Source organism: Anser cygnoides, chromosome 1, assembly GCF_040182565.1.
Source record: "Anser cygnoides isolate HZ-2024a breed goose chromosome 1, Taihu_goose_T2T_genome, whole genome shotgun sequence".
In the NCBI taxonomy this organism is placed as follows: Eukaryota; Metazoa; Chordata; class Aves; order Anseriformes; family Anatidae; genus Anser; species Anser cygnoides.
Genome location: NC_089873.1, coordinates 142,799,202 through 142,870,508, shown reverse-complemented (window position 1 = coordinate 142,870,508; position 71,307 = coordinate 142,799,202). Strand labels below are relative to the sequence as shown.

General features: G+C 43.9%; 2 protein-coding genes and 2 long non-coding RNA genes across 5 annotated transcripts; 2 read left to right on the top strand and 2 right to left on the bottom strand.

Moving 5' to 3' along the window:
* Window positions 1–12,444: 12,444 nt before the first annotated feature.
* On the bottom strand, window positions 12,445–19,723 carry LOC136787061 (uncharacterized). The gene is made up of 2 exons (XR_010826804.1): window positions 18,111–19,723; window positions 12,445–13,323 (listed from the first exon to the last, which is right to left on the bottom strand). It is a non-coding gene; the product is annotated as an uncharacterized lncRNA (long non-coding RNA).
* A 21,286-nt stretch (window positions 19,724–41,009) lies between these two features.
* On the bottom strand, window positions 41,010–47,959 carry PDCL3 (phosducin like 3). Its single transcript, XM_048049066.2, has 6 exons — window positions 47,805–47,959; window positions 46,691–46,820; window positions 46,013–46,103; window positions 45,190–45,333; window positions 44,133–44,341; window positions 41,010–41,786 (listed from the first exon to the last, which is right to left on the bottom strand). Exons 1-6 carry the CDS (start codon window positions 47,808–47,810, stop codon window positions 41,644–41,646), a joined length of 723 nt encoding a protein of 240 aa, XP_047905023.1. The 5' UTR covers window positions 47,811–47,959; the 3' UTR covers window positions 41,010–41,643.
* An 11,230-nt stretch (window positions 47,960–59,189) lies between these two features.
* Window positions 59,190–61,172, top strand: LOC106049081 (histone H2A-like). 2 transcript variants are annotated; one of them, XM_013201242.3, is made up of 2 exons: window positions 59,190–59,273; window positions 60,379–61,171. In XM_013201242.3, the coding sequence occupies exon 2, from the start codon at window positions 60,384–60,386 to the stop codon at window positions 60,801–60,803; it is 420 nt and encodes a 139-aa protein (XP_013056696.2). In that variant the 5' UTR covers window positions 59,190–59,273; window positions 60,379–60,383; the 3' UTR covers window positions 60,804–61,171. The 2 variants fall into 2 exon arrangements, with proteins under 2 accessions (XP_013056696.2, XP_066840263.1); XM_066984162.1 differs by having other exon boundaries at window positions 59,250–59,273; window positions 60,383–61,172.
* A 2,064-nt stretch (window positions 61,173–63,236) lies between these two features.
* LOC106049080 (uncharacterized) lies at window positions 63,237–65,185 on the top strand. Its single transcript, XR_010826802.1, has 2 exons — window positions 63,237–63,320; window positions 64,503–65,185. It is a non-coding gene; the product is annotated as an uncharacterized lncRNA (long non-coding RNA).
* The last annotated feature ends 6,122 nt before the right edge of the window (window positions 65,186–71,307 follow it).

Below are 71,307 nucleotides of genomic sequence, written 5' to 3'. Positions count from 1 at the left end.
TAGGTTTCATGTCCGAACCACTGCTCCACTGCAAACCACTTGAACTCATGCCATTATATTGTAACCCGTTGTTAAACAACATATCAGACATGTCGACTGACAATGAACTTGGCATGTAAAGAAGTCTTTTGGACTCTAATATCCACTAGTAAAGTCAAATCAAAGGAGTGAGCAAAATAGTTTAGAATAAGTACTTTTTTCCAGACAATTACAAAAATAATAATCTATGCTTAACATTTTCCAAGGGAGCAGTGGATTTTTTAAGTGTTACTATCCACTAGAACTGTATCTTAGATTTTTAAGGCTCTAAATTAACCCCTAGCATTTTTTTAAACATAATTTCCTGTGATACTTAGGGGATTAACATCCTGGCGTCTCTAAGTAGAGCCCTCTCAAGAGCTGAAAGCTTTCTTTTGGAGGGCAGAAGAATGCCATACACATCCTGGCAGGATGTCCAAGTACTTTATGACTTTCTTCTTCCTCACAGTAGTGTTGGCCTGTGGCTCTTCTGTGTCTTCTTAGGTTATATTTCACATTCACAACTTTTAACTCTGGACTGTTCTGAAGCAACTTTATCAAATGCTCCATAGTCATTGTCCATGGACTAGGTCAAGGTGTTCCTCTGAGGCTCCTGGGGGTTGTTTTTAGGTAGGCAGGAAAGGCAACATGCAGCTTTGTACTCTTCAAAACTGCGGATAATGACGTTCTGGACAACATGTTTGCAGCTACCCTGTTTCTTCCAGGGTTGCATTCAACTTCCAAATCCTGTATTTGTACTTGAAAAAAAAAAATACTGTGCTTTCTGGAACTGATTTTGCCCAGTTTCTATTAAAGACGTGCCCATTTTGAGCTAACTTTCTCCATAAATAAAGGCAGGCATTGTTTTGTACCCCTATTTCTCCTTTCTCAACTGAATATGTTGTCTTTTGGAAGAGAATGTAATTCACCTGTCAGAGACACCTCATTCGTGGAGACCAAAGATCTCCCATTCCTTGGTTGCCCAGCAGATCATAATGCATATTCACCAAATCAATAGCTCCACTACTTTTCCTGAGAAACAGCACATCTTGAGCTTGAGACGTTACCACTTCTTTGCTCTCCCTGCCATTGAAGGAGCCAGAGGGGACTTGCGGGTGTCAGAGCGGCGTACTCTCACATCTCACCTCCCACTTGCTGTGAAGTTGCATGCCAGCCTGCACCATGCTCCCATGCTGAAGTGCAGCCACAGTCCATGAGGCTTTGCTCTCACTGATACCTCAGAGCAGCCAGTGCTGTCATTGACATCTTCCATATCTTAACATACTTCATGCTCATTGGATATCTTTATGAAGATTACTTATTTAAGTGATTCAAGTACAGATAAATTTCACCTCTCCAGTTCACAATTTCAAGGAATATTTGTGTCCCTTCATCTGGTTAGAACAAGCATTACAGCAACAGCAAGCTTCTGTGAACTACCTGTATGTCCCGCTGTGTTAACTACTTTTCATTTCTGTGGGGGAGTTTGGCACTCTTAACATTTCCGTGCCACAGTTTTATTGTTAACTTCCCCTGCTTGAGTTAACTGAAAACTATAAAGCTCCTGAAATGCCTCAGAGGCTTCTGCTGTCAATAGTGAGATGAGCTTTCCACACATCTTAATTTTCCTTGGAAAACATTGCTTCTAGATACAGAATAAAACACAGCTTGAACTTTGCTTGGTTGTTTCCTCTGTTTCCAGCTCATTTTGAGCTCAGATGAAGCTCTTAACTGTTCCAATCTTCTTTAAAAAGGAAAAATAAAATAAAAAAAAGCATAAAAATGAACCTTGATACTGAGAGATGTTGGGAAATCTCTCTGAAAGTGACCTCTGTGCTGTAGCCAGGAGGTACACTGATATTTGCAGATCGGAGAGGCTTGTGGCTTTTCAGTTAGCAAAAGCTGTTGCTCGCATACTGAAAGGGGCAACCAGTGCTGGGACAAGGGGATCCCTGCTTCCCAGCTGCAGAAAGAGACCCCCTGAATTGCAGGGGCCACATGTTGCTCCTGCACTGGTGGCTGGCAGCACCAGGGATGCTAGCCATGGCTCTGGCTTGGTACACATCTTCTCCTTCTGCTGGCTTTGCAAGAGGTGGAGGCTTTGCAGCCATGGATAGCAGGAGCCCGCTGTGCTTTTCCTCTTAGATTTTGTCCAAGCTGTAGTTGGATCCTCACTCCCTGCCAGCATTCCCCATTCACCACACCCCTGACCATCATATGTTGTTCTCTGTTTTGGGTGTTCTGGATCTTAAATCATGATGTCCAACAAATCGTGTTTTGTCTGGACTGTAATATCCCTGCCTGTAATATCTAAGCCTGCAATATCCCTTTATAGCAGCAAATTTGAGGTTTGTAAGCAGAAAGATAAGGGGAATCCACTCAGCTTCAGGCTACAGCTGGCTGATGAGATCTGCTAAGAAGTGGAGAGCACAAGGCAGTCATGAGGACAGGAGCCTGCTGGGACACCCATCTGCATGTGTGCCCTTCGCAGGTTGCTTGCAGGTGACCTGGCATCATACTGGAGCAGTGGTAGCCATCATCCTCCATCTCTCATCTGTATGTGGGCAGAACGACTACCTGGCACATTCTTCCACCTCCTTGTGGCGTGGGGTGAAGGGCTGCCACATGCAGCTGTTCCCAGTGAATTGCCAGCTGGCTGGAGAGGCTGTATACCACCTCCTTGGGAAAAGAAAAAAAAAAAAAAGTGTTTGTCAGTCTTGCAAGATCACCAGGGAAAGCAGGGAGCCTCAGAAAGCATTTGTCTCTTAGTCACCGGTGCCTTCACCTTCTGGGGCTTTGTCTGGGGCTCTGAGGCTCACCTTGCCTTGAATGTGAGAGCTGTGCAAAGGTACCCTGATTTAGCCAAGCACTTAGGTACATAAAGCCATATACATGCTGAATTTTAAAAATAATGCACCGAACTGTCACAATATCCAATCCAGACTGACAGGGTTGCTTAGAATCACAGAATTGTAGAATCGTAGAGTCATCTAGGTTGGAAAAGGCCTTCGAGGTCACCAAGTCCAACCATCAGCCTGACCTACCATGTCTCATCACTAAACCACGCCCCTTAGTGCCACATCCACATCTCTTAAATACCTCCAGGGATGGGGACTCTACCACCTCCCTGGGCAGCCCATTCCAATGCCTGACCACCCTCTCCATGAAGAAACTCTTCCTGATATCCAATCTCAAAATTGCTGTCCTGATGAAACTTGAGGCCATTTCCGCTTGTCCTATCACTTGTCCCCTGAGAAAAGAGACAGACACCCTCCTCATTGCAATCTCCTTTCAGGTAGCTGTAGAGAGCGATGAGGTCTCCACTCTGCCTCCTCTTCTCCAGACTAAACAGCCCCAGTTCCCTCAGCCGCTCCTCATTTGCCTTGTTTTCTCGTCTCTCTGCTAGCTTCATTGCTCTTACATGCCCAGGCTCAAGAAACTCAATGTTCTTGTAGTGCGGGGCCCAAAACTGATCACAGCACTCAAGGTGCAGTCTCACCAGTGCCAAGTGCAGAGGGACAATCACTTCCCTCATCCTGCTGGCCACACCATTTCTGATTCAGGCCTGGATGCCATCAGCCTTCTTGGCCACCTGGGCATGCTGCTTACTCAAGTTCATCCAGCTGTCAACCACTGCCCCCAGGTACTTTTCTGCTGGGTGACTTCCCAGCCACTCTTCCCCAAGCCTGTACTGCTGCATGGGATTGTTGTTACCCAGATGCAGGACCCTCCATTTAGCCTTTTTGAATGCCATACGGTTGGATGTGGTCCATCAATCAAGCCTATCCATATTCCTCGGCAGAGCTTTCCTACCCTCAAGCAGATCAACACTCCCATCCAACTTGGTGTCATCTGCGAACTTACAGAGGGTGCACTCAATCCCCTCATCAGGGTCATTAATAAAAATGTTAAACAAAAGCAGCCCCAGTACTGAGCCCTAGGAAACACCACTTAGATGGGAAACCTCCGGAAATGGCCACAAAGGAAGGTTCTGAGCTGGAAGCACTTTACCATTCAAGAACTGGATTTTCAAAAAGACTGGGTTTTTGTATGATAATAGAAAACATCTTCCTCTCAGGCCAAAATCTGGGAGCAATCAATTTGGATCTTCCTTGCTAGCTGTTTTCGCAGAGCATGGTGGTTTTGTTGTCTGTTTGTAAGCAGGAGGAGGGAAAGGGCTGAGCAGAGACTCACACAGAGGGCAGATCCCACCAGCCTGACATCAGCCTGATGCTCAGCCGCAGCCCACTGCTGCAGGGAAAACCCTCACAGCTGGGGACCCAGCCACAAACAAACACTGTCCTGATTGGGCTTGTGCCTTGAACCCATGCAGTTTATCCTGACCCTTGAAATTCAGCTCTACTTCCTAAGGAAGCATGAAGTTGTCTGAATATGTATGAGCACAGACTCCCCAACATCTCTTCTATTACAGGTACCTAATCGAGCAGCAAAGTGACACCCATACAGATAATTTATTTCTATCATCACTTCCCCAGTTTCTTCTCCCCAGTGAAAGTGTCTTGAGCATCCAGTTATCTGACAGCTAGAGTGATAATGGGAGGATTTTTTTTAACCGCGGTGCTATTCAAGATCAGAAGACTTCACATCATAAAACATCATTAAAGTGTGAATATAAGGTTGGGAAAGATGAGGTCTTTACAAGACTAATGCAATTAATTCTGCTCGTTAACTACAGCCCCAAAATACAGAGACTGATCTCACTTCTGCTGTGGAGAGTTATGTCTGAAAAATGATTCCTTTCCAGTGGATTTCCCAGTGATAAGGGAGCATGGGAAGCTCCTCATATCACATACCAACGAACACAAAGTCATTGCATGAGGAACACTGTACGCTCAAAATCTTTTGGTGTATAGTAACTTCTTGTCAAAGTAAGAAGCTTAAATAAATTAGGTTCAATATTAAATAATTTCAGTAATTGAAATGTGCTAGACTGAAAGTGGGTTTCTTTGCTTTTTTTTTTTTTTTTTTTTTTTAGCATAATCCTTCTCACGCTGCCATCCGCCTCAGCACTTGAATTCTGGAAAGCCTCAGTTCTTTACAGTTTACCAGAGCTAATTCCAACCTCAGTCTTTCTTGCTTTCTTTTCAAAGAGGAATTTGCACAGTGGGACATTTTTAATATATGGGAACTTTGATGCAAAAAAGCAATTTATTTTGCCAGCAGCTTTCACTATTCCTTTTGCTATAGCCGAAGGTGTAGCAATAGCATCCTCATAATCAGTCTCTTCTTTCTATCTGGTCCTGCAAGAAGGGCTGTGCTTGTCTTTGCCCACAATCATTAAATCAGTGTGTTTGTGTGAAAGTGAGAGAAAGAAGAAGAGAGGAAAGACACATCTGTCCTACCAAAATATAGCCCTATTAGCTGGGCCCTGGGGAGCTTTCTTCTTTTCCTGTCCCCTCTATGCACATTCACGTGGCTTTCCTTCTCTCTCCAGTGATTCCCCACACTGTATTTCCACAGTCTGGCATTTCCTTGGGGCAGGGACTTTATTCTGTATCTTGAGAAGCATAATGTTACCATAAACTAGTTATTCTGCAATAGTACATCATAGTGATGAAGCCTGCTCTCGTATGGACATGAGGGGAAGGGTGAGAAGAGAAAATCAGGAAGCTCTTAGCTCTGCCCTGCAACGGGGAGGGGGAAAGGGTGGCTTTAGAAAATGAGCTCACAGAAAGATATTATAGCTAAGAGACTAATAGCTAAAGCTAAGGAACACCAGAAGCCTGATTCAGTGCAGTGCATTTGGTATTCTCCCTTGCTTGCACTGAAAATGTTGCCCTCAGTTTATTTTTTTTCCTCCTATGGATACTTTTCTTTAATGCTTGTTTCATAGATTTTTGTTTCCATCTTATGGCCTTAATGTCTATTAGAAACACAGCCTTGAGGCAAACTTTCTCACAGTAGTGCCTTACTTTGTTGTATGCTGCTGTACACGTAGTTGGCTCTGACAGCGTTAGTTCTGCACTGGTACACTGTCAAACTGGCTGCAAGAAGAATTGTGAAAAAAACATGTGCTAGCTGAAAAAAAAAAAATCCTGATTTGGGTTTTTATGTGAATATTTAACTCCATTTCAGTGTCCTTTTTCTCCACATCTGAGTTTTGCAATGAAAATCTTACAGCAGCAACCAAATTTGACTTATCTTTGCAGTTCTGAATCCCACTGATTATGCTTAGGTGTGCCTTCAGACTCCCTGTCTTATAAGCCCTTCTCTGAACTGCCCAAAAACTCAAACAGAGTTGCAATCTGGTTTCTTGGGTCCTTCTTTAATCAAAACTAACTGAGATAATACAGCCTGAAAATTAAACTCAGATGAATATGAACGTCTCTCCCAGGGCTGTTTATTCAACCTAGGCCAAATATTCATACCTAGTAATGACACTAAGAATCAAGAAATTTTGCAATGAGAGGTACACACTGTTCGTACTGTATGGATAACTTAAATAACTTGAACAGAGTCAAATTTATGACTAAGCACTTGCGTAAAGCTTTGTAGCCTGAACAGATCAATCACAGAGGTGTTTCAGACAGGGTCATGGTAAGTGTAACTCTGACGACAAGTAGGATATTCCTTCTCTGTGGCATGGGAAAGACCAAGTAATATGCAGTCTTCTTTTAGGCAGATTAAAACAAATGCAGAGGTTTTACCTGCTAGGGAAAATTGCTCAAGAGGTGATGCCCTGCTTGCACTCCACGTCTCTGAAGTGCTTAGGGATGGTTTAGAGGTGCTCCAAAGGTAAGAGTAGCTCACAGGACACCATGGTCTCCTTAAGAGGAGGCAGACCACTCACATACTCATGTTCTCCAGAGGCCAAAGGATTATTCTTGCCTATTCAGTCCCTCCTTCTCATTTAAGAAGCATAAAGTCATGACGTTACCATCACCATGCAAGAGTGGCTTACAAGCAACAGGCAGTTGTGTACCCAGAAGTGTCTTTAAATCTTGGCTGTGTGGTCAGTGCAGGTGTGTGCAGGGTAACGTCCTTGCTGCCTTTTTTCTTGTCTCCCTGGAAGGTGTATACTTCTGCACCCTGGTTAGTGGGAAACGCTTCGTGTTACTCATATCTTCTTTTCTCTGGTCGCTGTAATGTAGCTCATTATTTCTTCTCACTTGACTGGAATTCTCCAGCTGGCAGGAACGTAATGAGAAATTTACTCTTACAAGGGCATTAGGTAACAAAAAAAAATATATTGTTTTCAAAAATCTCATAGATGAAATCCTGAAACCATGTTTGCATTGCTTTTAATGTTTTGCCACATTGTTTATCCTTAGTGAAGCGCAAAACTGAAGCACATCAGTGTTGCCTAGGAATTAGTATGAGGCAGCTAAGACAATTTGTTAGCATTCACTTCTTCCCTTACAAGAATTTTTCTGTATTTGTGTATGAAAGACTACAATGAACTTTTCAAAACACTGCCATTATTTAACTGTACTGACACCATGTTTTTCTTTTGAAAGAAGGAAATGTGTCTCAAATTTATATAAAGGCTGCCACCCTTGTCCCTGCTTTTACTATAATCCATTGTTTGTGCTGTGACACTGACAAAGTCCTTATGTCCCTGAAGTTAATATAAAATACAAGAAAAATAATTTGTCTCTGTATCACTCTCTTTTTTGAATTGCAAGTGTTTAACATAACAAAAAAGTATTTCACAGGCCTCATATCCAGAGTATTTTTAGAATCGTAACCAATAGCATTAGCTTAAAACTGCTGTTCCAGTTTGTGGCGGGTTCATTGGTTCCTTTTCTCAGCTGAACTCGGGTAGAAACTTGCTGGAATTACAGCTGGAATTACAACTGAACACAGAAATGTCTCGTCAAGTCCTGTTATGTTCCTGTAAGAATAAAATAAAGCAAATCTTAAATAAATTAATATCGTTTGACTTTTACGTTCATTTGATTGACTCGCTGCTCACAGAAACGTGGAATTTTACTGCAATCTGGTTTCAGTTTTCAGTCCACTGGTTTACTTGGATCAAATACTGATGAAAAGCTCCAGGCTAACAGATCCCACACTGACAAGAATCAGATTCTGGCCCCATCAACATCAGTGGGAATTTTGTCATTTAGCTTCATAAAATCCAGATTTCATGTAGCTTTGCAAAACAGTACCCAGACAGTAAAGGTGCTGTCTTTCCACCTGGTATGCTGCTTCTTTTCTCTCTTACTCTCCATCCATGGTCTGATAATCATGAGTCTGCTTCAGAAAACCCTTCCTGACCTTGTTTGCTCTGTCTCAGTGACAGTTTTGCATCCAGGGTGAATCATGGAAGACCAACCCACAAGGTCTTAAACTAATACCATGAATTAATTTCCATCATCTTGTCTTAGAGGTGGCCCACAGCTGTGACTGTACATCAAGTCAAAGTTTAAATAGTGCCCAAGGTGTGAAGTGTCTGTGGCTCCTGATGCACCTCTTGAGTGTGGCAGAGCTCACACACAGTCTCTGCTTGCACACTTGGACACATCCCCTCAGCAGTGTGTCTTTCTCAGTGCTCTGTGTCCTTCTCTGGTGCTGCAGGGATGGTGTCGGCTTTTAGAGGGGCTGCAGCTGGAAGGTACACCAAGGGATATTTATCCAACCCATCTTTGGCTACTGAACTCTGAAAAAATGCCTAAGCCAGTGACAAGGCTCCTTATGCTCTCCAGATGTTTGGGTGCCCCTGGAGTGCCTCCTCCAGCTTGGTTTCACCCCAAAGGAAGCCAAGAGCTGCTCTGCCATGAAAACCAGCCATAGGTGGGGATGATCAGGATAGTCACTCATAAAGCACACTCCTGATCTGAACAGAAATACCTGGTGGCACTGCCAAAAAAATGACTCACAGCATCTGCTCTGAGCTGCTCTCTGGAAGCCCACTGTCTAAAGAAGGACGTAAGGGAAACTCTACTGAAATGTCACTGGACAGAGCTGGCAAGAACTGTCTTCATTTTTTTCCCTTCCTGCCCTGCCCTACAACCTCCCAGTAGCTTAGATAATTCTTCCATCTCAGCTTTTTGTAAATGAAGAAAAAAAATTTAGTTGCTGGTCTGTAAGTCTTCTTCTGTCATCCACAGTCTATATTTTGTGATACATATTTCTGGTATCCAGCTTTCCCAAGTCACAGTGATATACTGTAATTAGGGTGTATGTTTGGGATTCAGGTTAAATAAAACTCACTTTTAGCTCTTGATTTTTCTGGCAAAGTTACAATAGGAAATCAAAGTTTCCATTTCTCAATTTAGAAAAAGGGTTGATCAAGGAAGAGCTCAGAAAAAAAGTGTTTCAGAATTCTTTTTTTTTTTTTCCAATGGGAGTCAGAGAAGGAGTTGGGTATTTGGGACACAAATACCGATTCATTGTGTACTGTCCTCATTTTCCCTATGCAAAGTACAATTGGGAAGAAAAGCTCTCATTGACTCACATGCTAATTTTTCTCATTGCCTCTTTAACATGCACAGATTTTTCAAATATTGACTAGGCTTTGAACCTGACCTACTTAAAACACTGGATATGGTTTTCACTTAAACAAACACCCCTTCAGATCATGTCAGTATTAAAAAGGGGCCTTGCAGCTACTGTGAACATTGAGAATATTGGTATCTTAATACTGCTTTGTGTTGCTAGACATATTGTGAGGGAAGTCAGTTGTTGTTCTCTGCTTTACATGGCTTTCATGGCTTTCACTTTTCCTTAGGACCTATTTACACTAATTGGTATGGGATTTAATTCATGTTCAAGCCTGGACCTGCTGATCACCCCTGTGTTAAATCCTCTGGATCAACCTTCACCCATAGCCAAGCCTGAAGCAGGAAGCTCTTTTTGAAGACAGGGGTTGAGTCTGAGGTAAGACACCACTCCCCTCTGTGTCCTCTCCTCCCCTGCCAGCAGCGACTCACAATTCATCTTGGTTGACTCCTCATTGCTTGGGGAGACATTTTGTGCTTTCCACAAAATCAGCCCCCTGGTTTCTGATTATTCTCAACAAGCAAAGAAGCAAAACACAATTCAAAGTTGGGGCAGGTATGAAAACTCACAGGCATCTGTTGAAAGAAATAAATAAAAATGATGCGGTGCTGTGGCTTGCGTGAAGTGGCAGCTCACGTGGATTTTTTGGTACGTAACATCCTTTTCCTTTTACACAGTTTGGCAAGGAATACTCTTGCAGCCAAGAGTATTCTCAGCTCACCTGAGAGGAATAAAATAGTCTTGCAAAGTAGAAAATTTTTAGCAACCCAAGAAGAGAAAAGCATGATCTTTCTTCTACTCCAGCAAAATCAAAGTACACCAGCCTAAAAAAAAAAAAAAAAAAAAAAAAAAAGACGAAAAAAAAAAACCAAGAAGAATGATATTAGTGATAATAATAATTTTTAAAAATTAAATTATTACTTTTATGGTCTAATCAAGATTGCTGCAAGGAAACTAAACATAGTCTAGGGTGCTGTAGGATGAATAGGGCAGGGTGTGAGAAGGGACAGAGCTTTATTCCAGGCAAGGGGGTGGCTGATGGGCTGGGGTTCATGAAGCGAAGGTTATGGATAAGGGCAGGAGAAGTCAGAGCAGTGCATCAGCCCCACCGCTGAGGAAATAGGAGGTGGGTAACACATGGTGCTGCCTGTGTCTGCTTGGCCCCTGGGGCTCCCAATAGTGCTAACCCCATGCTGCTGCAGCACAACCACCTGCCCCGTGCTGCCAGCACGACAAGCCTTCAGCCGACAGCCCGGCGTTATTTAATTCTTAAAGGCGTGTGTACTTTAACTGGGTTCTCTTATTCAGCCTGCTGAAAAATATTCTGTTTGATGTTTACGCAGACAGCATCTTAAGGCGTTAACTTCGGCTCCTTCTTCAGCGCTGCCCTTTCCGAAGTCATTATTACTCATTAGGTATATTGTGCAGAAAGCAAAGTAGGTCACGGATGAAAAGCCCCATCTTAGCAAGAGGCACCAGTATTGCACAAAGCTATTTTCAACTTTCATGAGATAAAAAATGTTTTCTGTAGGATGAAAGCTGTCACTGCCAACTTACAAATGAATGCCAAGTATGTAAAAACTTTCATTTAGGATTCCCGGCCTTTCATATGTTAAATGCATTGTTTTAGAATTCGTTTTCAAAGATTACTCTCCCCGTGTAACCTATGCTTTCTGGCTGCCGAGTACAGTACGCACCAAGCTGAGGACAGCTGGTGTAAGTCACTGTTGGCTTTGCCAGGACAGGACCTTTTCCCCACACGTGGATCCATCCCTGAGAGTCCCCAGGAGGGATGCAGCAGAGGAGATGCCCCCCAGGGGACAGGTCGCACAGGGTGATGACCCAGAGCTCTGCTGCCCCTAAAGATCCCTGACAGCCCCTGGCTGGCTGCGCAGGGCACTGGGAGGGTGAATTTGCATCCGCAGTCCAGCATGGCCTCTACGGTGGAGATGACAACTTCAGAGCAAACTGTTCTCCCATCGCTATCACTTTGCATTGTGACCCATTAGTTAAAATGAAGCTTTAATTTCTGCTTGGCTGCCCGCCCAAGTTCTGTTTTCCTGTTACCTGGAGATGTCAAATAAATACTTAGACTTCCAAAAGTGATCCTTAATCTCTGTAAATTGGTGGGCATCCCTCTGCTGGCTCTCAGTTTAACAAAACACTCAGCAAATGCTTCATTTTGTTTGATTTCCAAAAGGACTTAAGCATATGATTTCAACAGAAATTAGACTGCGCTCATAGTATGTCCCTCCATCAGCAGAACGCACCTGAAGCACTTTCAACTGCTATAGAGGTAATTAATAAAATTATGCTTTCAAGTTATTACTGCGTATAATAAGTTGGCATATATGGCAACAGTAATGTTGCTAAATTTGTTTTGTTGGTATAATCACCTTGCTCCACTGATTAGAGGAAGGTTGGTTAATCTTTTCATTAAAAGTTTGGATTCATTACAGTTGAAATTAGATCGTTATTTTTCTCTTTAAAATAATGGTTGTTTCGAGCTAAAATGTAAAAATGGGAACATATGGGAAGGCCTACATTTATTATCATATATTAGAATAATATAAATTACATTAAAAGTAATAAGCAGTGCATGTTTTGTACGTGTACAAGCAGCTACACTTGTAAAGAAAACCATCCCACAGCTGGTGGAAGTTATTCACTAAGTCCTTGGAAGTAGGTCTTGCTACAGTGACAAACCATTTTTTTATCAGAGATAACTTCTACTGTAAGTACAGAAAGAACATTTTCTGCATTACATTATAGTCAGGTAGCTCAGGGCAAGATGACTTGAGTTGAAAACGAAGTACTCACTTAAAAACCAAGAAAACTTGTTTTCATCCCCTGGTTTCTGAGTGAAAAATAATGTGAGAGAATGAAATCTACCAGTTCTAAGATAATCAGAAGACTGTCTTTTGATTGACCATAAATAATCAATTTAATTTGACAAACAGAAACATTACAACTCTTGTTTAATAAAACCGTTTGCTTGTTTAATTACTGTGGCACATTTACTTTGTCCCACGCATACAATACATATAAGGTAGCACTACTGAGATAATTCAAATAATAAAATGTTGATTTCACACATTTTAATCCATTCAATTTCCATCCAAATAGTAAGTAAGAAAGAAGTATCATCTAACAAACGAGAGATGTTTCTCTGACATTTCAAAATTAAATAAGTTAAAAATAAAGGATCTGAATAAATGTTTGTAAACCACTACTCCACTGATAAATTCCTTTAGATTTTGTTTACTTTCTAGGCATGCAAAAATAAATATACATTTATATCAATTATTGAGCGTGGGCTTTTGTGAGGGGACATATTTTAGAAGTAAAAGTTCAAAACAAACTGCAGACAAGATTAACCATTCTCTGTTAATGACTGAAATTGTAATTAGAAACAACTGCCTTAATCACTTTGATTTAAATCGGTACAACCTGTAGATATCCATTAGTTTTTTATGTGACTCCTTCAAGGTAGTGGGAGGCTTGTCATCTGTTCCTCGCCCTGTTGCAGAACTGCTGCTGGCGTCAGGTGAATTATTTCACTCTTGAAGGGGTCACAGACTGTCCTGACCAGAACAAGACATCAGGATCCACAATCCAGAGCAGTCACCCATACCTCTGTATGGAGATGTGCTGCGTTGCTGTAACATACACAGCTTGCCTACTGCCATTACCTGCCGTTGTTGCCCTCACCCTTTTGCTGGTTTTCTTGCTCATAATTTCAGAAAAGTTTGAGGCAAACCAGGCAGGACAGTAACTGGGGTGTGGCTGGCTGGCATATGTTATGGTGCTGTCTCTGTGCTCAGTTTTTCCAAGAGGTCCCTAAAAGATATAAAGTTGGCAAGAAGAAGAAGAAGAAAAAAAAAAGGTCAAACAGGTGAAAAGAAATCAAGGAAATTATTGCGTGGAAGAGAAATGAGAAATCTTAACTCTAAATTTCTGTGCTTGCTTATATGGATTTTTTAATGACTCTACCCTCCAAAAGACTAGTGTGTTTATCAGATGTTTTCTAGAACTAACACGTTATGAAGGATGAAGCTGCAACAGGTTTCTTAACTGCTGACTCTGAAGTTCCTGAAAGGGGCTTTTCAACGGGGGAAATCCAACACCGGAAATCCAAATCCTCCCCGTCACACCTCCCTTGCCGTGCATAAGGTGAAAGCCGCAACGTAACTAAAGGAACGAGGAGGAAGTTCCCAACACTGCATCTATCGCTTCTTCTTGGAAAATGAAATGTCAGAAATACTTTGGGCTTTCAGGAGCTAACAGAAAGATGACAGGCATGTTAAGGGTTAATTGCCTTCGTCAATAACAGAAATAAGGCCAAAGAGGTTTCTGAAAATGATTTGCAGTGTACCTAGGCACACAGAAATTATAACATATGTTGCTTTTTCAGTGTGAAAACCCCACTATATCTCTAAAGCGATTTGTGAGGTCTGCACAATGAGAGGATGAAGGCATTTCATTCTCAGAGATGTCCTCAGATCTGTGATTTGGCTTGCAGTATTTGAACTGCAATGCCTATTTAGAGGCAATGATATGCACACAGTGCGTCAAATGTAAGAATGTGCTAAACCTCTTGCTTTTCAGCGGGTCTGGGTTTCTTTCCCGTCAGGTTTGCATTAATGACCCACTGACCTACTTTCCTGATCCACCTGGCAGAACTCTGCATCCCTGAAACCTGAGACTCCAGCTTCACAGATTTGTTTTGTTTAGATTTTGTGACAGAAACCATTAGGAGAGTGACACTGCAGATAAAAATGAAATGTGGGCTGCTCTTTCGTATTGCAAGCGTATTTTTATTTAATTGTGTAAGCGTTATCCATCACGATGGCATTGTCTGCTTTTTTTTTTTATTTTTATTTTTTACAGCTCTGTGTTTTATAAGGTTTTCTCCTCCCTCCCTCATGTTAGAAAGAAAAACGAGCTGTGTACATTGATCCAGCAATTTCTAACCAGTGCAGCTTCTTTGCCTGCTGCAGACCAAGAGTGAAGGGAAGAGGCAGACATAATGGATCAGTGAGGAAAAGGCATCTTCTGCCTGTCTTAAATCATCTACTTTACAGAGAAGCTTAAATTGCTAGAAATAAAAAAAGCTCCTTGGCAGCCTAACAACTGCATATAAAACAAATCATATTTTTCAGTGAATTGTAAATGTCACCGTCTCAGATAACATTTATGCTTTCATAGAAATAGGAACTTAATTTTCCCCAGTTATACCATTACCTCACTTTGGTGAATCAGATCACCTACATTAAAACAGAACGAGCCAGTGACTCAGAACAGCGATACGTTTAAAGATCAAGCGCGGCGTATGCGAGCACCGAGCTGCACGCAGATGGAGCGGCTTCGCTGAGCCACCAGATAGAGACTGATCTGTTACAATTCTGCTAAAAATGGGCACCAAATGCTTGTTGTCAGAAGTGACTGGCAGCCTGTGTCCCGAGCCGAAATGAGGTTGTTTTTGCCTATTCATTCAGCGGGTACACGGTGACAGCACAGGAGAGAAGGAGGACTGTGATGGGTTGTCATGTGGCAAGCTGATTGTCATCTCCTTATTGTCCTTTTAGAAATTCTGGTAGTTTTAAAAACAACACTGTTATTGCAATATATTAAATAACATTTATCATTTAACATTTCAGCCTTTCTGATTTGCTCCCTCTAACTTGGTACTTGTATGGCCCCTCCTCACCCTAGTATGCAAACCCATCATGACCATTTATGAAGATATCTTTGAAATTACTAAAAAACAGTACCTTTATCCCAGTTTTACAGATGAGGAATTAAGATGGGAAGAAAAGGAATAACTAGACCAAAACCAGACAGAAAAATGCAAAAGACGAAACCTGGACCACCTGAGGTTCATAACCACAAGCCTCTGCCCCCAGGCTGTGCACTTTATTTGTTTCGGAGCTGGGCAATGTTGACTGGGACATGCCCAAAGCACGCTGCAGGCAGAAGTCCTGCTTTGCCCACGCTGCACAGCAGCCAGATTTGTGTTGTTCTGAACCGAAAGTGGAGTGGCCATTGCCAGCCTGGCATCAGGGACAAACCAGTCGGCTTTGCCATGTCTTGGGGTATATTAAATGGAGCACTAAAATTCATGCAGCTCCAAGGGCACTCGGAGCACCGCCAGGATTTGCTTGCTTTCTCCTGTAGGTTTATCCTTAGCAGTAACACAGCATTTGGGGCAAAGACTGGCCTTTCCAGGAATGGGAATGTCCTCTACAAAACTCAGTGATTTCATTTCCCTTATTATGAACATTAATGTTCAAAACACTGAAAAAAAAAATAGTTTACCTAATTCCTAGAAAGTAAGGGGCTGATAGTTTCATATAAGATAAGTATTACTTGATTACAATTTAATTTATGCTTTACTCATCTCAATTTAAGAGTAAAGAGATCCTGCTTGTGACACTGACAATCTTTTTCATGCAGCTATTTGTTTGACTTAAAGCAAAGGAGCCCAGAGACTGACACAGATACTTTGAAAATATGAGCTGTAAGTCTAGCTCACACAAAAATGTGTGTGAATGATGATAGCAAATCCTGCATGCCAGCAGAACAGTAGCTGATGGTAGTATTTCAGAATATTACCTAAATGAAAGGTTTTCTGCTAGTTTAGGGGTTGTGGCATCTAATCTGCATTTTCATGAATTAGTGGTTTTCACCATGTGACTGAAACATTTTGATATATTAATGAAAGCAATGAAAAACATATGTCGCTGTCAGATTTCAAGCTGAAAAAAAAAAGGGGGATGATATTTTCTCACTATGCATATTCCATCCATTCTAGCTACATGTATATTCCATTTCATCCTAGCATCCCTTACTCATGAAAGCAAAATGAATCACAAGGTAGATTGTACAGCTATTTGATTCAGTCCCTGCAGATTGCATTGATTTTTGTAACACAATAAACACTCTCTTCACCAGTATGCTTTGCTCAAAAGATGTTTATATTCCATTTATTAGACTTCAGAGCTGTCGAGTTTGGAGCTATCTTTTAAGGCAAGTCTTTAGAGGTTTATTTTATGCTTCAGATTTTGAAGGCCGACTTGACATTTGGCTGATTTAAGTCATTCTTTTAGGGTGCTAATTTTGAGTAAAGCAATTCTTAAGATATCACTGGATTTGACCATGGTTCTTTTATAAACCCCAGTGTGCCTACAATTGACCTCAGCAACACAGAGACACAAATGATGGCCTGACTTATATATTTAACTATGTAGCATTAGACTCTGTGACCCAAGAAGCAGTTGTTGAGGAAAGATGTTGAATTGTTGAATGCATGTGAGCTGACCCAGTTTGAGCGTTTATCTGTATTTGAGTCCTACGGCTTAAACAAAATCACAGTCTAATACAAATTTCAGGCATCTGGGATTCTTTTCAGCATTTTTCATTTTTTACATACTTCTCAGTCTTCATGACTTACCTTCATGATCTTTGGGTCAGTAATGGCTTGTTTTTCAAGCCAAACCTGTGTTGAGCCAAAACCTCATATACACAGTGGCATACACATGTTCATAGATGTTCCTTCATGAAAAATAGAAGAATACTTTAAGAGTAGCAAATTCAAGGGTTGCACTAGGTTAAATACGTGTTGAGCTGCAGAAAATCCTGGGCATCCTCCTTTCACAAGCCCTTATGTGGATATGGGGCACACAGCACATCAAATGCCTAGCTTGGTATTTTGCAGGAGCAAGCCCCTGGGCCTCTGTCTTTCCTCCTTGTCTTTTCTTTCACATAATCAGCCCAAGAGCTATCTATAATTTTTGTCACTTTCATTTCCAGTATGTCACCATGGATTATGAAAAGTAAGCCACCGTCCGCCCATTTAATGGAGTGCATCACTGCAGATAATCGCTCTGGAATGTAAATCAGTTTACTGTTACCTGGTTACTGCTGGTACATGCACGAAACGGAGAGGAGACAGCTCTAGCATGCTGAAGGTTTAATGTGCAGTAGTGAATATATATCAAACTCCCCTTATTCTAATAGTTGTGCTCAGATCAACACAGCAGTATGACGCACTTGTCTGCGTGAACGGGAACATGTCTGACTGTATTTACAACATCATGCTGATGAGAAGCATTCCCACAAGCAGGCTTTAAATGGAGGTTGTCTATCACATCCGCTTTTCTTCCAGAAAAGCTGGTGTGGTCTTCCTAGAAGACAGCAGAACAGATAGGCTGCAGGGAAGGAAGGCCAGCCTGGGTTGCACACCTCCCTTCCTAGCATGGAGTCCAGCTCCAATGGTCTGGAGGAGCTCACAGCAAACAGCCTCGGGAGGCACAGCACAGCCCCTCTCATCCCTGCACATCACCTCCAAAATGGATAAAAATATTGCAGAAAAGAGCAAGCTTCAAACAGAGCCCTCACTTGCAGCTATGGGAGCAGGAGTAGCAGGGCAGAGGAGAGGGTGAGGAAGAGGACCAGGGCAAAGATGCTACAAGCTCTGGGTACAGTGGTACTAAAACAAGCTACCAAGGAACAAATTGCCACGTAGTGCATGAAACATGGGGCAATTAAATACTAAAAATTACAGGTCCCTGTTCCGTTAAAGGAGCAACATGAGAGCATCATCGCATTTGGTGCTGCCTACTTACCTGACAACGATGCTGCCACAGTAGTTTCAAGTGGATTGTCATTGAAGTGTCCAAAATCCTTTAAATCAGTTTTTCTCTTACAGGCAGACTTTATTCCACATAGTCTGAGAAAAGCTCTGCCCTTGAACTTGAGCCATTTCTTTGGCTGTGCTCAATGGAAAAGTACTGGATGGATTACAGTAATGATGCAGGTTTCCCTTGCTTTTGTCCCCACAAAGTGCTTAAGTTAGACATAAAGAATGACATAAAATCACAAAATCACAGAATATCTTGAGTTGGAAGGGACCCAAGGGATCACTGAGTCCAACTCCTGGCTCCAAACAGGACACCTAAAAATCAGACCATGTGTCTGAGCGCATTGTCCAAGCACTCCTTGAACTCCGTCAGGCTCGGTGCTCTGACCACTGCCCTGGGCAGCCTGTCCCAGTGCCCGACCACCCTCTGGGTGCAGAACCTTTCCCTAACCCCCAGCCTGACCCTTCCCTGTCCCAGCCCCATGCCGTTCCCTCGGGTCCTGTCGCTGTCCCCAGAGAGCAGAGCTCAGCGCCTGCCCCTCCGCTCCCCTCGTGAGGGAGCTGCAGGCCGCCATGAGGCCTCCCCTCGGCCTGCTCTGCTCTGCGCTGAACAAACCAAGGGACCTCAGCCCCTCCTCATACTTGTTCCTCTCCAGACCCTTCACCATCTTTGTAGCCCTCCTTTGGACACTCTCTAGTAGTTTTATGTCCTTCTTGTATTGTGGCGCCCAAAACTGTACACGGTACTTGAAGTGAGGCCGCACCAGCACAGAGCAGAGCAGGACAGTCCCTTTTCTCTACCAGCTAGCAGTGCTGTGCCTGATGCACCAGGGTACAGTTGGCCCTTTTGGCTGCCAGGGCAAAGTGTTGGCTCATATTCAACTTGCCATCAACCAGAATCTCCATATCCTTTTCCACCGAGCAGCTCTCCAGCCTCTCCTCCCTCAGACTGCATGTATAACCCAGGGGTGCCTCATGCCAGGTGCAGAATCCGGCACTCACTCTTGTTAAACTACATATTGTTGGTGATTGTCCAGCTCTCTAACTTGTCAAGAGCTCTCTGCAAGGCCTCTTTACCTTTGAGGGAGTCGACAGCTCTTCCCAGTTTAGTGTCATCCACAAACTTACCAAGTATACCTTCAAGTCTTCCATTCAAGTCAGAAATTAAGTTTACAAAAACCTTCAAGAGAACTGGCCCTAAAATGGAACCCTGGGGAACCCCACTACTGACTGGCTGCCAGCCTGATGTAGCCCCATTTGCTATAGCACTTTAAGCCTGACCCATCAGCCAATTTTTCGTCGTGTTGCCTTTTTGTCTAACTGTACGCTGAACATTTTGTCCGGTAGGATACTGTGAGAAACAATATCAAAAGCTTTGCTGAAATCCAAAAAGATTACATCAGCTGGCTTCCCTTGGTGAACTAGATGGGTAACCTTGTCATAAAAGGAAATTAAGTTTGTTAAACAGGACTTTCCCCTTGTGAACTTGTGTTGGCTGTGACCAATGACTGCATTGTCTTTCAGGTGTTTTTCAATAACTCCCAAAATAATCATCTCCATAATTTTACTAGGCACTGAAGTGAGACTGACAGGCCTGTAATTACCAGGGTCTTCTTTCTTGCCCTTCTTGAAAATTGGAACAACATTTGCCAGCTTCCCGTCGACCAGGACCTTTCCAGATTCCCAAGACCATTGAAAAATAATCAAGAGATGTCTCACAATAACATCAGCCATCTCTCTGAGTACCCTGGGATGAATCCCATTGGGCCCCCTAGATTTGTATGCATCCAGCTGGAGCAGCAAATCCTGCACAAGTTCAGGGTTGGCTGGGAATTTATCATTCCTGCCATCACAGTCCTTCAACTCAGGGCTCTGGGACCACCAGAACTCCCTATTTGTGAGGTGACCATCCCCATAAAAGTAAAGGGCTAATGTTACTCCGGTCCTCCTTTTGCTGTCAACATATTTTTAAAAGCCCTTTTTATTGTCCCCCACAGTACTGGCCAGCTGAAACTCTAATTGAGTTTTAGCCATACGAGTTTTCTCCTTACTATGGCAAACAGCATCTCTGTAGTCCTCCCATGTATCCCAACCTTGCTTCCAGTGGCCATATACTTTCTTTTTCTGCCTAAGCTCTAGAGCCTTGTCTCTAGAGCCAAGCCTAGCTTCTGTCCTCCCTGCTTGACTTTTGGCATTTTGGAATTGCCTGTTCCTGTGCTCTTAAGAGGTGGTACTTAAAAAGTGACCAGCACTGATAGACCCCAATGCCTTCAAAAGCAGTTTCCCAGGGGACCTTACTAACCAATTCCCTAAAGGTTGCTCTCCCCATATCCAAGGCTGAAGTGTTGGTGGCACTTTTCCTCTATTACCAAAGATTTTAAACTCAACTACTTTGAGATCACTATGGCCAAGATGGCCACCAATCATCACTTCACTCATGAGAACCTCTCTGTTTACAAGCAACAAATCTAGGAGGGTTCCTTTCCTAGTTGGCTCCCTTAGTACCTGTACCAAGAAGTTGGCAAACTTCTTGGTGCAGGCAAAATGTTTTAGGAATCTTCTGGACCTGTTTGTTTCAGCTGTATGGTATTACTAGTTAACATCTGGCAAGCTGAAGTCACAAGGGTGGCTGATCTAGAGGTATCTCTTAGTTCCTTAAGGTTTAACTCCAGGGTGTCATCACCCTGGCTGGGTGTTCTGTAGACTCTTGCAACAACATCCATTTTGTTTGTCCCTTAATTCTAACCCTGTCCTGTCCCATAGCTTATCATTGGTGGGCCTGGTTTTATCTCTTTCCCCCTTCAAGTGTAGTTTAAAGCCCTGCCAGTGACACCAGCCTCTGAGCCATGTATTTATCAACAGGTTCTGCCTGTTCCTTTCAATATTGTTCCCTGCTAGAAGGGAAGGATAGAGGAAAACACTACCTGTTCTTTTAACCAAATGCCCCAAGGCCCTGAAGTCCCTCATGGTTGCCCCTGAACTTCTCTTTGTTACTTCATCACAGTCAACATGAGAAAACAATAATGGATAATAATCAGAGGGCTGTACCTGGCTAGTGAGTTTTCCAGTAATGTCTCTTACCCAGACCCCAGGGAGGCAGCAGGATACAGATTGTGTCTGCTTGGCATATCGGGCCCTCTGTTTCCCTCAGAAGGCAGTCATCTATTTTTTCTTCTTTTTTTCATGGCAGAGGTGGTTGTGATACGGGGTGTAGGCTGACTTGCCTTAAGTGACCCCTCCAACCTGGATGGACCTTCATCCGCACCATCGTTTGCCTGTCCATCTTGCTCCAGAGCCTCATTCCTGTTGTGAAAACACACCTGGGAAGATGGGGTAGGCAGGGAAGGTGAGGTCGGCCCTCTTCCTCACAAAGCTCTGCCACCAGGCTGAGCAGCTCTACCTGGGCACACCTCCCACAGGTGTACTCACTGCTGCTGTCAGACACTGACAGAAAACTCAGGGACATTTTGCAGCCTGAGATCTGGGTGGCCACACGTGCCCTGGGCAGCTCTGTCTGGGTAGCTGCTTCGCTTTGTGTGGCTGGAAAGTCTACAGGGGACACAGGGGAAAGCTTTCTGCTGGGTGGATACCATGACTGGAGCACCCTTCCACATGAACTGCTGTACCTTGCCCCGTTATCCCCACCCTGGTCACAGTGCTCCTGGATTTAGTTATAGGTGTCTGGTTTCCACAGTAAAGGCTTGTGAAAAAGTGCACCGACACGTGCATACATGCATACACACACACATGCCTATCGCCACAGAGACACTGACATGAAAAGATACTGAACCTCTTAACAGATGTGTCAAAACTGACATTCTTTGTATTAAAAATAACTGGCAGTGTTTTGATAGTGGTTCAACCACTTACATTGCTGTCCATGTTTACTACCAGAAACAGGGGCACTTCCAAGCAACAAAATCCATAGCACGTTGTTTATCATATGTTTTAGCACAAAACCGTGCAAGCCTTACATCTGTGACCAGCTCTGCCTGATGTGACTGACAGTGACAGCACGTGAGGCTTACCCCTAACGACACCAAGCAAGCCCCCTGGTGACACTGAGCAAAACCCATTCTTACTCTTCCAAGGTGCCACTTCTTCAGAAGGTTGCTTATTCACCGTGCCCAAACTGCAAGACAGTTGTTTCGTATCTTACTGCATTCCTGATATGGTCCTCAGAGCCTGCCTGGAGGGAGAAATCCCCACTGCTAAGGAACTCCTTTGGGAGGAGGATGGGGAGGGGGAACAGAACTGTAAAGCTGTAAAACAGAACTGTGAAAGTGACTAGCTCTTTTTTGTCTGGGGACAATTCAAAGGCTACTTCACAAGGAAACCTGATGTGTCGTGATCTCTGCATAGCAGTGACCTCAACTGATGATTTAATGGGAAGTTGCAACGTTGAGGGTGGACCTAACCAATATCTAACCTGACCTCTGATTATTTGCTAAAATTTTTGAAATATGGAATCCTCTGTTTATACTGTCACTACTTTTTATTGTGAGCCTTTGTTTTGTGCCATGGAGCTATGACTGATTAGTGGATTTTTTTTCTCAAAAGGGAAAATATTTTTCTCCCCTTCCTCCTGCCCAGGTATTCAAATCACCCCTTTCTCTGCCAGCAAAATCACTCTGCAATAGTTCTGGTTTTACTGCCAACATGACTGAGTTTAGAGACACTTTTCTGAATTATACTTGACAGTTCATTCAAGTAGCCCCTTGAGTCTACACAGGTATCTTCTACATTATCTGTTGGCATAGACACTTTTCCTACAATTCTTTCTAAAGTTTGTGCATATTCCTTTTTTTTTTTTTTTTGGGTTCCTTTACTTGAAATGTATAAAGTTAAAAGAAGAAACATTCTTGACAGCTTATTGTGTAAATCCTTCTGACACAGTTTCCACATTTCTGTAGGAGATGAGAACTGATCGGTACAAAGTAGGTCAAGAACTCCTAAGAGACACGGTGACTGCCTTTGATTTTTCTACCTTGAAGTTCAAAGAGCATGAGTAAGTTCATTGAAAGAAGGAGAAGTGAGTTATTTAAAGAAATAAGGATTCCACTTTGCATGTTGTGCCCTGAGTACTTAAGCAAGAGCAGGTCATGAGTCAGGCAGAGTGTGCATGCATGTGCGCGTGTCTGGATGCACTTTCCAAATACTGTTTGGAGCCAACACTCTCATTAATTTATGATGAAGACTTCCCAGCACTGAAAGCTATTCTTTTAATGAAGAGTTCAATGAGAAGTTTGATACTGTGTGTTACACTTGTGTACTATGCCTCATATCAACCTGAGTAGAGCAACTATCTCTTCAAGCAATTTACTTGGGCTAAAACCAAGTGGACTAAAATTTAGAAAAGAGAACAGCTACCCTCTCCCTCAGATTATGTGAACTGAAAGTAAGATTTTAGGACAGGAATTGTACATTTGTATAGAAACTATACCCAGTGAAACACTTGTTTGGGGCATCAGTCATTGGTACCTAATGCAATTTTTATTTGCAGCACAGGCATTGCCTACAATATTACAATGTAGAGCTACCACAGAATAGAAATATTAAAGAGATGATGCACACTGGTGTGGAGTTAAAGGACCAGAACTTAGATCAGTGGTGACAGTGCTACATCTGCCAAGAAGAGTGCTATTTTTCACTGTTCTTCTATTCAAAGGGCAGATAAATTGGGGAACTATTCAGGAGCAGCAGGCTCAGCTGCCACAGTAGTGTTGCCTGGTGTATGTGTGCCAAGCCAGGTGGTGAAGAAAGACCTGAACTGCTACAAGGCCTTCCTGGCCACGTTGTGGCCACATCTGACCTGGTTAGCTAGCATTTAGAAGAGACAAATCAGAGGAAGGTTAGCCTAACAGATGGAGACAAAATGCAGAGAAATGATGGAGACCTTATCCCAGAAACGCTAGCATGGTCAATTTGAAAGCTGTTACTTGGATTAATTCCTCTTACGAGCAGTGAAAGATGCTCTGATTAAAGCTGTGTAGGTGGCTGATTTTTTGTTGTGTATGGCTGTATCACAGTTAGAGACGTTCCCTTTGTTTCATACCAGAGAGGGAGAGAAAGTAAGCCTGTCTGCTGAATTAGAGGTAACATGAATACAAATTGAGAGTAAATAGTTTCAATTTACTTTCACTTTATTATATATATTTTTGTTAAACACCACACATTACCGCCGTATGAAAAATAGGTTTTTCATGCTCCACAGCACTGGGAAGATGTGCTATAACACTGCAACGTGCTCCTCTCTGTGCATGTTTTCTCTGGCTCACTCTTAAAGCGGGCACAAGACACTGGGAGGACATACCTCCAGGGCTGCTCGTGGATGAACTCCAACTGTGCTTTAAGGGGAGTGAGAGGAGCCCATCACTCATCTCCTCTCTTCCCTCCCTGATGCTATGAGAAGCAGAGCCTCCTGCTGCAGAGGATTAACCTTGCATTTGACCAGAAAGGGGTGGCCTTTGGAGCAGTTAGGCGTGGAAAAGCTGTATACAGGCAGGAACAGGAACATTAGGGGTGGTCTGTCCCTCTCATAGCCCAAAGCGATGGTGTTTGGCTCTCAGTGAGTCCAGCACAGGACAGCTGAGCTTTGCTGGTGACCTGAGAGCACAGTCTGTCCCATGGCATCAGCTGCCTCAGCATTAACAGGCAGCACGCATAAAATTTAAATAGACAAAGCTGTTTACAAGCAATATAGCACTGAACTTCACCAGGATATTTTAACAGGGACCTGAGCCACTCAATTGTTGAATAGTGACAGGAACTAAGAGCAACACTGCAGTAGCTGTGATTGTCAGAGATACAAGTGAGCCATGATTTATAGTGAGGTGCTATTTCTTCCTAGACTGGCTGATGTAGCTGCATGAAGAGCCCAGATAAACCCTCGGGAGCAGAAGCCCTTCTTCAGCTTGCCAGGCTCTGTTTCAGACTTCGCTCACAGCCCAAAAGCTAGGCTACTCTTTTCTTACTGGATCAGCTGGTGGAAGGGAAGACGTTACTTCTGCTAACAACCCTCATCTGGCTCAGGGGGAGAAATCAGACTTTGCAGCTCTGGGATAGGCTGCTTGTGAATAGCTCTGATTTTTTTCAGCTGTGCGGTGACCTCGGCCAACACAAAGTACATAGCTCCTTCTCGCTAACCTGTAAGCCTAATTGGTATTCTGTAAAACTCCTCACAGCACCTTTTAGTTGAAGCAAATGTCAGAAAACACAAGGTCCTGTTTTCTTTGTGAAAAATCCTCCAAAGGGAATCACACGAACCCCAACTACGCAAATGCTACCCCTCAACACAGGCTGTGCATCCAAGCACTTAATTTGGGCTTTTCAAAGCAGGGCTGCGCAATACAAGCTTCAAGATGTTTACTTTCCTAAGTCTCTCTCCGGCCAAGAAGAATGACTTAATTCACAGGGTGGTCCAAGCTTTGTTTTGTGTGCCTGGAGCCCAGATGCCCGCTTTGAGGCTCCTCTCGCGAGCCGTGTGGAGGCAGCACATCCCCGGGCTGAGGGTTTGGCTGTGTGCTAGCACGGTAGGAGGCATTAGGAACTGCTGGACCTCACCCAGGGTGTGAACAGCTGCTCCCCATCACCTCCCATCCCACCACGGAGCCGCGGCGGCAGCAGCAGAGCTGCGCCAGATGGAATCAGCCCACGGGCTGGATTTGGCCCCCGGTTGGAACCGCCTGACTTCATAGCTTGGAGCTAATTAAGCTAATGATTGATTATTAGGTAGTTTGTTTTTTTTTTTTTTTCTCTCTCTCTCTAATGACATTTAGATAATCTCTGAAAAGCATTGCTGTTTCGCTCTGATAGCTGCTGGGACCCTAACTTTGGGTTCCTGTGAGTCAGATGTTGAAACCTGAATTGGTCCCCTGAGACTCATCATATAGATGATGCAGGGAAATGGGCACCTCCGGAGGGTGAGTTGTCTGATCACCCTCAGCCATCTCTTCCATTTCTACCAATTACGAAGTCTGGGGAGCTCATTTTTCTCTTAAGATGCCTAATTTAAGGTAGATGAATTTCTTGCTTGTTAAGGCAGATTACCAAATTAACTAGAAGCATCCAGTAGCCCCTTTCTCCAAAAAGTGCTTCCTAAGAAAGCTGATAAACAGGATCCTCAAAAAAAAAAAAAATGCCCTATATGTGCAAAAAATAAAATATGCCCTATATGTGCAAAACTTAAAAGAAAAAAAAAAAAGTTGGTCTCAAGAGTATGGTGGTTTTCTGGCCTGTTTCTGGGGCAGCCTAGTTTCTTGTGCTCAAGAACTCTCCTTCTATAAGAAAGGGTAGGAAATCTCTACCAGGTTTCTCTCTTCCATCCCCGTTAAAGAAGGGGAGCAGCACTGTCAGCGAGCATGGGAATACTGGTGGCCTGCCTCTCGCTGTTGTCCACCCCTTGCCAAGCAGCTAAAGGTGAATGCTCAGCCACTCCTGCCACAGAGCCTCGAAACCCAGCCACATCTCCAAGCTGAACCCTTTGCCAGGGAGCTTCTCTCCAGCAAATTTCAACAGAAAAACTGGAGAAGCCCCGCTCGCCCCAGCACTTCTGTTCCTTCCTCCTTGACAAGAGAGCTTTCAGACGGTGAATGGGTATTGAATTTCTGTGCGTCTGAGCCGTGCATGGTGCAGAGTGAGGTTAATAAATTTTTGCGGCCAGAGGGAGCATCCTGATCACCTCAGCTGACCTCCAGCATAGCACAGGCCACAGACAGGAGCTGTAATTACACCAAGTTTCCAGCAGAAATGAAGGAACGCAGCACGTACGTAATGGTCCTGCCAATCAGGTCGTCCCACCAGTCCCCAAATTCTTTCACCCTCGGTCATTTTGCTGGGGAGAGTTCATAATCACAAGGCATCTCAGCATGCAGCTCACATCTTGTGAGAGAGAAGATGGATGTCTTAGGCTTCGGAAGAGGAAGAGAAATAATCCATGCATAGCTTCTTGTGAGATGATTTTCCCTTTCCTCTCCTTTCCTATTTTTCCTATTTTTTCCTCACAAAATAAAAGCAAAAGGTAGGAGCAGTTTTCTGCTTCGCTGACGGCTGTTTACAGCTGTTTACAGCTGTGCTGAGCTCACTCTGGCTGAGCCAGGCCAAAGGACAGAGTTTCAGCTCCTGTCTAGCTGCAAGGTAATTAACAGCAACCATTGGCCCTCCGAAATCTCAGCTGGTGACGTGTCCCCAAATGTGCTTCCACACAGATCCAAGCTGGAAAGACTCCCTCAGACAAACTCACATACTTAAAAATACCTGGAAGGTGGAGAGACAGCTCCTAGACAAACTTCTTGTTGATTTTCTTCTGTTAGATGGGTTAATAAAATGGCATTCTGGTTTAAGGAAACTTGGATCAGAGAGTATTCAGACACTATTGAAAATACTCCTCGGAGCTGGTCTCACGTTATCTTCTGCATTAATGAGGGATCATCTCTATTTGCTCCTGTTCTCCAGCAGCACAATCAGCAAGCAATTGATCTCCAACAGGCATGAGGCTTGAGAGAGGACTCCCTGCACACGGGCACAGGCTGCTTGGGCTTAAAACAAACCCACGCAGGGGCTGTAACTCTCATCTTCCATCCCAGCCATCAACCCGCCCAATATATAAGGATTTTTTTTCACTTAGTACTGAGCTGTTATTTCATCAGCTCCTATGGAATGTGTACGTTGTCCCTCTGCTAGTGTCATCCTGTTTGGCAGCGCATTGCAGGGGCTGTTGGAAAGGGCACAGTGGATAGTGCTTGCCAATGTGTCCTTGGGTGTGATGGCCAACTTGGCAATCGCCTGCTCATCGTCTTCCCATTTCCACCTTCTGACGCACCAGCTCAGTGCTCGGCCATCGCTCAGAGCAGGTGTCATTCCTCCTCCTGGATTGCCCCGACAACGCTCTCCATCCGCCTTTGGCAGCAGAAGGCCCCCTGAAGAAGACAGGAGGAAAATCTGCCTTCCTCACTTGAATGGCCTGGAAAGAGATGAGCTTTCCAGAGAGTGATACTGCTCCAAGTGCCCCCAGGTAAGTCAGTGGTTCAGAGCTGCCAAGTGCAGCCCAGTATGGAAACCTATAAACATGTCCCCTTCACATTGTGTTATTTTTGTGTTTTGATGCTGGCATGCCTCATAAAACTTAGGATGCTTGACCAGATGATTACAAAAGGTTATAAGAGGTAGGAAAGCATTAACAAAAACTTTATTTCCTTTTCCCAACTTTCCTCTTTGACAGTGGCCGAGCTTTTTTCCAGGTGAACAATTTTCCGCTAACATGCCATGGTAGTCCCTTTAACATTAGGGCTAGGATAGTCCTCCCGAGGTCATCTGCTCCTTTCCTTTGCCCAAGAGGACAAATTGCTTAACGTGGTTGTAAAGACCTCCAGTGGGGTCTGTGTTTCATCAGACAAGCCTGCCCAGTGTTTCACTTTTCTTCCTTAGAAAGCTTTTTCATAATGCCTAACTTAAGTCATCCTTGCTGCAATTTGAACCCATTATTTCTCTTGCTTTCCACCAGGGAGAACATTTTTTTCCTGCTCTCTCAGCAGCAGTCTTTTGCATATTTGAGGAATATTATCATCCTCCCTTCCCCCCCCCCGCCTTAATCTTCTTTCCTTTAAGCAAAGCAACCCTGACGCAGTCGTTCTTCCCAGTGGGTCATGATTTCTAGCCCTCTGATCCTTCCTGCAGCTCCCTTCTGGATACACTCCAGCTGGTCCGTATCTCCCCGGGAGCATGGCACCCAGCACCACGTGAAGTGCTCCAGCTGAGCCATGATCTGTGCTAAGCAGCGCAGACAGGTATTTGTTCAAGATGGTGTGCGCGTTTCTGTGCTACGCTTAGTGATTTCCAAAGGTGAAAGAGAATCCTCTCTTCTACAAAGAGCAACAAACTATGCCTTTGATCATGATCCAAATAGGTTTCCTTACTTAAAAAAAAAAAAAAAAGAATACTGGGAGAGAGTGAAATTAATAGAATTCAAAACTTATTTTGAACGTGTCTAAGAAAAAAATACATTCTTAATCCTGTGCACGGTGCACTAGAGACTCCTGCATAAATAGACATTTGCTGAAACATACTGGCAAAACACGTTCAGGAAGTGAAAATAAGAAGGTTTAGTTGGGACTGGGGAGCAAGGGCTTGCCTCTTCCTGGTGATCTTGGATAGCAATCTTCAGTCTCAGTTTTCTCGGCTCCTAAAATCACCCTTATTTTGGGGAACCCTAGGGTACAGCACACAGTATCAAGTATCAAAATAAATAGCATGCTGAAGGGAGTAGTTTTTGTTATTGTAGTTCTTTGATTTGTTTTGTTTTTGTTTTCTAGAAAGACTAGATTAGGATCTAGCTTGTCTTTTGCTATCCTTGTGTGCTTGCAAGGCTCCAACCATACGAGTCAGCACCGACAACCCTGGCTATACGTACAGACTGGGCGCCGAGACGCTGGAGAGCAGCCCCGCAGAGAGGGATCTGGGGGTTGTGGTTGGCAGCAAGCTGAACATGAGCCAGCAGTGTGCCCTGGCAGCCAGGAGGGCCAACCGTATCCTGGGGTGCATCAAGCACAGCATTGCTAGTTGGTCGAGGAAAGTAATTGTCCTACTCTGCTCTGTGCTGGTGCGGCCTCACCTCGAGTACTGTGTGCAGTTCTGGGCACCACAGTACAAAAAGGACATGAAACTGTTGGAGAGTGTCCAGAGGAGGGCGACGAAGATGGTGAAGGGCCTAGAGGGGAAGAGGTATGAGAAGCGGCTGAGGTCACTTGGCCTGTTCAGCTTGGAAAGGAGGAGGCTGAGGGGAGACCTCATCACGTTTTACATCTTCCTCATGAGGGGGAGGGGAGGGGTAGGTGCAGATCTGTTCTCTTTAGTGGTCAGTGATAGGACCCGAGGGAATGGTGTCAAGCTGAGGCAGGGGAGGTTCAGGCTGGATATCAGGAAGAGGTTCTTCACTGAGAGGGTGGTTGTGCATTGGAACAGGCTCCCCAGGGATGTAGTCATGGCACCAGGCCTGTTGGAGTTTAAGAAGTGTTTGGACTGTGCACTTAGTCACATGGTCTGAATTTTTGGGTAGACCTGTGTGAAGCAGGGAGCTGGACTCGGTGATCCTTGTGGGTCCCTTCCAACTCGGGATATTCTGTGGTTCTATGATTCTACGACAACAAGGGCCAACGCGTCCCAGTCTCAAGCAATGGTATTTAAATATGGATGAGGTTTCAGCTGGGACCCATAGCTAGCAGCGTAGCAAGGCATTTCAGCTGGGGTGCAGTGAGAAAGAAGGCCCCCCCTTGCCCCATGCTCAGCCCCACTGGTACAGGCAGAGCTGCTGAGCCCCTGGCAGGGTGAGGCACCCGCAGCCAGGTGCAGGGTTTCCACCGTGTGCCTCTCGGCCGTGTGTGAATGTCACCTTTTAGCAGAGATGACCCCCTGGCTTTGTCTGACTGACAAGCACTTGTGTTTCGCCTCGAATCTTCGAAGGCAGGCAGGCACGGGGGCAAAGAGCACTAATAGAATTCCTCAATGTCATTTCAATAGGATCACTCTTTTTTGATGGCTATTTTTTCCCCCCTCTTTATCTTTCTCTGTCCTCTGCTAAGCTCTGTGTTAATGCCCTCTGGCGATACCGAATTCCTTCCAAGCTTCTCAAAAATAAATAAATAAATAAATAAATACAATCCCACCAGCATTAATTATTGTTCCAGGAGGATATCTTGTCTTAAAGATGCAAGGTTTCTCTGAAGCCATCTGCCTGGGATTTTCTTCCCTTGGGACAGAGAGAACAGTTAGCAACTCGGTGTTTCCAAAAGGCGACTTGCAGCTAGAGGAGATAATACGAGTGACCCAGTTGCCCTGGGAAGGGAAGCGCTGTCTCGTGTGCGGTGTGCTCCATATGCTATCCATCCACCTTCCTCACTTAATGAGCCTCAGACTTCTTCATGCTGGTCAAGACAAATATAAAGCTTCCTAGCCCTGAAATCACCATAGTGAGGTTGCCATGGTAAAAAGAGGAAAAGGAAAAAAAAAGTTCAGTCCATCACAGATTAGGCTAAAACCTGATACAGAGAGGCACTTGTACTGCACTGCGATGCAGAAACATGTATGTGATGTTCTCCAAATTATCGTGAACTAGGTACAGTTTAGATTTTTAAAAACATCCTATCCTCTTCATTTTTCTAACAAAATACACTGGGATTCTGTCTTAAGGGAAGGTGTTCTGAGAACAGGGCTGGGAAATTGGAGCCTCCTAAGCACCTAACTCAAGTATTGATGCTGAGCCATGCCAGAACCAGAAATCCTGGCCCAGACCATTTGGATTAATGTTTTGTGACCTGACCTGTGAAAGAAAAGGATATCTCATCCAAAATCTAGATCCTAACTCCACATTTCAGTTCCACTGTTGATAAGCAGGCGGCTTAATTACCTCCCAAAGTGATTATGAGGCTAGGTTATTTAAGGATTGAAAAGCTCTGTGGAGGCTCTAATAGCAGAATTATTCACCTTACAGGAGCAGAGACGAGCGGGGCGCATCGTCTGTGGGCGCAGGCAGTAAGCTTATACAGGCACTGTACAGGACCCAGGGCTCTTTTGGCCCGCCGTGCCCACGCACACGGAGCACATACCCCTGGAGAGCCCTTCAGCTCTGTGTGAAAAATGTAAACTGGGGGTTGTGCCTGACACAGCTTTGTTTTCTCTCAGTTGCAGCATCCCAAATGGGCAGGGGTCTGAGGGAGAGGGCAAAATGCCCAGTGGCTGGTCCATTGCAAGGAACTTCACTTATTGCCTGGAGTTTATTTTTTTGTTCTGTTCTGAGTAACAATGCACTTTCCAAGCAGTAACCAGTTCACCAAGACACAGGATCTTCAAATCTCACAGAACAGTGCTATAGCTTTGCAAAAAGCAGGGTTAGATCCTGAGATTTCAGAGACCACACACCCAACCTGAATATAAAGGGGAGATGTCCACCCTGCTGCTTTTGTAACTAATGGGTACATCGGATGCTGCATGCTCCAGTAGTTCCAGGCAGGTCCTCTTTGGCCATTTCTCAGTCTGTTCATCCAGAGTCCAGCTGTGATTTGGAAACTGCCTGGACTGATGCCGCTTTCCTCTTCATCATACCTGTTTTTAGCCATAAAAAAAAAAATAATATTCTGATTCTTCCATCATAAATAAAATTGCAAAGCAATGCAGTCCTGCACAAATGTGCCTTCAGGAAGAAAGACGAAGGCGAGCCTATGAAGATGAGCTTGTTCACCACCTGTAGCAGGGAGCTAGGACAAGAGCCTGGGAAAAAGTATCAAGGGCTAAGATCCCTCCGAGTCTGCTCAGTGAGCGACAGATGCTGAAAAGCTCCTGAAGTGATTACACAGTGTTGAGCACTCCCACTGTTGGTGGGAGATGTGAGACCTCCTGCTAGTCCCTGAGCTCTGCCACAACAGGACTGCACTCTGCTTACAGCTGCCAGGAGCTTCGGTATCGTACAGCAGGAGAAAACAACGCGACTTTCAGTTATTAAATGCCCCACAGGGCTGTGCCTAGGTGTGCCCTCATCATACCTAGAAACTAATTTTTGCTAGTGGGGACATCAAGTAAGTCCCGCTGCTTTCTTGAAGAGCTGCCTCCAGTGCCTCTGAATGGCTTAAGCAAGGGGGGAGAGCTGTGGCAGTGAGAGACAGCGATGGCATCTGCCCGGCAGCATCCTGGGGCCTGGCTCAGCTGCAAGGAGGCTGAGGGCTGCTCTGCTCTAGTGGCTACCAAAAGCCATCTCTTTATGTGGGCTTTTCTCCAAAACAGAAGTAGACCAGCCTAGAGAAAGGCATGGCAATGATCCTGCCTCCAACAGGGACTGAAACGAGGAACTGGCGCAATTCAGTCCTGTGAAGACTTCCACACGTTCACCTCAAGCACTGGGATGGGACTGCTCTAGTTCACACAGGCCAAGCCCATTCCTCAGCATCTGCTGGATTTGGATCCAAGGAAATTTTGGATCCTTCTTGCTGAGGACTGATTTAGATGTGACATTTTTGTCGACAGCTTGCCCGAAGCTGTGGTGATGGGTGAAACAAGTGTGTATGACCAGCTATTCCTGACCAACATGGCGACAGAGGTACTATTCCTGAAAAAACTGTTTTGTGAAATTAATGCTATAGATGCCGTGTTCATGTGCAGTAACAGAGCCAGGTCATAATGCAGGAAAAACAAGCTGACAGTCATTAGCTAAAGCTAGTAGAAACCTGTGGGACATACCTGAACATTCAGCTGGTGTGCACACCTCACTGTAAGCATTCACGGAGACTGCGATCCTGCGTACAGCAGAATTGAACATCTCAAGTACTGCCACTGGTATTTCACTGAAACCAGCATTATGTCTAAAAGTACACAGACTGTAGCAAAGGAAGAGAGGTCCTTTTCGTGGAGAACATTGCCATCTTGTGCACGACTGCAGTCACTTTGTGCCTGGCACACTTGTGAGAGGTGACACTGTGGAATTACTCATCCCTCCCACGTTCCCTGAGAACTCCAAAATGCCTGAAGCAGAGTTTGAGCTCCTGAATGAAAACGTCTCCCTAAATAGGATGAGTTTGTTCCAGTCCTCCAACACTGAGAACAAGACCTGGACTACTTTCTGTGATAGAAGAATTTCCTTTTTATCTTGCAAAGTGCTTTAAAAGTATAATCCATGATAAAAAAAAAAAAAAAAAAAGGAAAAAAAGAGAGAGAGATGCATCACAATGAAACCAATAAAATAGTAGAAAATCAGGACTAACAAAGACATTCAAAAGCCTGCTACTCTTTAACAACTGGAGTATAATCCTTTACTCACAGACTATCTGCAAGTGCTGGCAGCCACAGGAACACATTAGGTATGGTAATAACAGAGCACTCCAGGTACGTTTTTGTCTCGCTCAGGGAAGCTGGGAGTTGAGCAGAGAGCTCCAAGCACTCCCTGGATGTTGGTGACTCCGACGACCTGTCCTGCACAGCCCCACTGGCTGCTTGGCCTCAACCAGGATTGTATCTACATCAACAGCATCGCCTGGCCATGATACTCTATGTTTTCCCAGTTTGAAGGAGTAAAGGAGTACAATCCATCAGCACTGATGGGGAGAACATGACTTTTGTGTCATTGAACAGAAGTGCTCTGCTCCAAGGGGTCCTTTGCGAAGTGGAGGAAAATGCTTGGCCTTTTGGGGGGCCCTCTGTGCAGGCAAGCTGAGCCTCCCACCACGAGAGGAGGAGGATAGGGGGTTCTGTAGAGATGCCACCAAAGCTCTGTCACCAGTGGAGACCCCTCATCACCATTACCTCGTCAGGAGAGGTTTTGAGGGCTGAGGTACCAACTGTCCGCCTGTCAGCAAATAGACAAAGCGATGTTTTTTCCTCTCTCTTTTCTATATCAGCATGCTTCAAAGTGCAACAGCTACAGCCAAGCCAACGATGGCATTGCTACTGAACTGCTTATAAAATTGCCCTGGTATCTCTTTTAAAATGGAACATAAATAGGGCAGTAGCTAAGTTTGAAAATGTCACTACAGTGCTATTTAAGGGAAAACAACATTTGACATGTTAGTGGAAAGAAAGGCCCACATTACCAGCTGGGCTGGATCTGTAACATATGCCGGGTGACATGATGCCACCAGTGTTTCATATGTCTTGTAAAACTGGATATAAGCAGCTCCCATCACCTGAACATTTTATAGCCTTTGCTGAGCTTGAAGGAAACTAAAGACAGCTTATTAGTATGTAAATATTACAGTAGTGCCTTTCCCTGGCTTGAATTAGGTATGGTTTTTTTTAATGATCGATTCTACCTATTGAAAACCTGCCTGATTACTGCTCTCATGGGTAGTGGCACTTCCTTTGCAGTCTACCTCCTAATACTTCTCTATGGATCAGCACATCTGTGCTTATCTGACTTTTTTCTTCGTATATACTGAACTCAGGGATGAAGCTTGTATGGTTCTGCCCTAGACTTGTCCCCTTGGTCTGATTTAACACTCTCATCCACTCTGTTACCCTCTGTGCAGTCTCCAGCTACACAGGTGAAGCTCTTCCTTTGAGACGAACAATATTCTACTAGTACATCCCAGCACCAAATACCCTTGGATTTTCCTCATAATGCCAGCCCTTGAATTTATTGTTATCTTGTTTCATCTCTACCCTTCTTCCTCAGAGATGGAAAAACTTCTCATTGAAGCCTCCCACCTCAGCCCATTTTAACTACCTGTGTCTATCACCCTTCATGTTAAAGGTTGGACGTGGTGCTTAGGGACATGGTTTAGTTGACGACGTTGGCAGTAGGGTGTTGGTTGGAGCAGATGATCTTGGAGATCTTTTCCAACCTTAATGGTTCTATGATTCTACGTATTCCACTGCCTCGAGGGCCTTCCCCCTCCCTGCTTGTTGAGAAGCAACATCTTCAAGCATTTCCAGGACCAGCCCTTTGGTCTGGACTTGGTTCACCCTGCAGGATCTAGTTTCCATCCCACTCCTCAGCACCACTGAATTTGCTAGCTAGATGTAACCAGAGGTTTGAAGAAGTTTGGGGATGTTTACCGGCCACAACTTTTGATTCATCCCATCAATTTTTAACCGTTTCTTGCTAAAGAAACTAGCCCCTGCCTTGGTGTTGTGGCAGAGGTCGACCTTCACTGGTGTCTATTGCTGGCCTTCTCCTGCCACAGAGGGGCCCTCACAATTGCTCCTCTAATTGCCCAAGCCCAGAAACAGCTACACCCCAGAAAGCAGGTGCCAGCTTGAAGGATCCAAGATGTCCCTACTTTCAGCTTTACAAAACAAATATCATCTGCATCCGAGCAGATAATTGATGAAGTTTCCCAGCACCCCTAGAAGGTCTGTACTATTTTGTGGATGGATAAACTGCAATGAGGCAAGTAATAAATTTCAGCAGCTGGTTCTCCTGCCTTTCTTGCTAATGGAAGGATTCCTGTGGGTATTTAAGGGAGTGGGATCAGGATGGCACACGCCATAGCACGAGTCAGTGTTACTTTGGGTATAGGCAACAGCTGTCTGGAAAATCAAGACCTGCTCTTGCTATTACGTGTTATAACTTCTGCATCCATGAGCTGCATCTTTGTAAGTAGTTTTGTGCTTAAACTGTTCAATATACTGGAAGAAATACACTTCTTATATTAGATACAGTGATCCAGAGGCTTACAAATATGAATAATTACATTCCTCTCATTAATTGTCCATTAACATCTGTTACACAGGGTTGTTCTGCCTTAGGTTATATAATTCCTTGCCCACTTAACACTTCAAGTGTTAAACGGAAAGGACCTCAGATGTACTTGATATTTAATGTCTGCCATTTCTGATCAGACCTCAATTCCTTCAGTCAGCTCTGTAAATTAAAATTAATCTGGTGAAGGCCTGAAAAATGGTACGGTGTCAGGAAATGAAAGATTGAACACATTACACGAAAACAAGTCAAGAGTGTTCATCAATCTCCCACGCAAGTCTAGAGTGATTCTCTCACTGCTTGGATTTTCTTTTTAGTGGTTCTTATCTGAAGCCCAGAACCGTATTCCAGGGGAGAGGATGAAGCCTTTCCTTGCATCACAAACGCCACCTGCAAATAGGCCTAAGGAGTTCAAATTTTTTTTTATAATTCTGTGAAGAGCTGAATGCATCAATAAAATACTTTATGCCTCTCGCAATCCTTTGATGACTGAATTAGCTAAATGAGATTGAAATGAAGAGTGATTTAAAGCTGGCTGTAATGAGAAATGAGTTCAACTGGATACGTACGGCATTCCAAACAATTGGCAGGGAATAGATTAGGTTTAGCAATGCAGTGATTTAAAAGTATGTGACCAGCATATGGAGAAGGGAAAGCAATCCCCTTTGATCTTAGCAAGAGCGACATTTCTTTAGACATGATCCAATCCCAATAAATATGCAGCAAAAGATTCATATATGACGCTTTTTTTTTTTAACCTCCTTCACAAAACAAGAGCTAGTCCAAACTAAGTTACTGAGGTTTGCATTAGAAGTCTCATTTCTTATTGCTACCCAGCCTGTGAAATATAAAACTTCCCTGGATTTCCAGAGAATAACGATAAACTATTTTGACCTTGGCCTTGCAATATAGGAATAATAAAATAATAAAAATGATAATAAAAAATACAGTTTTCGTTTCATGGGAATCACTACAGGTCAGAGCTACTTTCTTCATGAACTCTACAAAGACAAATAATTATGTTCAGATGTTGTGCTAAGTTACATCCTTAACATTGGGTCTTTATTCTGTACCCCAACCCAGGAGCTGGAAGCACACACCTAGCTTTTTCACTGTAAATCAACTCATTTAAGGTAAACTACTCCCTGCAGTGAGGCTAACCAAAGACCAATCTGAGCATATTTGGGAATGAAGATGATGGTTCAGACCCAAAGCCAGGCATGGCTGAGCTGAGCCCTGGGAATGGAGTACCTGAGCAAGACAGGGGTATGACAACATGGGTATTCACAGGACACTCCTTCATTTCACCTCCTGAGATCCAAGTCCTGAAGACACTTCTGCCTATGTGCAGTACCCTGAACACGGTAGGATAAAGTACCCAGAAAGCTGGCTGCCCCTTGCCCTGCTTGTACAACACTGGGCTTGGTTTGGCAGGGCTTGATGAGTGCAAATTATCAGTGCAAGTAGGTCTGGGTAAAGTAAAATCAGAGCAGCGACTTACCTGGATCAGGGCAGCCTGACATAAACTTAACGTGGCTGCGCATATAACCTGTGTAAAACAGCAGACTTCAGCCACATGCTGCGAAGAAAACACTCTTTATTACTAGAAGTTCACTCACATTTCACACAAGAACTCCATAGTGACTGGGCACTAATGGCAAATCATCTGCACCCCTCTATGGCCCGTGGTTATTTTTCCACCCGCTGTGTGGGATGAGTCAGGGATGCTCTCACAGCAGTACACAGAACAGGGACTTCCACAAGCCTCAGCACTGTTTACAGGATCAGTGCCTCTGATTCTCCCATGATAGCTGATAAAAAAGAGCCTCCATGCACTGGTGAGAAGTGATCATCAGTCTGACAATGACTGTTGACAAGCTGCAAAAATATTGATAGTGCTTTTAGCAACAGTGCCCCAAATCTTTGCAAATGAGAGTTGAGGCTCCCCAGTTGTTTTCTCACATTATATTGCCTCATTGTGCTGTGTATATTAATTGGCTGGTTTCATTTGTGATTTAGCAACTGGCTTCCTTTTAAACTAAAGCTCATTCCCTTTACTGGGTGCTTCCATAGCTTCTGTTATGCTGAAAGGTTAAACAGAGCTCATTATCCATTTCCAGCAGAGATTTAATTTCTACAAAAGGCCTTGAGCAGAGAAACATGACTGGCAAGAAAAGGAGTAAGATTACAAGAAGCCATTTTCACACTTAGTCAAACACCAAGAAGCTCAGCAACCATTCAAAATCACGCTCCGTGTGGGTCTCAGCAGCTCAGCAGAACATTCAGCCTCTTGTTTTCTAGTTACTGCTCCACCTGCATTGTCCAGCGTAGCATCTTCTAATGGCATGCCCCAGCACGTCAACACATCTCAGAATAAAAGCATCTCAGGATAAAAGATGGTACAAATCAAACTTTGTCCACATTCCTCCTGAATTGTTGAATGCTGATGAATGACACCAGACAGCCCCTGCTGTAGCCCTGACAGACAGCGGGGAGCAGGCCAGAAGAGACGATCCCCCCTTCCCCTACCCAATCTCACGGGTAACCCAGGAGGCAGGCCTGATTCACTCCTTGCAGAGGAAAGAACTAATCCCTTGGGGTACCTCTATTTGTGGGGCAGGGGGTGCCATAAGCAGCGTTCATAGGCACACTCCAGCTGTCCTACCGTGGCCGAGCAGCTTGGAGACAGGGCGATGTCTCCACACAGCCCTAGTCCCCCTTGGAAACTCAGTCCTCTTGGTGGACCCAGCGCCCACACATCCCATTGCACTCCTGTATAAAATGCTGTGGTTTTCTTCTAAGACCCTGCTGGAAGAGAAGATTGTAAAGGAAATAGTCCAAAAGAAGATTGTAAAGGAAATAGTCCAAAGCCCCACTTTCCCCTTGTATTTATTTTAAATTAAACACTGGGCACAGAGGGGGCAGGACCACAGCTCTATTTGGTAAAAGGACCACTAAGGGCTGCCTGCGACAACTGACCAAACTCGGTCACTGCTTTCAGGAAGGAGGACTTGTGAACTAGTTACTGTATCACCCATCAGCTAGCTAGGGTGAAGTCCTTCCTGGAGCTCACTGAAGCTCCATACTAGGCAAGCTTTATAACTATACAAGGACGACAGCTGCTTTTTGGAATCCATTTAAAAAACACCTGAGGCAACAATAATGACTTCATGGAAGATGTGCTTGGTTTCCATACTCCTTCAGCTTACAAAAGGAAGAGAAGAGATTAGGCAAGTCTTATTAAAGGACCTGGCTCTTCCCATTGATGAACCTCAAAGGCACTAACAGGATGAAGGATTTATATTTTAGAGATGGAAAAACGTAGGCACAGAGCTGTTGACAGTCAGCAAATACTGGATGCAGCACAGAACACAGTGCTCGTTTCTCCTGTTCTGGTCTATGAATCAACAGCCTAGAAAACCAGAAAAGCCCACATACAGAGTTATTGCACTCTCCCTCCTTACAGAGGATCAAAAGAGGGAATAACAGAAACAGAAATGTATCCAAAGTGTTACTTACTTTTTAAATCTGATTTTAAATTTAAGCTGTTGCAGCAATGACACAAAATAGACTGTAGATTTTACCCTTCTTCCTAGGAAGTTTGATGAACTTCAAAAACAAAGTGAGAGGAGTATGACAGCTGTGACTGCATTAAGTCAACTGAAATGCTAAGAGCAGCAGGTGTGGAGAGACAGAGGCTGAGGATGTGACATTCACTCCACACACGTTTCAGAGGGTCTCATTTCAGACTAGCTTTAACTTCGCTTTTTGGATCAAATGCCCTTTGGTGGCTGGGTTGGCTTCCTCCAAAAGAAACTCAGCTGATGTGCTCAGAGGTCATTCTAAGATGTGAAGAAGAGTACAGTTAAATGAGGACAAGCAAAGAATAAGCAAAATGTGCTGACTTCTGCTAGAACCTCTTTAACACAAAGTAGGTTAATCCTCTATAGAGGTCACTTCTTGGCTTTTCTGGGCAGGAGGAGTTGTCCTCTTCCTAGACTGTAAGAAGATGTAGGTAAGTACGAAAAGAAAACACTAGGTCTGACAGCATTTCGGATATTCCAGTGTCAAGAGAAGTGTGTCAGTATGTACAATATGTAATAATCAGTATTTATCAGTTTTTACCCTGCTGCATTTTTGCTCACTTCCAGTGTTAATGTTTTACCTGTTTTATCAAAAAATACAAAAAAGAAAGACAAAAAGACTGAAGTGAAACCCAAATCCCCATCCAGATTTCAAAGATAAAGCTTTGCATCAGGGTCTTGTAACTGTTTCTTGAGCTTCAGGTGAAGCTGTTTGTTGTTTAAGCTACACATTAAATTTTACTGGGGAGAAAATTTTACTGCAGGAAACATGCTTAAGTTATTATGAAACACACACAAAACTTAAAAACCAAACTTTTGCTTATGCAGTGTTACATTCTGTACCACCCATCCACAGAATCCACCAGAAATATAACATGTCCATGGCACAGGCTTCTCAGCGAAAGCTCAAAGCTTGTTAGCCCAAGCTTAGACAAATTGAGAGCCTTCCTTAGAAAGAAGATAGGAGGTTTTTATTTTTGTTTTAATATAGGAAGACGTTTTCAAACATCATTTTCCCTCTCATTTGGTAATGCCAGTACTGTAGTAACACATCAGACTTCTGGTTCTGTGCAAGAAGTCACCAACTTCACACTGGAGTACCACCATCTCAAATTTTCTTTCCCGATTAGTAGTGTGGTGTTGGAGATCCAGCCCCCTGCAAAAGGGGAGGTATTGCTGCTATGCAAATAATTGTGCATGGAAGGGAGTTCTGGACTTGACAGGTCCCAGGAGATGACGGCCATCACCAGCATCTCTGGAGATGCTGGCACCCCCAGCTCTCAGCCTCGTGCTGGTCCTTCTGCCAACATCTGCACATGATGGGCTAACAGAAGGCCAAATTCAGAGCTGTGCTATAACCTGTCACATTAAGACCAGCTGTTTATACACACAATCATGTCAAAACTATTAGGCTTTAGGCCACTTAATATTTCATATTGTTAAAAAGTCATCAATTTATTAAAATAATAACAAGAGACTTTTGTGTCTACTGATGCCTGTATTTTAAAACTGAGTAATATTTACTCAAGCTTCATAATATAAAATGTCTTTCGGGATCTTAAGTGAAATTGCAATAATTTCCTCCCTACCTCCAAAAAAAAAAAAAAAAACCAACCACCTTTAAATTTCTAGATAAATGTCTGTCTTGAAATACCACTCTTCCAGGGTTCAGCAAGATCTTGATGAGCATCTCCAGTGCTTTAGATGGGAACACTGGCTGCAGGCCTATTGTATCACTCTTGATGCTGATGCAGGAGTTAGTCATCCTCTGAGTCACTCTCTCCCCTGGTTGGGGCACACACCCTAATCGAGGACATGAGCTGGTCCTGGATCTGCTTCCTGGGGTTCTCCTCAAGGTCTGTCTTGATGGCACCTGACTCCGAAATCTTCCACTCCAATTCTGCACAGAGCAAAATGAGAGTGCCTTGAATATGGGGAGCAAACTGGGCTTTTTCCACATCTGACTCTTTTTGACACATGCTTATTTACCTCAGTACACAGTTCTTTGCCTTTCTGGTTTACTCTCAAAAGGAGAAAAGGACCTCAGACCTTGACAATTTTCCCACCCCTGCTTTCCCAGCTGACTTCTCACCCTACCATCACACCCACCAAAACCAGGGCCCTGCTCTATTCCTCCCTGTCCTCCACCACCCTCTGGTCCCGGTCCCAGCCCCTGCCCCATATCCCACACCCACAGCAGCCAAGCTCTCCCTTCAGGACTCAGGAGGGCTGGCACGGATCTCACCCCAGGGCACAGATCCAAAGTACAGGCTCACAGCACTGCTCTGCAGCCCGCCCACGTCACACCCAGTGCCCCCCTGCTCCCTTTACAATGGGGAGCATCAAAGAGAGAATTGATACAGAGCAGCAGCTTTAGATAAGGCAGCTCTCCTGGGGAAAGAGAATACCACCTCCTTCTACCCACATACGGACAGAAATCAGGTTTGCACATCTACTGCCAATACATTACAGCTGTTTGCATCGTACAGCAAGTCCATCACAGGCAGAAGACGCAGGGAATAGATTGTTTGCTGAGTGGCAAAAGAAAAGTAGCAATTCCATTTATACATCTGAATTCTAGCTATTTTCCAGGGATGTACTCCATAGATGCAATCTACCCCTTTCCCACTACTCCATGCACTGATTATTAGTTCCTTTCAAGACAGTAAAAGAAACGCCACCATCAGTAGTGGGCCTGTTACTATATAGACCCAAACTGGATTGCTTCCCAGAAGCGGTAGAAAGTCAATACAACACACTCAGTTGAAACCTCTCTCCTAGTTCTGCTGCAAAACCCATCATTAAATCTAATTTCCTTCAGACATTACAGACTAATGAATACAACCTCACACTTTCTTTAATCTCCAGTGGAAGTCACCTAGACTTAGGGGATAAAGAAAGAAAAAAAAAATAAAAGAAAGCGTAGAATTTCAGTACCTAGCTTTTTGCAATGACTGAATTAAGCTGGCTCGGCTGCCTTTGGATCCCTCAAAATCAATTATTTATGAGCTCAAAACGGGAGAAAGATGACTATGTTCTGCTACCATTGCTCCCTTCAGTGCATAATTAGGCAACCTCTAAATGTGGAGTTAGTTACTCTCAAATTAGCGATCTCACTGTTGAGCTTTTTGCCTTCTGACATTTCAGACAGAGAAGTGTTTTCTACAGCACACATTCAAGGTAATCCATAAATTTCAGGGTTTTATTAAAAAAAACAACAACAAAACCTCTTTGCACTCTGTGCCAGTATAGGCAGCTGCCATCACTCAGCAGGGTCCTGAAACGCTCCGTTTCGTGGTTCACTTCAGATATAGGTGCCCTTAAGTCTGACCTTGAAAAAGCTTGAAGGTATCTGGACCAACACACCTACTCAGGAAGCTGATGAGTATCCTTCTAGCTCCAATAAAATCCACCAAACTGCATCACAGTTGCATTACTTTCCAACAGGAAGGGCCTTTTCCACTGCTGACCTCTGTCTTCAGGCACTGCTTTATGACACCATACCCTGCCAGCCTCTCCAAATAACAGCTTTTTCTGCAGAGCCATGGTGCTCTGCAAGATCTGTGGCACAGCCCTACGACCCTAACCTCCCGAAGCACATCATCCTGATAAGGCTGCATGACCCCTGATCTGGCACCAGAAGGGCTGAACCAGCAAGGAGGAAATAATCCAGGCAAAACCATGATCTCCAGGAAAGGCTCTCCATCTCTGAGATAGAGAGGAAAAGGGAGCAGCCCAACTGGGCAGCGGGAAGGGCTCTCCTTAAAGGCTAATGAGGAGTGGAGCCTGTGTGTCAGGAAGGTACAGACACTTATATGCCTTCAGCTTGGAAGTAAAACAAGATGCCTTGCAATGCAATGAGCAATCACCAGTTATCAAGTGCACAGATTACCAAGCAACTGGGGGCAAGATCAGTCTTTCAGGTTAAAAAAAAAAAAAACAACAAGTGTGGGGGGTATGACTTGCCCTTTTAATATATTCAGAAAAATTTGCTTCACAGGGCACAGGGTATGAATACTTGCATACACATTAAATAAATAACTGTATCTTGGCCTACTCAGCCACTTGCTGCTTGTACAATATAGCTTCAATCACGTCATTAAGCCAAACGGGTGGGGAAGAAAAAAACCCTCATGACTTTTAGTGATCTCCATTCTCCTATTTCTCACTTCACTTCTTTCTTTCCCAGCAAAACTGTTCACTATTTTTACTTTTCCTTTGGAATATTTAAGATGCAGACACTCACCATCCCTTGTCAAGTTCATGCCACCAAACACCAAAGGCCCAATGAACTGAGCTTTGATGTCTCCTTCAAGGTAGACAAATATTGTAGGCAGATTCTTATCGGGGTAGTTGGGTATGCAGGTGGTAGAGATAGCTTTGATGAATTTCACATCTCTGAACTTTCTTGCAAGCCCATTCAAATGTTGATTTATTAAGGCACAGAGTGGAATTCTGTAAAGAACAGCAATAGACATGCATAAGAAAAACTAGAAGACACGTTGTACAGTAATCTTCACCAGAAGAAAGGTCAGAAATAGCAGTTCAACAGCAAGACAAATGTACCATAAGCAACTTCTGAATAATTTTGTTGTCCAGTACTCCAGCATTCAGAGGAAGTCAGCATCACTAGAGGTTGCTTTTGTTTTTTAATAAAAAAAATATTAGCAGTACCACTTTCCCTCTTTTTATACAAAGGGTTTGGTTTACAAGATACGATGTTTGAAAATTGCACGAGCATAGGCAGAACAGAAAGAAAAGCGACTCCTGGAAATGAGAAAGCTAATGACAACAAATACCCGTGAAGCAGTTAGAGACAACAAACAAAATCAAGTATTTCTAGCCCTTCCCAGAAGATTATATCGACTTATAAGACCTTTTTAATAAGATATTCCATCCTGTTGACAAGACTGAAAACCTTGTTCACTCTGTTTTTATACATCTAGCAAACAGGTCAAAGCCACACAGCGATTCTTCTAAGAGCAAAAACACTTTGCACTTTACCCAGAATAATTTTCAAAGATTAGTATTTCCATAGCAGAGGAAATGGGAAGACCTCTACCTCTATAAGAAGACTAATCACACAGTGCAGTGTGTGTGTATATAAATATATAAGAGAGCCACTTCCTGGTAACATCCTTTTAAGAGCAAAGTTTGGCTGTCTTCAGCCAACAGTAAGGAAATTATTAACTCAATATTTCTTGCAACTCCAAAATCAGTTCCTTAATTTCCACATTAACTATACACTTGTCTAGAGTATTTTCAGCCATTGACAGTGAAAGGTTTAAAAGAAAATTTCTTACCCTTGTTTGTACAGGTGCAGGACTACCCATATACCTTTTCCAGCTTTTGTAACTTCTTGAACATAATCTTTTCCAGAAATCTCCAAAACTTCCCCAAATTTATTCTTCATTTGAGCTGCTTTCATTTCTGCTAACCTTTGCTGTCTGAACAACAAGGAAAGAAAGCTTAAAAACAGATGTATTTTTGACAGAAAAATAGTCTAAATCTAGACTTCAGAGGCAGATTACAAACATCTTCAAAGCCCAGAGCAACAAAAGTAAGTTAATGTAGGCTGTAGATATTCTTACATTTGCATCACAAGTTAAAGCCATCAACACACAAGAAGTACAACTATGTTCTGTGAATGGAATTTGTCATGTCTGCCCCCAGCAGACATTTCTTCTGCTGATACTACACCACCAAACTAGATGGTAAAAATCATGAGATGAAAAAAAGATGATGATAAATCAACACTGCAATCATAAATATGCAGCACCTTATTGTCATTCCTACAAAAACTGAGAAAACTTGAAGGTGATTATCAAAGCTCTCACAGTCCCCATTTCACTATTCGCTCAGTGGGCGTACATTATCTCTGCAAAATTGGGTTGTAAATAAAGGACACTGAATTTAAACTCCAGCATCCTTTTAAAGGCACTCAGAAGGTCCACGTGAGATCAAAAAACACATTCCACTTTTTCTAGCATCAGGCCTAAGAACATCCTTCCTCTTTGATACCATCTAATAGCGTGTATCTATACCTATAAAACAAACAAAACAAAAAAATCAAACAACCACATGCTCCAATTTTCATTAAAACCAAGTTCTGTATGATTCTCTAACCTGTACATTTCAATAGCTTTCTCATCTTCCTCATTAAATTCATCTTCATTTTCTTCTAGCTCTTCCAGAGTCATGTCCTCGTAAGTCTTCACTAGAACGAAAGCAATATCAAATCAGCAAAAATCTAATTCTGGGAAAACTCAACCTTTCAGGCTAACGGAATTTATTTATTTTAAGGATAGATTAACTATAGGAAATGTGGTGGTTTTTCTTCCTGCAATATTATTGTTACTGGATTTTTAGAAAATATTATGCACTCTATACATGTAAATAGAAAGACAGTGATGTAAAGGACTGAGCCAGAGGCTGGCTACTCTAGTACAGAAGTACCTGAGCTACCTTTCAAGTTCTGTGACTGCAGCAGAGACATACAATACAGCAGGGATGCCTGAATAATAGGGGAAGCATACAACAGGTAACAATCATGTTCATTAGATACTTTCGTTTGTGCATCCATATGACAAACTCCCTTCAGACTGCTCTTATTTCAGTTTTGAAACATTTACAAAAACATGGCACTGGCATTGCGAACAAAGTCTTCCTGTACTGGAAGATGCCATGTATTCAGGAACATATTTGTCTGATACTGGTAAGAGATGGCCATGCTATACAAGAATTAGCCTTGGTATCCCTTACAGGTTTAGAAAAAGACACATTGCTTCACAAGCACAAACTCACCAATAGACTTCTGTAGGATCATGAGCTGCTCCTCCTCCTTTGCGCGCTCCTGTTCTTCGAGGTTCTCCTTTGGAGGAAGGATACCTTTCTTGCGCAGGATGTCATTCCACTCTGTGTCTTTGTCTGGGTCCTACAAAGAAACAAGAAACGGATGACATGCATTCAAGAAGAACTTTGACACATCCAGAAGTTAACAGAGGCAAGTTTTTCAAGGAACACATGGCATTGATACAGCAGTAATTGTCTTGATAGCATCAGGAATTCAGTTGGCACCCTCCTGAGGCTTTTTTGTGGCCCCAAGAGGGGGCCAGAAAAAAGTGACTTTGTTTTATTTCACCCCACTCACAGCATGCCTTGGCAAGCCACGAGAATTTGAAGTGTTACAACCACCACTGCAGCTCTCGCAAGGTGAGAAGGGCAGAAACAGGGTGACAGGGGACATGTGCTGGCCACAACGCTAGGGAATGGAGCCTCAGCAGAACAGATCGTTGTCCTGGGAAGCACGGGTTAGAAAACAGGTGGGTGTCAGCCCTGTGGATCAGCCCTGTGCACACACTGGCAGCCTCCCTGGTGGAGTCTGTCAGCGTGAGGACAGCAGCGCTCGGAGAGAGGCGAGCGTGGTCACTGCTGAGTAAGGGCCGCTGCTAGGGAGCAGTTCTATATCTATGCCTAGGTTATTCCTGAATTTTAAAAGCTTCTGTAAGGAAACAGCTCCAATAATCCAATAAGAAGAAGGCCAACGGGCTCCTATGCATTGCTGAAAAGCTCAAGTATTTAAGTTACACCGCAGTTAACCAGGAAACACTCGTGCTCTGATTTTGGTTCCTCCCTGACTTGAGCCAAGTCCCAAAGTCCCCTGAGGTCCAGCAGCAAAACAAACGCCGTACTTCAAGATAAAGAAATAAATAAAGAAGTAAAACAATAAACAGAAGTAAAACGAGAGACCGACGAGAGCCCAACCCGCAGCGCACCCCCGCCACGGGGGCCATGCCGGGCCCGCCCGCCCCAGCAGGCAGCTCCGGGCTGCGGCGGGGCCCGAGCCCGGCCCCGCGGGGAGCACCGGGGCGGCCCTGCCCGGCCCCCCGCGGGCTCCACCGCACCCCCGGGCCCTCACCTGCATCTTGCCGGCGGGGCCGGGTCCGGGGCCCGGGGTACAGCGGCACTGGGCTGGGCCCGGTCCCGGTCCCGGCGTGCGCGGCGCGGCCTGGGGTGGGCGGAGCGGGGCGGAGCGGGGCCGGGCCAGCGCCGCTGCTTCCTTCAGTGCCTAATAAGGCCCGGCCGGCTCGGCCTGGTGGGGCAGGGTTAAACATAGCGAAGGGTTTCGGCCCTGGGAGTGAGGCTGAGCGTGTGTCATGGCCCCCTCTTAGGGTTTCGTGTGTTCCCCTCCGCGTGCGGCTTCAGTCTCTGCTGCCGCCCAACGCTGCGGCGTGATAACAGGAAAAGGGTTTAGTATCAAGCACCACGTCCGTATTAATAGGATACAACTCATTAATCGAGGTGCCCCCCGTCTTGGATCCCGTTGGGAAGCCTGGCAATGTTTGCTTTTGAAAAGCCCGTTTTTAGGTTCTAAATTCCAGGCAAAACCACAGCATTCCAAGGAATGCTGCTTTTCACAGAATCGCAGAATCATCTAGGTTGGAAGAGACCTCCAAGATCACCAAGTCCAACCTCTGACCTAACACTAACAAGCCCTCCACTAAACCATATCACTGAGCTCTACATCTAAACGTCTTTTAAAGACCTCCAGGGATGGTGACTCAACCACTTCCCTGGGCAGCCTATTCCAATGCCTAACAACCCTTTCAGTAAAGAAGTTCTTTCCATCAATCCCAGTGAGAATACATGCAATCCTTTCCAAATCACTTTTGCCCAGAGGATTTGTGGATGCCCCATTCCTGGAGGTGTTCAAGGCCAGGCTGGATGGGGCTTTGGGCAACCTGATCTAGTGGGTGGCATCCCTGCCCATGGCAAGGAGTTGGAATTAGATGGTCTTTAAGGTCCCCTCCAACCCGAGCTCTCTATGATATGACTCTATAAGTTATAGGCTTGATGGGGCCTTCTTATTTTCTCTCAGGACTGATAGCAGGCTTTCCTGGTTAAGAAAACCCTGTGCCTTTTCAGCTTTGATTTCAGATACCAACATAGTATCCCTCACCTTGGTGTCAAACTGCCTCACACAACTAAGTACATCACCACAGTCTTCCCCAAACAGTAATTATTTTGCACTGCTGTAAAGGGTCCATGACTCTCAAATTGGTGGTGTTCTCCATTTGGAGCATTTAAAGCCATCCCACGGTTTCCCAGTCATTGCTAGATCCCAGGCTCATCTGTCCCAGTGACCCACTGAGTCTGTGGCATGAGACTAGTGCAAAGGGAAAAGGCCCCCCATTTCCTTGGGGGCCCTCAAGATCTGCGTTAGAGCAGACAGCACTGCATTGCCTTTAACAGACAATGCCCAGCGCCCCTCTCAGTGGGGCTTTAATGCAATAAAAGCCTTAATAATTCAATTACAATAAAACAATGCATATGGAGATGCCCCCACCCGTCCTCATACCCCTCAAATCAACATCAGCATGGATGTGATGGAGGAAGAGAAGGTGCATTTTCTGTGGGTCAGAACAGACGTTCTTACGCTCCCTGCTCTAACATAAGTTCATGGGTACCCTCGTGATGTGGCCACAGAGCCCTACTGCTCCTGCCCAGCCCCGGCTAGCTTGTCCTTGTCGGCCACCAAAGTTGTGCAGGGGAAGCAGTGTGGCCCTGGGGCATGGTATGCCTAGCAGACAGCATGCTGAGCTGGGCACAGCCTCAGCTCCTCACCCTCACCAGACAGCTTCCTGAAGCTACACTAAACCTGTTGGTCCTAGAGCAACCTGCTTTAGGTGTCCCTGCTTGAGCACAAGATGGCCTCCAGAGGTCCCTTCCAACCTCAGCCATAATGATCTCATAAACATGTAAATCAAACTAAGCACCATCACAGAAAAACCCCAAATAAATTGCCAACCATAGTGAATATTTCCCTATAAGCATGCAAATACATTTGGTGAGTTTTGGGGCTCTCCTCTGCCTTAGTTTTTCTCTGTGACACTTTCCTTTATTCTGCATTGAGTCCATTCTTGTCTGTCTGTGTTTCATATCCTGTGTTATTGCTTCACGGGCTCCTCTCCTCATTTTTCTTTTAATGCTCTGTTTAAATAAATAAACAAATCTAAACTACATATTGTCTATTTTTAACACATAATTATCATCCGTACCCCCACCATTCCATTTAGGATCAGCACCCCATTCCATAAAAATAGGCACCTCTGCCACTGAAAAGAATTGAGTGGATGTGGTGCTTAGGGACATGGTTTAGTGGGTGACATTGGTGGTAGGGGGATGGTTGGACCAGATGATCTTGAAGGTCTCTTCCAACCTAAATGATTCTATGATTCTTCTGAAAAACACACAGCAGCAGAGAAGGGGGAAGATGCCTCCTCCTGCCTCCCCCTCCATTTTGTGCTCACCCAGGAATGGGGAGCTGAGCTCTGGGTCCCTGGAAAACTGCCTCACCACAACCAGCCCACAGGCCTCAGGATTATGCTTGTTCTGATCATGCAGAGAAACAACTGTCTATCTCTGAATTAAAATAAATGGGTAGCCACAGCTGTGCTTTGAGAGGACATCAATCATTATGGTGAATATTTAGATGCATGGAGAGTGTCCCATACCCACCTCCCAGGGCCCTGGAGGGGAGGAAGACTCTTCTTGGTGCTTATGTTAGCGTAGCAACCACGTAACCACCAAGTGATTATATGAAGGTGCTTTATTCAGTGCTGGAAGCCGGGGCAGGTGCCTAAATCTGGCTTCAAGTCCCGTTACATCCCGATCGTTATTTATACCTTCAACATTACATGAGGTATACATATTCATTACAGGTTGCAACATCAGCCTCGCATTCCATTCTAATTAGCTCTCCTCCCATTTGCACATGCGTGGTGCCGGTGGTCGTCCGGTGGTCGTCCAGATGAAGTAAGAAGTCTTCCTCTCTTTTAAACTTTTCACCTTTCCCACTCGACGCATGCTCTCTCCGCTCCTTGCTTCTGGTTCAACTCGTTTCAACATTTTCAGGTTCTTATCAAAGGTCAGGTTGTACCTGTTCTCTCTCAGGGGTCCCTTTCAAGGATTCATTTGACCGTTCGGTATACTCCCTATAACAAATATCTCAGTATACATAGATAAATTTGATAATGTAGATACATTTAATAACGCTTATCTATATTTTATGACCCATCACCTAAGAAACATTAAAACATTCATTTGGTTTTCCCCAACACTAACATTTCCCCCCTTTGAAAATACTTCACTCATACCGAGGGCAAGTATTTTCATTTTTATTAAGTTGAATCAGGTTAGTAAAGGTTAGTAAGTATAGCTTGATATATCTTTATTAGTCTACTATCTTATTGATACCTCCATGCCTACTTATTAGTGCTGGTACTATAAGGCGGGGGTGGAGTAAATGGGACAGGGTGTTTGGGTGATCCTTGGTAAGGACTCTCATTATTCGGCGATTCCATGCACTACTCCTAACTATTTCACCCTTTACACACAAGTACATTACTCCCATTGCAAAGAATACAATTAGCAGCAACACAATGGTTTGTAGGAGAGACTTAAGCCATCCTTCCAGGTGGAGGCCTAGTCCCTCAAAAGTTGCTCCCAACCAATTTTGCTCAGCTTCATGTTTCTCTTCCTCTAGCTTATGTTCCACACGAGCTAGTTGGGATATGTCATTTTCTACATCTGCAGTTACATTTGGAATATGCACACAGCAATGATCAATTCTATCTTTCAAATACCCACACACCCCATGCTCTTTTAACAAAAGCATGTCCAAAGCCATTCTGTTTTGCAGGGTCATTTTGGTTGTAGCCTGTAATTGTAAGTTTAAATCTTTGAACCCCTTCTTGCTTACCTTTGCCAACCTGTTTACCAGTAACATGTATATTCGGATTCGGTTCAGGAGACTCGTAAGGTTTCCCATACATGATTTCATAGGGACTTACTGACATCCCACTTCTTGGCTTTATTCTAATTCTTAGCAAGGCTAGTGGTAAGGCCTGTGGCCACTGTATCTTAGCTTCCTGACAAATTTTGTTTAGTTGCCCTTTCAAAGTTTGGTTCATCCTCTCTATCTGACCACTAGATTGAGGCCTCCATGGGGTATGTAAATTCCAGGTAATTCCCAGTAACAAACTAACCTCCTTAACCACATTGGCAATAAAATGTGGTCCCCTGTCTGAAGAAATACCCAACGGTACACCAAATCTAGGGATTATTTCCTGTAGTAACCATTTTACCGTTTCCTTTGCTTGGTTGGTGCGACAGGGAAGGGCCTCCGGCCATCCTGAAAAAGTATCAACCCCTACCAATAGGTATTTGTAGCCTCTTGCTTTAGGTAATTCCACGAAGTCAATTTGCCAGTAATCTCCAGGCTCTATCCCAGTCCTAGTTCTTCCCATCTCAGCATGTTTCCTTGCTACCGGATTATTCTTTAGGCAAAGCTGGCACTTCGACATTACTGACTTTGCCATTGTTAACATGTGTATTGAGACGACACCCCATTTCAAATAAGTCACCATTGCTTCTGCACCCCAGTGACACTCATTATATTTTGTTTGTAAGATTTCTCGCATTACTACAGGAGGCACTATGACTTGCCCTGTCGCAGTCACATACCATCCGTCGGAATTCTTCCGAGCCTTCATCAAATTCGCAAGTCTCTCATCTTCTGACGAATACTTTGGGTCTTTAGGTAAATTAGAACAAGAAAGGCCTACCTTTGATGGAATTAGAGCCATCACTTTCCATACTTCGCGCGCAACGTTCCGGGCCGTCAAATCTGCCAGTCTGTTACCTTCTGCAATCTCTGACACCCCTCCTTGATGGGCTTTACAATGCATTATAGCTACCTGTTGGGGTTTCTGTACAGCTGTTATTAATTTCAATATTTCTTCTTGGTATTTTATATTAGTCCCTTGTGAGGATAGCATTCCCCTTTCTTTCCATAATGCCCCATGTACATGAACTACTCCAAATGCATATTTCGAATCTGTCCATATATTCACATTCTTACCCTCGCTTAGTTCCAGAGCTCATGTCAGGGCAATTATTTCTGCTCGTTGGGTTGAAGTTCCCAGAGGTAGGGAGTTTGCCTCAATCACTGCTTTTGACGTAGTTACCGCGTATCTTGCATAGCGGGTTCCGTTTTCCACAAAGCTGCTTCCATCCGTGAAAAGTTCCCAATCCGGTTTCTCCAGAGGCTGGTCCTTTAAGGCTGTCCTGCTGGCATAGTTATGTTTGATGATTTCCACACAATCATGACTGAGGTCTCCTTCCTCGTAGTTGTTCCTAGAAACACTGCTGGGTTCAATAGGTTAGTAGCTTTTAGAATTACATCATCTTGCTCAGTTAGTATGGCTTGATATTTCATCATTTGGCTGGGTGACAGCCAATGGCCCCCCTTTTGCTCCAATAACGTAGTCACCATATGTGGCACGAACACCTCAATTTGTTTTCCTAATGTGAGCTTCCTGGCTTCCTGTATCAAAAGGACTGTGGCTGCCACGGCCCTTAAACATGAGGGCCATCCAGCCCTTTCTGCATCCAATTGTTTAGAAAAATACCCCACAGGTCTTTTCCAGCTCCCAGTCGCTGGGTCAGTACTCCTAATACCAATCGTTGTCTCTCATGCACAAACAGTTGGAAATCCTTTGATAAGTCCAGCAAGCCCAAGGCAGACGCCTTTATCAGGGCTTCCTTTAATTTCTTAAAGGCCTCTTGTTGTGGCTTTCCCCAAGTAAATGTACAGGCCTTTTGGGTTTCATAGAGGGGCTTTGCTATGAGTCCATAGTCCATTACCCACAGTCTGCACCACCCGGCCATACCTAGGAAAGCCCGTAGTTCATGCAAATTTCGCGGCTCGGGAATTTCACAAATAGCTTGTATTCGGTTAACTCCCAGTTTTCTTTGTCCTTGAGAAATTTCACATCCCAAATAAATTACTGTTGTGCACGCGATTTGTGCCTTTTGTTTAGAAACCTTGTATCCATTTAGTCCCAATTGATTCAAAATATCAATAGTTACCTGAATACATTCTGACTCTCCTTCGGTAGCTATTAATATATCGTCCACATATTGTAATAGCAAGTATTGATCCCTTGGTACCTGAATTTGTCCTTGGTTAATCCAATCTTCTACTTCTTTAGCTAGTTGACTGCCAAAGAGGGTCGGGCTATTCTTGAATCCTTGAGGTAACCTTGTCCAGGTCAGTTGCATCTTTCGTCCGTTCCGTGGATTTTCCCATTCAAAAGCAAAGAGTTTTCTACTATCCTTGTCAATGGGTATGCAGAAGAAGGCATCTTTTAAATCTATTACCGTAAACCACTTATATTTCTCTTTTACAGATGTTAACAATGTATAAGGATTAGCCACCATTGGGTGAATGTCTTTTGTTATTTCATTTATTGCCCTAAGGTCCTGCACTAGTCTGTATTCCCCATTAGGTTTCTTTACTGGGAAAACTGGGGTATTATATTCAGACTTGCATTCTTCCAGAATGCGGTAGCTAAGAAATTTATCTATAATCTTTACTATTCCTAGCCTAGCTTCTAGCTTCAACAGGTACTGTTTAATCCGTACCGGTCGGGCCCCTTCCTTAAGTTCAATTTTTACTGGCTAGGCTACTTTCGATTTTCCGGGTACGTCTGTTTCCCAAATCGTAGGTATTACTGCATTTTCTACCTCCTTTGGTATACGAGGAACAGCCTTCTCTTTAATCATCAATATTTGTCCCACTTTTGATTCCGGGATTCTCATAATCAATTCCCCATCTTCAAACGTTATGGTAGCATTTAGTTTAGTTAACAGATCCCGTCCCAAAAGAGGAATAGGGCATTCTGGTACATATAAAAATTCATGCGTAATTTCTTTACCTCCAAACCGTAAATCAAGGGGTTGTAAGAACGGCCGTATTTCCTCTTTCCCGGTGGCACCTATAATAGTAGTTTTCCTTTCCCCTATCCTACTGTTGTGGTTTAACCCGGCTGGCAGCTAAACACCACACAGCCGTTCGCTCACCCTCCCCCCTCCCTCTCTGGGATGGCGGAGAGAAACGGGAAAGTGAAGCCTGTGAGTTGAGATAAAGACAGTTTATTAAGACAGGAATATAATAATAACAATAATAATAATAGTGATAATGATAATAGTATTAATAATAATAATGTGTAAGAAACAAGTGATGCACAATGCAATTGCTCACCACCCGCTGACTGATGCCCAGCCTATCCCCGAGCAGCCGGCCCCCCCACCCCGGCCAGCCACCCCTATATATTGTTTAGCATGACGTCAGATGGTATGGAATACCCCTTTGGCCAGTTTGGGTCAGCTGTCCTGGGTCTGTCCCCTCCCAGCTCCTGCTGCACCCCCAGCCTGCTCGCTGGCAGGACAGAGCAAGAAGCTGAAAAGTCCTTGGCCTGGTGTAAACACTGCTCTGCAACAATTAAAACATCAGCATGTTATCAGCGCTCTTCTCATCCTAATCCAAAACATAGCACCCTACCAGCTACTATGAGGAAAAATTAACTCTGTCCTAACTGGAACCAGGACACCTACCACTTAATTTATTGAGTACTGAATATGTGGCCCCTGTGTCAATTAAAAATTTTACTTCCTTATTTCCTATTTGAATTTTCACTAGGGGCTCTTTAGTTTCCATTACCAAATCTCCTAGTCAGCTACTATATTCCCCCAGGACCATCGCCTTTGCTGCTTCTTGGTTTCGGAACAGATTTCCCCCACCAACAATCAGCTGTCCACGGAGAGGGCACTCGTTTTTCCAATGACCTTCCCTCTTACAATGGGCACACTGGTTAAGACTTAACCTATTTCCCCCTGAGCTCGGATAGCCTTTCCCCGTTCCTCTACCTCGACCATTAATATTTCCTCTTTCCCTGCCTCTTAATCCTGCATGTTCTCTCCCTTGAATTACTGCTAACAAATTCTGTTGTTGCCTTTTTGTTGTTTCTTTTTCTCTGTTATTATACACTTTCCAGGCTATTTCCAACAGCCTATCCAAATTTCTCAAATCTGCACCTTCCAACTTTTGCAATTTCTTCCGAATATCCTCTTGGGCTTGTCCCAGGAAAATGAGTGCTAATTGAGCTTTAGCTTGCTCTGTTTCTACGTCTAAATCTGTATATTTCTTAGCAGTTTCTTTTAATCTCTCCAAAAAGTCGGAAGGTGATTCTGTTTTTTCTTGCCTGATATTATACAATTTTGACCAATTTATGGTCCGGGGCATGGCATTCTGTACCCTGACTTGTACCCAATCTTGATATCTCTTCAGCCTCCTTATTCCATCCCCCGTGTTATAATTCCATTGGGAATCCTCAGTGGGGAAGTTTTGACCTATATTCCCAGGCACTAATCCATTTTGTATATCCTCTCGGGCTCTCTCTCTAGCTGCCCGCAATACCATGTCTTTTTCTGTCGAGTCCATTAAAGTATCCAGGATCACCTGGAGATCATCCCAATCGGGATTTTGGGTTTTAATTATCATTTTCATTACCCTGGCTACTTTATCTGGGTTTTGTCTATAGGTGCCGGCTGCTTGTTTCCATATCATTAAATCCCCAGCCGAAAAAGGCACCTTAACATATACCGGTCCTTCCGTCCCCACTCCCTGCCTGAGGGGAGCGATTATTTTCCCTCTCTGTTCATTTATAGTTTCTCCTGCCCTCTGCTGTTGCCGAGTCCTGTGTGACACAGGGGAGACTAAAGTCGGGGGTTCTCCATCACTACTGCTATCTTCATTCTCCCTTTTCTCTCCCTGTCCTGGCTTTTCCGGAGCCGACGGCGCAACTTCCAGATCAATATTTCCATTATTCATTTCCCCATAATACTTATTATTCTCTATTGCCTGATGCTGCATACGGCGCCCTTCCTTAGTACATGCACAGCAACGTTCCTCGGTCGGAACTTCAAACACCATTATTCCACAAGCATGCCGCCATTCAGGATTTCGGCGCAAATAAAAGAATAGTTCCACATACGGGAGTTCATCGTATTTTCCTTCCCGCTTGCAAAATAGCATTAATTGTAAGATTGTATTATATTGCAATGTTCCATTCTCAGGCCAAGTTTCTTGGTCCTCTAGTTTATACTGTGGCCACCAAATATTACAATAATCAATCAGTTTTCCTTTCCGCATCTCTTGACCAAAACCTCCCTCTTTCCAATGCGTTAGCAAACATCCCAGCGGGGATGTTCATGGGATAGGTACATCTTTTCCCAGAATTCCTTTTAATTTTTCCATTTCGAGCTTGTGATACAAACCCAAGAGCTGCCAAAGCAGCAGCAAAAGGCTGCCAAAGCAGCAGCACACTAACCCAGAAGCTGTCGAAACAGCAGTGTGCTTTACCAAATACCAATAATACCAAGTGCTGACCCTTCAGCAAAAAACAATACAATTACCAATACCAAACCACCAATGCCGAACCTGCAGGGCTTTTGCTCTGTCTAACGGACGGCGCCTAGGCTTACCCCAGGAGCTCCCTGCCCAACCGAGCGTGGCTTTCGCCGTGTCTGACCGGCAGGCTTTCCCAACCAAATCGGTACCGAATACCCAAAGTCGAAAGCACCTTTGCTTACTGCTCCAGTGGTACGTCGTGAGCAGCGGAGGTCGGTCGCGGTCGACTGCTCCCCGAGAATCCCTCGGTGCCGGCTGGAGCGAAACCGAGACACGATCCACCTCAGCAGTGCCCACGCCGTCCCATCTGGGTTGCCAAAATGTTAGCGTAGCAACCACGTAACCACCAAGTGATTATATGAAGGTGCTTTACTCAGCGCTGGAAGCCGGGGCAGGTGCCCAAATCTGGCTTCAAGTCCCGTTACATCCCGATCGTTAGTTATACCTTCAACATTACCTAAGGTATACATATTCATTACAGGTTGCAACATCAGCCTCGCATTCCATTCTAATTAGCTCTCCTCCCCTTTGCACATGCGTGGTGCCCTCCGGTGGTCGTCCAGGTGGTCGTCCAGATGAAGTAAGGAGTCTTCCTCTCTTTTAAACTTTTCACCTTTCCCACTCAACGCATGCTCTCTCTGCTCCTTGGTTCTGCTTCAACTCGTTTCAACATTTTCAGGTTCTTATCCAAGGTCAGGTTGTACCTGTTCTCTCTCAGGGGTCCCTTTCAAGGATTCATTTGACCGTTCGGTATACTCTCTATAACAAATATCTCAGTATACATAGATAAATCTGATAATGTAGATACATTTAATAACGCTTATCTATATTTTATGACCCATCACCTAAGAAACATTAAAACATTCATTTGGTTTTCCCCAACACTAACACTTAGGTGCACTAAATGCACATCCTTGTGGAAAATGCAGTTTTCTGAATGGTGTTGGAGCCTCAATTAGAGGTGATGTGAGAACATTAAAGCAGGAATTAGCAGGCTACAGCGCCTTCCAGTGAGGCAACACCTGAATTCAGGTTTTTGGGATCACAATTCTGAAGTCTTCTGCAGGCCCTCTTTAAGAAAGTCTTTTGGCTCTTACCCACAGTTAGTATCTGGCAAGCAGAACTGAAGGCTTAGCTGTCTGTGCCAGTTTTCAGCGTGCAACTGTTTTATCAGAGCCTGGGCTTTACAGAGGACGTGTTAGTTTAATATTCATCTTTTGTGCCTGAAACACCACTCACCACCGTTCTTGCATGTTGCTGGTTGGAGCCTATTCTAAACACCAGGAAGCAAAGAGAAAGACACGAGCACAAACAAAGCATGCTCTCATTTTTTAAAAGGTGAATGAAAACATTCACTTGCATTAGGTGAGATTCTTGCCCAGGTTAATTCAGAGGAACTAACCAATGACCCTGAGCACCAGGAGCCCCTGTTCCCACAGCAAACCCTGGGTTACAAGAAGAGCCCCAAGTCTTAGGAGCAGCCCCCTCCTGTCACTTGATGGGGCTTTGTTCACACAATACGAGCAAAGCTAACAGTCTCTCTGTCCCCTTCACCCAACAAAGGCTCCCTCTGCCTAGGGCACACATAATATGCTGTTTCCACCTCTCTCACCCAACTAAAAATACTTGGCATTTATAAATCACATTTCCCCTGTGTACTTTTGAAAATCAAGCCTCAGCAGGAAAGAGAAGATTGTTTTTACACAAGGTGTACGGACAGAAATACTCCAGGCAGAGTGCCTAAGAGCTGGCACTGTCACGGAGAGACTGAAATATAGCTGTAGCTTGGCCCTTCGAGACAGATTTGCATCCCCCCGGAGAATTCACTTCAGGGTGTCTGTAATGTATTTCTTCCTTTTCCCTCAAATCTAGGGTTAGGAGGAAGGTGAGCCACAGGTGGAAATGACTCATTAATTGTCCAGGTGACCCACTAATGAGGAGAAAATGTTGCTAATAAAAAGGCACTGCTCCCTGGAGTTAGGGTGAATGATAGGTGGCTTGTTTGCCTTTGAGTGTTGGCTGTAGCAAGGCACAGACTGGGCTAAAATAAGATACTTTTTTTTTTTTTTGAAGGTAACAGGATATATTATTCATCTACAGTATATAGTGGAAAAAATTGGGGTTATTTATATAAATATGGGGTGTATTTATAGTACAGCTGTAATGAAAATAATCAGAAAATGAGATTTTTTTTGTTGGGGGGGATGTCTGATAATAGAGGTAATGATCTATGGCTTGATTTGCTTGGGTTTTGTTATGGGTTGGTTTTTGGTTTTTTTTTTGGCTTTGGTTTGGTTCCTTCCTCTGTAATCTTACTCTGATTTTTCTTAAATAATTACATTTTTGCTATAAAAACTAAACAAAAAGCTATGTTAATCTGGTGATGGATGTTCTTGTATATTACAAACAGCTGTGCTGAAACTTACTCAAATTCTAAATAATGTTTAGATTAGTATTTTTGCCATTCTAATTGGACTGAATTTCATTATTCTTCATTCTAAATTGGCTATAACGTCTATTTTTGTTAACAGTATTCTGTCTAAGTTGATTCTTCCTTTTACTAGTGCAGGACAGCTTCAGTATTCTCAGGGCAGCTAGAGAATGTCTCTCAGGGAATTAATTTAGGAACTTGTGTGAACTCTTCTTGGAGTACCTCAGGTGTAAGATGCTATGGGTAGTAGGAATCTTACACTTTTCATACTTAAAATGAAGATCTGAATAATGGGAGAACTTGGAATACAGACTCCTCTAGGATAAAGAGAGGGGCTTAGCCTCAAGTTAAATTTGAGAAAACAGTTTAGTGTTTAAGAAGTCTTGTATAAGAAGAACCATTGTGCCCCAATCTCCAATACAAATTAAGTACCAGAGAAAAAGACTTTTTTTTTTTTTGGAGCTCTTCATATCTGCTTCAGTAAGTCTTTACAGCTTTTCAAACTACTTTGGTTTTATGAAAAGGCCTCTCACCAAAAGGCAGGCTATAAAAGGGCAGTAAAAGTTAAAATCCTAGTTCTGCTGTTAATGAACTGTGGTGGGTAGCTCTCCATCCCCTTGCAAAAAGAACAAGCTTTCTCCTTGATGTGGAAGAGTAGGAAGTTTAACTCACTTGGCTGTAATCTCTTCTTGCCCTTCCAAGCACCTGGGTAATGTAAAGGTCTCAAATCCTGTCTCTTTGTGCCAGTCAGGATGTCTGGACGTGGAAAGAAAAATGCAGTGGCTGGCAAACCTGGAGCTACACCAAGGAAAACTAAATCAGCCCTGGCTGGTCTGCAGTTTCCCGTGGGTCGTGTCTACAGGCTCCTTAAGAGAGGCGGCTATGCTGACAGGGTTGGTCCTGGCTCTGCCATCTACCTGGCCGCGGTGCTGGAGTACCTGACAGCGGAGATCTTGGAGCTGGCAGGGAACGCTGCCCGGGAAAACAAGAAATCCAGGATCCTGCCCCGACACATCCAGCTGGCTGTGAGAAATGACGAGGAGCTGAACAAGCTCTTCTCTTGCGTGACCATTGCTCAAGGAGGGGTTATGCCAAATATCCTTTCCGAGCTCCTTCCGAAGAAAACTGTCCAAAGTGCTGCTCCTTCTGAAGAAAAACCTGGTAGCCAGTGAAACTTGCTTTTCCTGGTCTGTTCTGTGCACTTACGGATGATGGGACTCAGTAGCACTGATTTGTATGTGATTATCTCTTTGTACTTTTTCCACTGGTTTTTAATGTTTTTAAAACTTCTAATAAACTTACTAGAAAGCAACATTGTTCTCCTTTCTCTTCACTGCTCTCCTTCCAGGGATCTAAGAATCCAAGAAATGTGGTTTTCTAAGTCTAGCATACCATCCAAATAACTCTCTTAAAAAGTAAGAGTATATTAATTTTTGAAAACATGTTTTAAGTAATAGTTGTGGAGCAGGCAGAGGAGTCACAATGCATTGCCATTCTTATGAACTCTTCTGCCATCACAAACTTCCTAATGCAGTTGGTTCAGCACCTTGTAGGTTAACTCTGCTTCAGAAGATACTGACTTACTGCTTTAAGGCTCACTGCAGCTCTACAAGCCGTAGAGAGAGCCTCCAATGTGTGTCTAAACCACTGTCCCCTTCTTGTATACTGACCGTAGGAAGTGTATTTGAAGCCCAGTACAGTGTTTGTGCTGCTAGTAGAGGTGACCGTCCTGCTTCTGTCAGTGTGGAATAACACTTCTCCAGCTCCAAACAATCCCCTAGGCCACTGCTGACCAACTCACCAAAAGTCTTCCTTCAGGAGGGCTCATGGGATTTTCTCTCTGTTTGTAGTGGATGTTGAGGCTCCCTGCTGAAGGGGAAACCAGTGGTCTGGTGCAGATGTGTTAGGATCAGTCTGGCCCCAAGGCAACGTCTCACAAAGTTCGCAGCATCTAACACAAGTGCTGGTAAGGATCAGCTTCCTAACCTGCAGCCAAAGCATCAGACTGTTATTTGAATAAGATCTGCCTGTTGTTTTGAGTTTGACCTAGCTCCTTTGCCCTCTTCAAAGCATCATTGTGTCAGAGCCTACAGGTCAGGTTTTATGATCCTGAAGGACATCAGAGCTGTGTGAGATACGCAAAGTAAATGTCTCAAAATTGCACTTGGGCAAGGAGTGGGAAGAGAGAAGGATACCTGGCAGAACAGCCACCTTCATTTCTACAGTGGTAGGCAACTGAAAAAGTCAATGTATATTGCTTGCTTTTAAAGAGCAAATTGATGAGGTCTTGGCTAGCCTGCAACTAAAGTAAAAACGTGAGGAGTAGGTCTGCAGCTTTGTGCATATAGTAAAGATGTGCTATGTGCAACTTCAGATATGTGCTGTTTACGCCTGTTAATGGAGAAAAAAAACACTTTAAGGGAGGCATATGAGAAATGAACATATGAAACTCAAATTAGTTCCTCCATCTGACCACGGCAAAGGAAAACAGGTCTTGGAATGATTATTTCTTTCAACCAAGCAAAAGTCTACATGTTTGCAGTAATGAGAGAAGACTCAAGTTATGTACTAATTTCATGCAGTTTTAAGTGCGGCATTTATAGCACCATCTATAGCACCATCTATAGCATCATCTGCTGATCTAAGAGGACTGTGTTTCAGTGATTGTGCTGCTCCTGTGGCTCTGCTCTGCACCACACCAAACATCCCTCCAAGGCATGTCCAGCCTTCACTTGACATTTTCTGTATGACAAAAGACTGAGGGAGCAGTGTGGCCTTGTCTTTGCTTACACGCAAAGACTGCGTGGGTACACCAAAGACTGTGGTGAGGTACTGGTCCAATTCAAAGGTCCATTTTTTTGGTATTTCTTTGATCAAAACCAATCTCAATGGCTTTCTTCTAGCCAACAGTTTAAGCCATTTGTAAATTAACCAGATATCAGAGTGATCTGAAAATTTACCCCTCTGGCTTTACAGTGACAGAGGATGGATACCTTCTAACCCATCTGCTCAGTCAGAGTTTCTGTTGGGCCAGGGCTCAACCCTTCAGCACTTACATATTGAAAAAAAAAAAAAAAAGATTCAATTACACTCAACTCTAGAATGGACATATTATGACCTGCAACACAACTATGCATGACTTTGGAAAAAAAAATAGTGTAAAATAGGGATAAGCCATAGAATGCAGACAACCCAATATCAGAGGTCCTGAGCTTTCACAGGCTCTACAGTGGGGTCACTAGGCAGTGTGGCCAATGCTGGCACCACAAACCACCATGATATAACTTGTGTTTAATTCTTTATGACTACAGCAGGATGAGCTGTGCCCCCTTCCAGCTGTAATAAATGAACTGCCAATCAGGGGTATTGCCGTTCGTTAAGTCAGTAAATAATACACATGTTTTCAGAGGAGAACATCAGCTGACGAAGTGCTAAGCAGCTCTACAAGGAATAGTGACAAATTCACATGCTCTTGAGTGCTGTATCAAGTTGCTCAAGTGTTGTGACCTTGATTGTTTTCCATTTTGAGTGGCTGAATGATTACTCACCCAGGTGGCATTAAATGACAGAAGAGGTGCTAATGATATGGCTACCACTAGAGTTTAAAAGGGGGCAGCTCTTCATAGGAAGTGTAGTCTGGTAGATTTGGGTTATGATATTGTTGAAGAAAAGGATAATAACTTGTTCAGGTAAAATTTTGTTTTTAAGAATAGAAACTTTGTCTCTCAGTGTTAGGTAAGCTCTTGAGTTTTGTAAGTTCTGAGTTGGCATAAGACTGTTGATTAAGGTGGTTATTTAATTTTATTTACTTACCTGGGCTATTTCTAAAATTCTTCTTTTTTTTTTTTTCCCTTAGGGCCCTCAGAAACCTCCTGTAAGAACCTTTTATTCTATTTCTAAGGGCTTCAATTTGGTATCTGATTTAGTTCCTCATCAAATCTGTGTGGAGTCTCTTTTTACTTAAAAAAAAAAAACAGCTAACGATCAAATCTTAAAAGCAATCCTATACGCAGGAGCAGAACCTTCCTCTGTTCATCTTTTAGCTGCTTTGTGTTATACATTAAAGAGGAGTTAATGCTATTCAATACCAGAGACTTTATCAGTAACAAGTAATAGAGACCCGTTGAAATGGGAGGAATATTGTACAAGCAGATGGCACTCATGCATTTGTAGTAGTCTGACTCATAGTGTGCTGAGTAGAGTAATTTTGGTGTCTGATGTGAAAAACAAAGTTTCTCTTCTCGTAAGTCTTGTTCCTCATTGTGACCTGTTACTTTGCAGCAATAGGTCCCCTCACCTTTGGCAAGATCCCCTTGAAGTGGTTTCCAGCAGATATATTTTTCTGATGTAACAACAGAAAAAAAAATAAATATTAACTTCTAGTATGGGTTCTCTCAAGGCTATGATTATAGAAGCTGCTTAGTGTTGTGCTTTCTTGTTTTCTTTTACTAGAGGTAAGTTCAATGAAGATTCCCTGCAGGCTTTCTGGACACTTGTGGGTATCTTGAAGCCTTGTTTGCTTAAATTTTCTCGTTAAAAGCAATACTCATCTGATGCTGGTTCAGAAGGCCTTGCTCCTAAGTTCCACTTTACTCTCTTGAAAAGTCCTGGAGGTCTAGCAGATGGCTGGTCTGCTGCTCTGATTGAGCCTGTAGATGGTTCTTGGCTGGAAACTTCTCAGACTCCTAGAGGAGCAGCCAGACCCATCTGCTCCTTCAGACAAAAGTATGAAACAGCTATCAATCTTTCTGGGAAAAGAAAACTGACTTCTAAGGAATTAGGCAGTGGAATGAGGAGCATGGAAGGAACTTAAATGCTAAGCTTTTGTTGGTGGTGATTTTGTTGTTTAATTCCTCTTCCTTTCGTACTAGATTGATGTTAGAATGTCTGAATGCAAAAAGAAAAACCCAAAGCTCCTCCTTGTGCCAAAGAAAACTAAATCATCCATGGCTGGTCTGCTGTTTCCCGTGGGTCGTGTCTACAGGCTCCTTAAGAGAGGCGGCTATGCTGACAGGGTTGGTCCTGGCTCTGCCATCTACCTGGCCGCGGTGCTGGAGTACCTGACAGCGGAGATCTTGGAGCTGGCAGGCAACGCTGCCCGGGAAAACAAGAAATCCAGGATTCTGCCCCGACACATCCAGCTGGCTGTGAGAAATGATGAGGAGCTGAACAAGCTCTTCTCCTGCGTGACCATTGCTCAAGGAGGAGTGCTACCTAATGTTCTTCCTGAGCTTCTGCCTAAGAAGACCATGTCTCTTAAACCACCCCACAAAAGTGTCCGGTCACAGGAGTTCTAGCTGCCACCACGCTCTTGAGCTTGTGTTGCTGCTAGTGCTGGCATTTTCCACAGCCTGGACCTCTACATGCTTTTTGGCAACTTTGGTTTACATTCATGTGTGTACCTAGGTGCATGTCTGAGAAGTGCTAAAGACAGGGTTGCTAGTTCGGTTTTCCTACGTCCTTCAAAAGAAAGTTGACAGACTACTTCTATGAATGTCTAAGTGTAAAATGGACTCATGTTGATCTTCTGTCCTTCTATAAAATATTTGTTGCATCATTTTCTTCCCAGTGTAGTTATTTAGGGAAACCTGGCCTATTGTCTTTAAAGAATGGGGGTGGGTAGCTGGGATCTACTTATTCAATGTGTGAGAGTCTGCTTCATCTGACAACTGTGCCCATGAGGAGGTCTGAAGTGAACTACTTAGTGTAAGTAGACGCACTCAAGAGACTTACACTGGACTTCCTTATACATCAGCTTTACTGTCCTTATAATCTTCTCTCATCTTTGGATGCTGAAGTAGGGCTGTGCTGTAACTTCAGAGTGTCGCCACGCACGCCTTGGTCCAAGGATGGTGGAATTGTTCTCTTAAGTTTCTGTATTCATGGAGTACAATCTGAGGAGTCTTCAACAGACAGTGTATAAACATGGTCAGTGTTTGAGCCTTAAAGATCTAGGAAGTCTTCTTAAGATTGCGTCCTGATGAGATGCTCCTTAGTTTCTTTGAGTCTTGTTCCATTAGGATCCAGGTCAAGCAAAGCTATGCATTAAAGGGCAATCCAGAAAGTAGCCTTTCCCAGAACCTTCCAACTCTTGTGTCCTACAGCTACACGGTTTGAAAGGTTACCTAAGCACTACTGGGTTTTTACTCTAGATTGTAATACCAGTGAGGACGTACCAAATTTGTTGTGCTACAGGTTTTATTTAACAGCTTCACCAGCAGGATGCCACTTAATACACTTGTAATGTCCTAGAATTTATCAGCCATTTGAATTTCTCTACTTATAGCACAGCATCAAAAGACCCTACTGTCTACTAGGTTCAGATATATTAATCCGTTCAGACAAAAAGGTTATTTGGAGAACTGCCTCCACATTGACCCTACTAGGCCAAGATTTGGGAACCTGTGTTTATTGAGTTTGCCCTATAGTCATCCATAAGGTGCTGCTGCTTTCTGTAGTGCAACTTGGAAAAACTCCTTGTTTTTCTGGTCTTGAGGGTATTGGGAACACTTGAACTGTTTGCAGAGAGCTCTTCTCCTTGTTTAGGCAGGCTAGAGAATTTAAATGAGAGATGGGAAGCCAGGAAAAAGCAGTCGTGGGACTGCCGTTGGAGGACTTTCAGTATGTAAAACCTCTGTTATGTACGCATGTGGGTATACTGAAAGCTCCTACTAGAGGCAAGGCCATGAAAAGACAGATAGAGGAGAGTCTGTAGGTATCAGGTCAGTCCCGGTATAACTGGCTGCTATGAGCACTGGAGATGAGTGGTCTGTAGTGTGAGTAGTAGATGAATGTTGTTTAGAGGGCAGCCGGAAGATCAGCCATTGCTAGCTGTGTAATCATAGGCAACTTTCTCCAGAGATTTAGAGGGTGAAATGGTGCTGAAGCACTGACCTGTGTAATAAACTGTTGCCTTGGAAAGTAACAGCAGCTCCTTAGGGGGCCGCTGGATGTTTTTCTACAGCAGTTTCAGTCAACACTGACAATATGAGCTGTGTTTGAAGAAAAACAGTCCCTTGTTCCCCTGTCAGGCTGGTGGTTACATTTCGTGCTGTGTTGGCTCAGAGACCGGCTTCTGGCTCATCCAAGATGCTGTCCACAGCACGGGTGCTCGAGCAGCAGCATGGGCTCATGCAGCTCCTGCAGTGCTGCACTGCTCCCTCTGCTGGGTCAACACAGCTGCTCGCAGCATCTGCTGGCCTCATGCATGTTAAATTTCTTTGCTTTGGACTTGGTGGCTTTTTTGTCTTCCTAAAAAGCAAAACCCGTGGCTTTTCAGCAAGCTACTTCTGTGCATGCTTCACCCTGGTGCCCCAGTTTGGGGAGCTGCATAGCTTGTGCTGAGACAAGCTGGCCAAGAGGCATTGGTCCTGCCCAAGGCACAGGATTTGGCCTCAGACTGGGTCAGAGGGAAGGCCACCATCAGGGTGGTGCTGGTTGGTGTTCATATATTAGTTGCTGAATAACCAATTCTATACAGCTTATAAACTACCTCTGTCAAAAATCTTACATACTTAAGCACTACCTGTGGGTGGCTGGCAAAAATGAGGTGGTGTTCCATTGCCCCATAAGCTGTAAACTTAGGAAGATGTGGTCTTCCAGGGCTCAATGCCCAGTAGACACTCTGGGGTCTCCAACTCATATCTGCGCAACTGCAAGGGCCAGTTTGGAGGCTGGTAGCTCGAAAAGCTGCCTGGGGAGAGGCATCACCTTTGGCAGTGTCTCACCCACTTCTTTGGCACAACTGCACAAGCAAGCATGACCTGGAGGAACACTGGTCCAGAGGGAACCACAGGGAAAGGGCATTCCTGGAGCACACAGGAGTCCCAGCAGCTATGATGCAGCTCTACTGTCATTAGTAGTTTGGGCTGACCTGTAGATGTGCTAGTTCCTGAAATACGTCTTGCTAAGGCTCTTCTGTTCTCTGTGCTCTCTGCTAGAGCTTTTACGTTCCATTTCTAAATGTTAAACCACTGATGCATTCATTCCTGTGTTTCTTGCAATGTCTGAAGACAATTAGAAAGAGAACACCTCATGTTAATTTCAGGGAACTCATTAATTCTCCAATACTGTTTCTCTCCTGCAGCTGGGAAGCCTGTTTGGTCTTTCTTTTGAAGATGCGTATGTTTACAGCATTATGCATGCTTCAGTGGGGTGCTCTTAATCTTTGATTAAAAATCCATTGTCAGTTTAAATATATTATAATAAAGCATAATTTCTTCTTCTAGCATATCCTCAGCCCTGTTCGTTACCAGACTGCATGCTGCTATACCCCAAATAAATACTTTGATAAGATGTGAGGCATATGGCTTGTGGAGGCTGCCCCAGCAGCTGGGTCAGACTTTGCCCCTGTTTCCAATTCTTTCTCAGTCTCCCTTCCTCAGCTCTCCGTGGTGTCACAGCTTATGTACTTTCTTGACTTCAGGGGGCAAATTGTTTATTTACTAGCTAATGTTTATTGAATGTTTTGAGGCTGCTAAGTATTAGAAAGGCTGGAAGCCATTGTTTTGTTTATACAAGCGCTCATTAGACTCCCAAACAAGGGGTTATATAAAGAGTGTGTGGGAGAGAAGGGAACAACTGTTTCCAGCACTGCAGTGAAAGCTATGCTCTCTCCAGCTATCTGTGTGGCTTTCTTTGCAGTGCTGTGCATAGCATCTGGGAGGATATTTTTGCCAGAAGTATCATGGTGGGTCTTCTTAATTGTTCTACCCCCAAAAAGGACAAGCTCACTTAAACTCAGCTTGTAATGATTTTAACATTTGTTATGCCAGCAACAACTTGGCAGCTGGGGAGAGGAGGCAGTCATACTGTTAGATGTATGTGACCAATGAACCAGTAAAATGTGCAAGCTGACCCCGCACTATCTGTGCTCTCATCTCGCTTGATAGCAAGGAGTGGGGGACTTAGTCACCAAGCTGCATGAGAGTTTAAATGTATTTGTCAAACTGAGAGGGACAGAAAGAACCTTCCCCGTGTCCTAGCTGCATCCTTTATCAGAGTTCAAACACAGAGCTCCAGGCCAAGGAAGGCATACATAGAGTCTCAGATATTTCCTGGTTTGGGTGTACCTCTGTTCTTCATTGGCATCAGGGTTTAGGCATCTTTCTACACACACTCTTGACAGAGGAGGTCTACCTAAGGCTTGGTTTGGTTGCTATACTTTCTTTCAGACTTGCTGCTGTCAGCCCAAGGCATTAGACCTTTCAGCTCTGTTGCTAACAGCCTACATTGGAATTGTATCATGCCAGTACCTCCCTTTGCTCCCGGTGTCGGATCTAGGGTTCTGTCCAGCTGCCAAGGACTCACAGTAACTGAAGATACTATGTGGAGCCAGCACAGCAGCAGAAAAGGGGAGCCTGACTCCATTAATCAAAGGCTGGGTACATCAGTGGGGATACTGACACTTCTTGGTGTTTTTGTTTTTTTTTTTTTTTCTCCACAGTGTTCAGTCCAGATGTGATATCAGCCTACAAGTACGCTTCTAGGTCATACCATGTTGTGATAAAATGGCAGAGTCAATAGGCCTACCTTGCATAATGGAGAACGCAAGAGATGTGCAAGTCAGTAACCTGAAAATAGCCGTCCTTCATCAAGGTCAGAGGAGAAACTTGGCTCTTTTTCCTTGCAGCAAGCACTGAATCCATGGTACTGGTAAAGCTGAATTAATGACACAAAGCAGCAAACAGTGAGGGGCTGTGCCACGCCATCACAACGCTTGGCCAACTTTTTCTTTTGCAACTCAGATATTTCTCAGTCTTTCAGACGTGCTTGGAAGATGGTGAAGATTGCTGCTTGAGCTAGGAAAGAGTTTGTTTTGTTTTTATGAGCTTCTCTATTCATTCAGACATGCAGTTGCTTGATGAGGCTTAAATCATACTTTGCTAGCTGAATCCACCAAGGAATGCACTCACTTCTGTAAGGGAGCACGCACATAGCCCATGCATCTGTTGAGGAACAATTAAGCATCTGTCATACATCTCAGTCCTTTTCCCTTTCCAAGTTTTAACATCCCTTCCCAGTTCAAATTTAGTTCCCCCTTTTTGATCTCTCCTATGAGGGTCATTGTAACATATCAGATAACTTAGCTGGGGCCTAACTTTTCCAGGGTGGGTGTATATGTGTACACTATGCTCTCTGGGACACCATTCAGTAATAGACCCAGAAAGCCTTCCTTTGTGGGCTTCCTATTTAGCAGTTGAGGAGCTTCTTCCTACATGGCATTACACAGGCCTGATTCTTCTGCTAAACCACTAGGAGTTAGGTGTCCATCTGTTTGGACTGATGGACATATGCTGGTGTAAAGCTGCCTTGCAGTGTGGATCATGGCCTACCTCTGGCTCAACACTTCCATTGTGCCCTCCACTCTGGTTTCCCCGGTGGATGTAAGTGGCTGTCTTCCATGAGAAGACAAGGGGAGAATAAATCCAGGTAAAAATAATATCTTTGTAAACGACTGAGCACTTCACCATCACTTAATACTTACCATTGAAGCATTCTTCTGAGAAACTTCATAGATACATGCACTGGGACTGCCCTGCCTTTAAAGCGTCTCTCTGTGAAGAACACTCTCTTTGGAAAGGCCTAGTCTTCCTTCCACTGAGATCACGGCAAGAGATCCAGAAACAGACAAAACCCTGTCATCTTCTTTAACATAGATTACAAATTAAATACTGGTCTGTGGCAGAAATTAGTATGCATTAGTTAACAAATGATCACAGCTGAGGGTTCTCTATACTGCCCCTTCTACCCTCTGCAATCCATCTCTTTTCACAATGGATCTCTCTCTATATAAATATCTTTTAATTGTCATTTTAAAAACAGTAAAATGACACTTCCATATCCAGGAGGTTTTATCTTGCTTTCGCTACATTACTGACCTACAGTTCCTCTCAGAGGAAACTTGCTCTGGTACCTGCTTCAGACCATGTTCCTCCTCAGATCATAGACATAGCCTTCTTTGTCTGTGCCAGGGCAAATGGAGGAGGATGGCCAGTGTAGAAGTTGTTGGGAGAAATGTTGCCAAAGTGGTGAAAAACTATGAAATAGGAGACCAGAGATGAAAATGCTGTAAAAACAGAAAGAGAGATGTAGACAGTGAAGGAAAGAGCAGCATAAACATCAGCAGGAAGTGAACGTGAAATTTATTGTGTGGAGTAGCGTTTCATGATAGAATGAAGCAAAACAAAGAATAATTCCCTTCGTGGCAGGAATTACTGAGTGATGTTCTTTGCTTTATATTATAAAAGTTATCAAGCAAGATGAATGTCAGGGTGTACTTTCTGGCCATTATGGCTGTGCATTTATACCTGTGTGTTCCATTACCTACTCAACAGGACCACTGATATTTTCCAGACATATTCTTCCTTCCACACAGCTTGTTAAAAGTGAATGTAGCTCATTAAGTTTAGTACCAGCCCTGGCAGGGGCCACCAACAGATCAAATGTCTGATGCAGGAAGGGAAATAAATATGACACTTGGTTGCTGCCTTATAACGCATCAGCAGAGAAATGATAGCTATCCGGGAACCTGTGGGTAGAACAACAACAAAAGTTTTTTCATTAGGAGTGTAACCAGCCTAAACAGGATGAATGCAGAACTGGGTTTGGCACCTGGTTTTGCAAAACATATGCTGAAGAGTACTTAGGCATTTACTGGGGTAGAGCTAATCACAC

Excerpts from the sequence above, each read along its gene's own strand:
- PDCL3 (XM_048049066.2), bottom strand. Across the intron at positions 45,334-46,012 it reads AAAGCTATTGAAATGTACAG|ACAGCAAAGGTTAGCAGAAA; the intron begins GTTAGAGAATCA and ends CTTGTTGTTCAG. Across the intron at positions 44,342-45,189 it reads CTGCACCTGTACAAACAAGG|AATTCCACTCTGTGCCTTAA; the intron begins GTAAGAAATTTT and ends TGTTCTTTACAG.
- LOC106049081 (XM_066984162.1), top strand. The coding sequence starts at position 60,384 with ATGTCTGGACGTGGAAAGAAAAATGCAGTGGCTGGCAAACCTGGAGCT.